Here is a 50,654-nt window from a genome sequence, read left to right on the forward strand (position 1 = left end):
TTTATATGTAATTACACGTGTTTACGGGACACGAGCAAATCTGCTAGCGATTGCTTTGCAGGAGCTCCTCCCCCTCAGAGCGAGTGTTGATAGTCCAGTTCATTCATTGTCTCTCCTGATCCCTTTCTATCAGAGTTCAAAAGGTAGGCGATACTGCCACCTGGTGACATTCGATCGTCATTGCAATTCCAACGTAGGTAGATGAATCATAGACACCTAGATGGCTCCGGCTGACTATACTCGGGTATGGCCATTAAAGAGTTAAGGACCGTTGTAGTTCATTCCATGAGCTAGAGGGGCATCATAGAGAAATGTAGATTTACCCTTTTCAGAGCAAACTCTGGGAACCTTAAGGACCAGCCAGTCACTAGAACGGGTTCCATAGGTACCAAAATTCCATTCCAATAGTGATGTAGTATAATTAAGGAGGTAGCTTACCAATAAGGGCCTTAAACATTTACAAATACCAGTGTTTGTTGCGCCTCTCTGTTAGCACTGTTACCAATGCTATGCTTCCTGACTTCCACTAAAGGATTCGCTAATAAACGCTAACATTCTCCGCTTCCCCCAATATCTCAAAACTCAAAACCTGGGTGTGATTTCCTGTTGAGTGGAGTGAGAGGACTCCCAGTTCAGGTTTGGCTAAACCACTGGTTCTCAAACCTTTCCCTGTCAAGGAGCCCCAAACCGATAGATCAGGGGCCCCCATTTGATAAGATCTCTCAGGGACCCCCTACCTGAGAAGATAGTTGTTGTTACATAATGATCTGCTCCAGAATTCCAGGGACCCCCTACCTGAGAAGATAGCTGTTGTTACATATGATCTGCTCCAGAATCCCATAACTGTCTACACTGTAGGTGGGAGGATAGCGGGGGAGAGGCTGAACCCTAATGAGCAGAATAATCATTCTCATAATCCTCTCACTGTGCTAACTTCTAGTGACGAAAATATCAGTGAAATTAACCCGTTCACTACCACACTACAAAGTAATATAAGGAGGTTAACCTTCCGTAGTGTGGTTGTGAAAGGGTTAACCCTTTGGTAGTGTGGTAGTGAAAGGGATAAACTATTCTCCATTTTTTTCTGGGAACCCCCCCCCTGGAACCCCCTCAGGGACCCCTGGGGGTCCCCGAACCCCACTTTGAGAACCACACTGGTGGAAAGGGTGTCAGCTACTCCTGTTGGCGATGTCAGCGCGGGGTACAGTAGTTTCAGAATCGTCAGTGACGTCGGGCATTATCATACAGTAGCACATGAGCACGGAGTGGCATTGAACCTCCTTATATTACAGTGGATAACCACAAAGTATGTGTAATGTGTGTAATGTATGCATGTAACAGTAGCTACTGCTATGCTGACCTTCAGGCAACTCTATTGCAGATACATGTTGAGGCTTATTTTCTGGCTAGGCTACAAGTGTTGTGTGACTGCAAGACTTAATGTATACGGCCAACAGTTGGTTGGTAATTATCTCAGGGTGATTCTTCTCACGCATTTCCCTAACAGATTGTGTAACGTCTTCGCACGAAGATGTTAAGATTACGTTGTTGCCATTTGATAATGATCTGTTTTGACTTTTAACAGCTCTGTGTAGCAGGTTATACCAGATTACTTTTATTTCCACTGATTGATCGGTGGTCTGTCCTCTTTTTGTTTGTGTGTTCGGCTACGTACTGTTATGGAATATTTTTGTATGTGTGTAAGGAAAGTTCCCTTTTTTTTTTTTTTCTTTTTTTTTTTACTGTTCATTAAATACTGAACAAACCAGTCACAATGTGAACAACAAACTGTGTAATCGTTTCTGATGGATCCACGCCCTGTCTCCGGGATAACGGATGAACACGAGACAACAGGATTAGAAAAACACTTGATTGTCGGTTTGACAGACGGGTCCTGCTTTCACGCCCGCTTTCCTGAAATCAAAACGTTGGGAACTTCCATGGTAACCCCGACTGTGAGGCAGGAAATCCTCCCTTCATAACCTCTCTTGCCTTTGAAAACCCCTGTTATTACTGGTCAGAGCTTGGCTGATAAACAGCACTGGGCGATAAGTCAATATTACTGGTCATCGTCTTACTGTGGGACCGTGTCATGACGACATTATTAGGGCTTGTCTTGGACTAAAGACATTTTTAGTCTTAAACGGTAAATGGACTGCATTTATATAGAGCTTTTATCCAAAGCGCTTAACAATTTATGCCTCACATTCACCCATTCACTCACACACCAACGGCAGAGGCAACCATGCGAGGCAGTGGCGTGCACAGATAGGGCCGAAGGGGGGCTTGAGCCCCTGCCCTTTTGCCCCAAGTGCCACTCACTCTCTCTCTTAATGGAGCCAGTGGGATGCAGATAGGGCCGAAGGGGGGCCCCCAAGTGCCCCTCCAAATATAAAGACTGAAATGTATGCACAAAGTACCCTGCATGCCCCCTTGAGCCCCTGCCCTCCAAATTGTCTGTGCACGCCCCTGATGCAAGGTGCCAACCTGCTCATCAGGAGCAGTTTGGGGGGTTGTGTCTCGCTCAAGAACAACCTTCTGATTACCAGAGGAGCGCTCTACCTCCTGAGCCACTGTCGCCCCAGTCATAGGACTTTGACGACTAATCTATTTGTTGCTCTAATCAACTAATCTGTAAAATTGTGTTTCAGTCATGCAGACTTAAAATTTAGTGCTTACAGGAGATTTGCTTAACACTTTTCAATAAATAACTCATTCGCGGCCGGGTAGCGCAGCGGACTAAGCGTCTCTACCACCGCAGAGACACTGGTATCGAATCCGGCTGTCAGCGGTCCCTCCGGCTTGGGCGGTCGTCATACAGACACAATTGGCAGTGTCTGCGGGTGGGAAGCCGGTGGGTGGTAATCTGGTCGTTGTAAACAGCGACTCCTACAGGTCGGTCAGGGCGCCTGCACAGCGAGGAAGGGATCTGGGTGGGGTAGTGTGCCCTCCTCGCTGCCAGGTGGAAAGAGGCTGCTGGCTGTCTCCTATGTCTCGGAGGAAGCATGTGATAGACTTCAGGGCTCCCTAGACCGGCAAGTAGGGGGCAAATATGCGCAACGGCCAGGAAGGGGAGGGGGGAATTGGCATAATGACTAAATTGGGATGGGAGGAAAATCAAGAAAAATAGGAGAAAAAGTGGATAAAAAAATATAAATATTTAATTGCAACTGAAATTAGATTTAGATTAATTAGAGCAATATTCTTGTTAACTCATAAACTGTCCCCATCTCTGCCACTTCAGGCCAGCTTAAAATGGTCATTTTCGTGGTGTTTCACGATGTTTGCAGAGCTGTGTGTTCTGTATTATAGCTGTGGAGACAATGGTGTGGCTCATTTGACAGTCCAACATGTAGTCCAACATGGAAAAAAGTTTGTTTCGACACACTGTAGTTTGTAGTTTATTACACGCTAAACATCGCGCATTTCCAAGATAATCCAGTCTTTTTCCATAGATCGTGAGATAAAATGCGTTATGTGCAATAAGCCCAAACCGTTCTGGTTGATCCCCTGAAACCCCAAATACTCCCAAATCAAAGGTATATACCATGTACACATGTACCTCCACAAAATCATCAAGGGGAAGGGGGGGTCATTTTAACTCAAAACCGTGATCATAGTTTGTCAAGCATGTTTTACGTCCGGTGTGATCATTAGAAAAACATGTTTCAGGTTCTGTAAAATAGACGTAGAATATACCTTACCTTAGCCAGAAGGTATTCCAAAAATACCTTTCCAAGTGATTGCATCGCCATCGCGATTACCAGTGTATATGTCTATACACGTTTCGATGGGAAATACGCTTCGGCAACGGAATTGCTTCTCTGTTCAAGAAGGAGGAGCCCTTACCAAAAAAGAAAAAAAAGTTAAACGTGTATCCACGCCAAGCCATTCCAGGTGGTAAGAGCCGGCAACTGCACCTCCTCATCCATCACGCTCAACATAGGGGCCCCCCAGGGCTGTGTTCTGAGCCCCCTCCTCTACTCCCTGTACACACATGACTGCGTAGCACAGCGGAACAACAACACCATCATCAAATTTGCTGATGACACAGTAGTGGTGGGCCTGATCTCTGCCAACGACGAAAGGGCCTACCTGGAAGAGGTAGAGAACCTGTCACAGTGGTGTCAGGAGAACTGCCTCTCCCTGAACGTCAGCAAAACAAAAGAGATGATTGTGGACTTCAGGAGGTCGGGGGTCAAGGACTACAGCCCCCTCAGCATCGACGGGGCACCGGTTGAGAGAGTGAACAGTTTCAAGTACCTCGGAGCCCACATATCCGAGGACTTGACATGGACCACACACATTGACAGTGTTGTGAAGAAGGCACGACAACGCCTCTACTTCCTCAGGCGCCTAAGGAAGTTCCAAGTCAGTCAGAAGATCCTTAGGAACTTCTACTCATGTACAATAGAGAGCATCCTGACCGGCAACATCACCTCCTGGTTTGGGAATAGCACTGCACAAGACCGTAGCAGACTACAAAGAGTGACACGTTCAGCCGAACGCACAATTGGAGGGGGGCTTCCCACCCTCCAGAACATTTACATCAAGCGGTGCAAGGGGAAGGCTAAGATAATTATTAAGGACTCGAGCCACCCGAACAACTGCCTCTTTGAACTGCTGCGGTCAGGCAAGCGATACCGGAGTCTTAAGGCGAGCACAGAAAGACTCAGAAGAAGCTTCTATCCCCAGGCCATCAGGCTGCTAAACGAACAATAATCGCTAAACGAACAATAATCACTATGCAACAACCATCAAATGCACACAGCACACACACCCACACGCACTCAAACAAACAACACACTGCAGCACCCACTCTCCACACTTTAGATCACACAAACACACTTACACTTTATATTTATTGATAAAGGATTTGCACTACAACTCGTACACCTACTGTGAATTGTACCTAAATTGCACCTCGTCCCATTTCTCCATTTCTGCCTTGCACTATATAGTATTGTATATTAGTACACTGCACAGTATTGTATATTGTATGGTAACTACGTCTATTCTGCATCGAACATTGTACATATGTCTAAACTGAACACTGTGACCTCTTTTTTTACTTCTAATTTTACTATGTTTTTATTTCATACTTATCTTGTCTTGCACAGTCTCTGGAGCGCAACAGTAAGAAGCATTTTGTACAAAAGTATTCTGTACTTCTGTATGACAACTATTAAAGAAACTTGAAACTTGAAACAGTTCAAAGGTAGGCGCGATACTGCCACCTGGTGATATTCGATCGGCATTGCAATTCCAACGTAGGCAAATGAGCCAGGGATGGCTAGAATGATCCGGATAATGAATTAGAACGGGGATCAGAGGGAAAAGATCAAAGGATCTAAAAAGGGATTTATAAAATAATGTTTATATCTAAGTACGGTAGTTTGTAGATTTTTTGAATTCCTACACTTAAAAAGAGTGCTCTAGTTTGTAAAGGAGTGTTCACTCTAGGTTTACTATATTGAATATATATATATGAATATTCACATTAAAGAAGGCCAGTGATTTGATTGGCCGTGCACTCTTACTGCTGAGTAGATGATTGGCTGAATTTAAGCGATGCCACGCATAAGCATATATAAGCAGTTATTTTGACATACAGGCTACATCGATCATGATCGTGATATTAATTTCTTCTGTATTGTCCAACCCTGCAGCTAACATTGCTATGTGACCAAAGAGCAATGGTGGAAAGTAACTAAGTATTTTTACTCAAGTTACTTGTACTTTATGAGTATTTTCATTTCAGGGAACTTTTTACTTTTACTCCACTACATTCAAGGAAAATATTGTACTTTTTACTCCACTACATTTATCTGAACCCATCAGTTACTAGTTACTTTGAAGAAAAGGATTTAGCATAGAAAACATAATATATAAAAAATAGAAAATGTATAAAGATTATATACTGTCAACTTCAAGAGGATGTAATCAGAGCAGCATAACTGGACCACATACCACTTTAATATAACCTAGAGGTCAATGGATACACAAACGTCATGTAGAATGTGTACTTTTAATTTAGATACTTAAGTATATTCAATAGTAAAATACTTCTCTACTTTTACTTAAGTAGAATTTGAATGGAGGACTTTTACCAGAGTACTCATGTATCTGAGTATTTCTACTTTTAAAGGAACTGTGTACTTCTTCCACCACTGCCAAAGAGGCAACCGTTGCAATTTATTTACCTCAAATAATGACAACAATGAAACAACTTTTATATCAAACTTTATTTGTTTATCTTTCCAATTGCTATCAACAAATATGTACAGGTTAGGTAACGAGCATTGTCCCTGCAAGATTATTAACACAAATAACAAAACAACGATGACAACAACAGATAATACCTTATACATCTACAAAATTACAGCAAATAGCGCTCTAATTTTTTTTCAGTTTTATTTTGGTATCACTACTATATTGATCATCATATAAATTAATGTCCTCAGATACGTACGTCTAGAAATGACACATGAAGGTCCTGTCGCCTGAATAACAAAACTGACACAGCAAAGACAAAAACTAAAGTTGTAACGTTAAAACGCTAATAAAAAAAAGAATCAGTTGAAACCTGTAACTAGGAACTGTGAAATCACAAGCTTTCTTTTGATTTGCATCATTTTATTTTCACACCGTGATCTCTAAAGACCATGTACTTGGATTTCTTAATCGAAAACAAAACAAGGCATTTTTCTGCACACCTTCAGAAAGCATACAAATTAAAACACACAAAAACATAAAATGAATGCTACTTCCATAGTCGATGTCGATGACAATTCCTTTGCCATGGCAACAATACCCAGGATAATAGGTACGACAGGTACACCCCCCCCCCCCCCCCCCCGACAAATAACACTTATTGGTACCAGTTACTCAAATCTGTAGAGAGTACGACTTCCACCGGAGATGACGGCGTCATACAAAGTGGTTTTCCAGGTCATACCCGCTGCCAAACAGAACAGTCAGGTGGCAGGCAGGCACAACGTATTTCTTCAACAATACACGTCGTGACAAGCAGAAATATTTGACCTCGATTCATTAACGTGTGCTTTTGAAATGATCTCATGATTTTTTAAATGTTAATCTCTCTGTCGACACAGTGGTTATTATTATCGGAGCAGATATCTTTCCCCCGGCGTCACGACAACGGCCAGGGAGCAGCAGCACGTTGGGGAGTTTTTTGTTTTTCTAACAAACACCCAGAACTGGACACACGGCGGGGGGAAGATGAGGCGTGTGTGGTACCCTAAAGATAGTTAAGTCTCTCTCTCTCTCTCCCTGCAACGCAACAGGATATCACTTATCCTTAGGAAAGAGGAGAACTAAGGGGGGGGGGGGGTAGCTTGGGAGGATCTACGCTCCACAATAACGGGGCAGCGAGGCGGCCTGGTGGTGGCTCGTGAATGTCACAGGTTCGAGCCCCTCTGTGCCAGAGTCCTTGAGAGACGCCTGAACCTCTGCGAATGGCCTGACCCCCGCGCTCCTCAGACCCTACTGGTGAATTGTGAAGATATGAATTCCTAAGTAATTATACACCGTGTGTAATATAGCTGAAATGTGAAGAAAAGAAACAGAATGGTGGCTCTGATGACCGGTGTGGTGTCTCTCTGGTCCTCAGAGACTCTGATGGTGTGGTGTCTCTCTGGTCCTCAGAGACTCTGATGGTGTGGTGGTCTCTCTCTGGTCCTCAGAGACTCTGATGGTGTGGTGTCTCTCTGGTGCTCAGACTCTGATGGTGTGGTGGTCTCTCTCTGGTCCTCAGTCTCTGATGGTGTGGTGGTGTCTCTCTCTGGTCCTCAGACTCTCTGATGGTGTGGTGTCTCTCTTTTCACTTTCCCCGAAATCGGACTGAAAAACTAATTTTTCGTGTTTTTTGTCAAAAAAAAGAAAATTTACAAAAGAAAATATATATATAAAAAAAAACGTATAAAAAAACCTTTTCTGAGTTTTACATTTTTTTGGGACCTCCATGTTTTGGGGGTATTCATCATCAAAATCGGATCCGGGATTCAGCTCCCAACAGTCGGGCATGAACTGCGGGTTTTCAGCCTCTCTCCTGGAGCCTCTCCGAAGGCCCTCTCATATACTCTCATATATAATGGTCCTCAGACTCTGATGGTGTGGTGTCTCTCTCTGGTCCTCAAGACTCTGATGGTGTGGTGTCTCTCTCTGGTCCTCAAGACCCTGATGGTGTGGTCTCTCTCTGGTCCTCAGACCCTGATGACCGGCGTGGTGGCAGTGAGTGGTACCGTGGAGCCAGTTTCATAGTCAAAGTCGATCATTGTGTGGTTGGCAGTGCCGACGCTGCTGAGGGACGTTCCCGTGCCCATCTGTCTGTCCCGCAGGCTCTGCAGGTAGCTCTGAGAGACACAAAGACACAACTGTATCATTATTATGTTTCAACTTGAAAAGGAACTAGAAAGTGAAGGATATCAAAGTGTGTGCCACAAAATGACAATAATCTACAGTGTCTCTCCAGCCTTTGCCAGGGGATACGGTGAGACTGCGATGGTTCTTCTTATTGTACGTGACGGTTCTATCTGACTCCGTCCTCACAGGAGGAGCTGGGATCGAACCATCAGATGACCTGATGGACGCCATACCTCCTGAGCCACTGGTGCCGAAATGTCAAATAAATTCAACCAATCAAAGAATGAATGAATGAATGAATGAATGAATGAGTGAACTCACGGGTGCCAGCAGGTCTCCGGCGTAGCGCTTCACCGGCGTGGGCTTGCGGCGGTAAGTGCCTTCCTGTCCCCCAGCCTGCTGCCGCTTCTTGGCGTCTCTCTCTCTGATCCGCATCAGCTGCACGCGCTTCTGTCTCCGGTTGATGATCACTGAGGACGGAGGAAGTCGCCACTCATCATCATCCCGTTATAATCGCTGAGATAAAACGTGATGGATTCATGGAAACTGTGCTGCGTGTATCGTGGAAAATGTTCTCTGAGAGATGTCTTCACAGCGCTGGAAACTAGCGACCACTAGATCTAGATCTAAATCTATTGTCGTTATACAGCACAAGTACAGTACAACGAAAAGAAGTTTGGCATCCAACCAGAGTGCAAATGTAACAGTAAAATGCAATAATAATATACAATGTACAGGTGATTAAACTGGGTATAGAATATATACATTTTTACTACTGAGTGTAGTGCTGATCAGATGCATGTACAGAGTTGTATTATTAATATGTACAGTGATACAGGTATAAAGACACTATGGTAGTCAGTCATACTGGCCAGCAGCGTAACTAGTAAGAGTAGGTAAGGGATATGTACAGAAATATAGTATCTGCAGATATGTAAAAAGGATTATATGTCGGTATGTACAGAGACTTCTCTTCTTCTTCATGTACAGAGACAGATGTGGATATATATATACGGTAAGAATAAATATATATATGCGGTATATGTAGCATTATTGTACATGCTATCATACAGAGTTATGGGTTATATGCGGGTGTATAAGTAGTACTAAGTAGGCATATAGAATGAATATATGCAGGTATATTCAGACAGATATATAAATAAATATAAATATATATCTATATATATATGCGGTAAATACAAATACAGTATATACAGCACTATTGTACATGGCATGCTATTATACAGAGTTATATGGGTTATATGCAGGTGTATAATTAAGGGATAATGTATAGCTACGAGGTCATTGTCGCAAAATAATTGACCGAGACTGCGTTCTGGAACACTGAGGCACCGTTAAGGTAAATTATTTTGCGACAATGATCGAGTATAGGCTAGCTATACATTATCCCGCTTATTACAGGGCTAACTTACTAACAATATACGTAATTCATTTTACACCATCGACAAGACGAGATCAAATGCAGACGCAGTTGTTCTGTTGCTCCTCTGTCATCAGCAGGTGTGTGGACTTGACTGCACCTGATGTAGTGCAGCTGTGCATAATGGTAAAGCTTAGCTTTCGTGACTGCGATCAAAATGCTTGATTGTGATTGGTCAATAGCGCTCCGTTGCCCCTAGCAGCGGTCATTATTGCGCGTTGCCCCTAGCAGCGGTGAATTATCGAGAAATAATTGAGCGCTGCTAGGGGCAACGGAGCGATATTGACCAATCACAATCAAGCATTTTGGCAAATGTTAAAACGCCATGTAATAAGTAGGTATATAGAAGGATTATAATATGCAGGTATATTCAGACAGATATGGAGAGATATATATATATGTGGTAAATTAAAATATAAATGTATATACATACGGTATATATATAGTTATAATATGGTAACATATCATGACATATCATCATCCTTACCCTCCGTGTGAGAGAAGTTCTCGTCCGTCAGCTTCCACTGGATGAGCACCCCCAGGAGGCTGAGCGTGGGCCAGATGCCCAGGATCACCCAGCTGTACCAGCAGAGCGGCGGGCCCGGCGACAGCCGCAGGCACTCGTAGATGTACGTGGCGAGCGCCAGCATCTCCACGAAGTAGTCGGCGCACACCGCCATGATGGCGGCGCCGAACACGGCGGTGGAGAGCATGGTGAAGAGCTTCTGCCACTGCAGCGTGAGCACGGCGAACAGCATGCCGGCGCCCAGGAGCGCGCCCAGCGGCACCCACAGCGTGGTGGGCGTGCAGAACTGCTGCACCGCCAGCAGGCCGGCGAGGGCCAGCAGGAGGCCCAGCAGCAGGCCCGTCATGAAGAGGCCCACGCTGCGCACCAGCATGGTCACCAGGCCGCACAGCAGGCCGATGCCCAGGCCGATGCCCGCGCTGGCCTCCACGCTCAGCTGCGTGTCCAGGACGCGCTCCTTGTGGCACAGCAGGAAGATGACCACGGAGCCGAACATCAGGCCCGACAGGAACATGACCGCCTTGAAGCAGCGGTAACCTGGGAGACACACGTTAAAGAGGCTGGTGAGGAAGGGTTGGGGAGTGGCTGTGGTGTCGTTGTTTCAGGTTCGCTCTGAACGGGGGGGAAAACTAGCTTTTTCCTTTAACCCTTTCACTACAGAAGGTTAACCTTTTTCACTACCACACTACAGACGGTTAACAGTCTGTCGTGTGGTTGTGAACGCATTAGCCCTTTGTCGCGTGGCAGTGAAAGGGTTAACCTTCTGTCGTGTGGTTGTGAAAGCGTTGGCCCTTTGTCGCGTGGCAGTGAAAGGGTTAACCTTCTGTCGTGTGGTTGTGTGAAAGCGTTAGCCCTTTGTCGCGTGGCAGTGAAAGGGTTAACCTTCTGTAGCGTGGTTGTGTGAAAGCGTTAGCCCTTTGTCGCGTGGCAGTGAAAGGGTTAACCTGCTGTATTGTCGCAGTGAAAGGGTTAATGCTTCCAACACCTGGAATGCCCTCCGACTGACTCTGAAGCTGAAGGTTCTTCCTTCTTTCGCTGCATTTAAAAGTATGATCTCTGACCACCGTGTGTGTCAACTTGTGTCAACCGTCTTTTTTATTGTTTATTCTTATATGTATAAGAAATTGCCGATAAACGACGTCTTGTTTTGTGAGCTTGTCGTCGCTGTAAATTAGGGTAAACCTCAGTGTCATACGAGTTGAAATAAAGGTTTGAATTAAATTAAATCTACAAACAAGACCAGGCAGGCTTGGTTAAGCCGGACCAGGACACATGCCAGTGCGAGGCTCATGCAGTGTTGGAAAGTAACTCAAAGTGCCAATAGGCTACTCTGCTACAAGTGTTTCTTACTCAAGGGCCGTACTTTTTTATTTATATATATAGAGTTTTATTTGTCACGGCATACAAGTATACAATGAAATGCGGGGGGTCTTGCCCGCACAATCGTTGCGGGCAAGACCCCCCGCATTTCATTCTATACTTGTATGCCGTGACAAATAAAACTCTTGACTTGACTTGACTACTTCAGTACAATTTTGAGGTAACCTTTAATCAGAACCATCAGAACTGGATCTGGATACCGTTTTATATTCAGAGTTAATTATATTGTTTCCTCATATTTTTATATTCAGATCAGACTTTATTGCCTGGCTATATTCATGTCTTTCTACCATTACCCTGCCCATACCTGTACCTCCCCTCCCCCCTCCCCCACGCTGCTATGCCGATGGAATTTCCCCCAAGGGGATCAATAAAGGAATATCTTATCTTATGTTACATTCAGTATCAAATACTTTGAATTTTGAACGGAGGACATTGACTTTTTACCAGAGTTCTACTTCCTCTGGGTATTTCTACTTTTATTTCAAAGTACTTCTTACACAATGTGCATGTGCGTCTCAACAATAGGGAGTCAGTCAGTGACACCGTCTTCTATGGAGCAGAGCCGCGCCCTCCGGGGTCCAGCCAAAGAGTATCACGGTGTTCCCATCATGGCATTAAATTGGTATTATTGTATCAAAAGTGTTACCGTGCCGATACGTGACTTTTACATCATGGTTAATTATTCATGGCACAACTGAAATTACCATCAACCCACCGAGACCTTCCTTTGTAAAGGGCGTTGAAGGAGGGAGCGAGGAACGGCAGATCGGTGAACATCCCATTGTATGAATAAAGAAAAAGTTGGCACGCCAACAGTGAAACCTTATATTCAGCGGTTAACACATCCACGGCAACACGCCTTCTACGGGACTCCGTTACCGTGGATACGAGTGCCATGAAGACGATCATAATCAAGGGCCAATCTCCTAATTGGATCATTATGTTGAATCTAACAAGAAAAACAATGGCTCATACATAATGGCTGCCTGGTGGGGCTCAGAGTCACCCCGCCTCCTCATCTGGGTTTGATGTGTAAAGAGGAAGATTACGACATGTATAACATTACATCACATTAGAGTGTGACTGATGTCATCGGAATAAACGACTTGGGGCCTCGTTTGTGGAGGCAGGCGGCGGTCGGGGTTTGATTAGAGAAACGTGTGCGAGTGGAAGAGACCCGACGCCGGCGTCATGACTGAGAAGACCTTGAAGTTGAACGTGATACGTTTGCAGCTTGGGCTCCGGGCCTGCGGTGTTTTCACCGCGGATCATCGGCTACACGGGTGTGAGGTTTTTTTCTCTTTTGGATAGTAAGGCTGCGTTCACACACTGCAAGCTTTAGTGCTCAATTCTGATTTATTGCTCAGATCCATATTTTTTTGGGGGGGGGGTTTGGCTGTTCACATTATTTATTTATTTATTTGAAATATGGCCGATATCAGATTCCAGTGTGAACCGGTCATGCTCCTGAATAACAATGATGGACGTGAACATGGAGGACACTGACGTCACAGTTTATGGTTCAATTTACAAAGTTGATGTGCAGCAGAGGGCCAGCTAATTAAAACAAAATCAGACCTGTATCTGATTTAGGAACACATGTGAAAGTGACCCAAATCAGAATTGAAAAGATCAGATTCCATGTGACTTGTGCTGTTAAAAAAAAAAAAGATCCGAGTCACATATGAGCAAAAAGATAAAAACTGTTTCGGGCCACTTTTTGCCTGCAGTGTGAACGTAGCCCCCTGTTATAACACGCGAAACACACTGTGATGCGTTTTGAACGTGCCCAGCGACGATGATGTCAGTTTTTTTTTTTAAGATAAATTTTTTAGCGTTTATCGCTTTTTGCTACTGGGAAGTCCAGTAGAGCGAGCGAGAGCGAGCGCGAGCGCGAGCGCGAGAGCGAGAGCGAGAGAGAGAGAGAGAGAGAGAGAGAGAGGGGGGAAGACATTCGGCAAATAAAGCCGGGTCCGGGAATCGAACACGGGTCGGCCGTGCCGCGATGCAGCGTGTTACATGGTTCGCCACTTGGGCGCCCCATGTCACAGTTCTTACCGAAGAAACAGTAGATGATGCCAAACAGGCAACACATGGAGCAGATGACGGTAGGGACAACGTCGTACTGTCTCTCGATCTCCAGGCTACAGGCGTCCACCTCGGCCAGCCCTGGCTCCGCCCCGTCAGGACCCAGTCCTGTGGGGTCCTCCATTCTGATGGGATGTCAGAAGGTCTTTTCTCTTGTTTGACTGGAGCAGAAGCGCCGATTGTGTTATCCGTCCATCAGTCCATCAGAGCGGCTCGAGTGTCTGTAAAATGAAGGAGGAGTGGGTAAATAACAGCTCACCGGTGACAATAACAACACAGTAGACCTAAACACGAAGGAGGAGTGAATAGATAAACAGCTCACCGGTGACAATAACAACACAGTAGACCTAAACACGAAGGAGGAGTGGGTATATAAAAGCTCACCGGTGACAATAACAACACAGTAGACCTAAACCTTCACGATGAACCCCCCAAGTCACAGATCAATCAATGAAAAAATAACAACCGCTGTATAGATATCTATGGCTGTAACTGCCTCCGTGTCCCAGTTTAATTCAAGTTAAGTGTAAGTATGATGTCATAGTAGAACAGGCTAGAACGTTCTTGATGCTTGATGATGTCATCGTGATGTCATAGCAGAACCTTCCAGAACTGCTCTCAGTATAGCTATATAAATGCGAGTCGACAGCCGGGCGCGAGCTAAAGGCTTACTAAGCATCCACGATGGACGGCCGTAATGTGCTTGCAGGTTAAGTTCAGTGGGTTAACAACATTGCAAAGACCGGCGCCACTCCGAGACAAGTAGAGATAATATGGATGTTGTTATGGTTTGACCTGTGATTTATTGTATTTCCTATATGTGTTCAGTTTTCACGGTTCGGACTAAAGCGGTTCGGTTCGGACTGAAATAAATCCAATCAGTAATATCAAGAACGTGTTGCGTCATCATTGCAGTTGAGGGAATTACAACCGCTATACTAGGCCTAAATCTCAACAGTGCAAGTCACAGATCATCGATGACAACAACGACAACAACAACAACTATCTAGGCCCAAATCTTCACAGACGTTGTCACAGATCAAATCAAGCGAAAATAACATAATTAAGTTGTAGTACCGCACCGGTGTTGGGAGTGTGTTTCACGCAGGTAGAGCAAAAGTCAATTGAGCGTTGATGTGTTAGTTTAATCTCCAACAAACGTTCCCCACTCACTCACTCACACAGTGGAGGAATGAATAATGGAATATGGTTCGATACTCATTTCGCCCCCGCCTTCCAAACAGAACGTCTTCCTCTACAATACATCAAGCCCCGACCTGCCCCCCTCAAGCGAGACCCTGTTCCCCCGAGACCCTGCCCCCCTCAAGTGTTCCCTCCTGTGGCCCCGCCCCCCTCAGACCCCCCCCCCCCCCCCCCCCCACTCAGAGTTCCCAGAGGATTCAAGAAAAGTGCAAGATCTGCCAGCCAACTGTTGCTTCTCCCTAGTGACTTTGCATGTGTAGCCGTCATACACACTGCAAGTGTGATCCTGCCAAACACACAAGCTCTGTATGACACGCACACACACAGGTTTCCATGGACACAGTCAGAACCCATAAACATGTCTTAACAAAAAGCCCACGGAATGATCCCCTGTTCTGGGGAGTGAACTCACCACAAAAAGGTAAACAATCGTTTTTTTTTAATGACCATCACAATTATACAAACTAGTAAACACCCCGTGTCTGCAAAATACAATATTCTCATTTCACAGCGGATGTACTCACGGTTACAATTCTATCTGGCATAGCTTGCCCTACTACCCTATTTCTAACTGTAGACCAGCACCTACAAGTTATGAAAACTGCAGAGCAGCACCTACAAGTCATGGATCAACTAGTTTGCTTTACACCTCTAATTTGCAGACATGCGGTGACTCATTCTGTGGTTAATAGCCAGTCCTACAGAGAGAGAGAGAGTGAGAGGGAGAGAGAGAGAGGGAGAGAGAGAGAGAGGCTCAGGGTGGACTGCTCTCGCTGAGGGTGCTGGCAGGCCTCCCTTATGACCTCACCCCAGTTCTGATCCGATTACAGCCAACTCACGTTTTCAACTCAGGACAAACACAGTGCGCCGCAAGTCTGTTCTCCTCATCTGTTCTCCGTCCCCCCCACCCCACCCCCCCGATCCCCCACCCCTCCTCCTCACTCTGCTGCCTTGTCTCCATCGATACACTTTAAAAGTAAATTTCTCCTCAAATCTATTGCTCCCCCACCCCCCCCCCTTGCTATGTGGCAACAGAAAGGCTTTTCGTTCTGCCTCTTTTTCAGACACTCACACACAAGGCTATATTATGTCCTGCCCACGACTGTACATGGAAAATATGTGCGCGCTCTTCGGAAAGTTCACTCATCTTCTCTCTGGAAAATAGCTTTCCGTCTCGTTAAGTTCTACAGTACCTGACCCGTCTCTATATCTTGCGTCGGTTCGATGTGCGCGGTCTCGCTCGCTCTCCGACGGGGGGCCGCGGACGGAAGCTATAGGGACAAATGATGTGGCCCCTCGGAGGGCCCCCGGGATCTAGTTTACATTCTATTGAAACTATTAGTGAGTGAAAACGTTTCGACTGAATCTTCAGAGTATGTGTGGTTAAGATTAAACTGGACTTGAAGAAGTCTTTATTCGTGGCACACGTTAATGCAACGTGGTCATGCAGCGAACACACGCATGCGAGATGGGCTACACGTGCAAGCATTTTTCGGGGTCGCCGATGATGACATTTCCTCTCTCTGCGCTTTATCGCGTCGTCCTTCCCCCCCCAAGGGCAGACATTGGCTGAGGCATGGGGCCGTGCCCGGGGACCAATCCAAGTGCTCCTGTCAGTCTTCGTCAGGAACGCGTTAGCGATCTCTTCTGCATGTTTTTCCATCGGGTTTATCTCTCTTTCTGGAGGGGAAACCCTCGCGAGCATGGGGGGGGGGGGGGGGGGACGACGACGACGACATGCAAACTCCACATACAGAAAGGCCCGGGAGATACCCCACCTGGGTACCTGGCGACCTGGTCCCCAGGCGGGAATCGAACCCGGGACCTTCTTGCTGCACCACCGCGCCTGCCATTAAACGCCGACCTCTTCATCAACTTAAAAGTAACAAGGTCGAGACTTTTGCAGTGACAGATGATTATTAAATTTACTAAAAAGTTTGCGCTTTACATTAAATGATATATTATTATATTTACCCCCCCTCTTCCCTTTGAGAAATGCTTGCTTCCTTTCATGTCTCGGCTCTCACACAAGGAGACCTTACTTGCAAACAAAGAGATCATAGAAGACTGACTCTCACACAAAGAGACCCTTACTTGCAAACAAAGAGATCATAGACGACTGAATCAGGGCCGCTGGCAAACGTGTAGCTTATTGATACTGCCATGTATTTATTTACTTGATCCCCCCCCCAGGAATGCTAGCTATAAAGATGTGCAGCTGGTAGCTAGCCGGCACGCAACGTTGCAACACTTCTACTACTGAAAAGTGTACATTTCTGTGCAAGGTTAGCAAGACAACAGGGGCGGTGACACGGTTTGAGCAAGGGGTTTCTGCTCGTGACCTTTGACCCTCACTGCTGCATTTGTTGTACACACCGGCATGTGATATCAAAACAAGATCCAGGCTAAATTAGAAAATAACTCAATTATGCCTAAAGTGAACGAAATTTCACTAAAATGTGACATTTTGTTGAACGTAAATATGAAATTACTCGAATAAACAATATAGTCAAAAGAGTAAGCCTAGGACGACGAATGAAGATTTCTACCAAAACGAACACTGCTGAAAGGATAATATACAAACAAACCGATTATAATCCTGTAGTATTAACAGTAAGCCATTTTCCCAGGAGGAAATGGCGCAGTGGACGTCTAATCCTGGGCTGGGAACCTAAAGTCTCTAATTAAACAACAGTCTTCACCTGAGCCATGTCACCCCTGGACAGGGTTTAAACTTTATGGAACAGAAGGTTATAATAATATCCCAGAAGAGACGCTGTGCCTATTATGTGACCTAAAAGTGAAATAGAAAAAGCTAATTTTGATATTTTAATTTGTTTGCAGCCAGATGTATCCATGTTTATATTTGTGGGCACGTACAGCACCTGTGCATGAGTATGTGCTTGTGCATTTCTTGTGTAAGTACTAGTGGTGGGACTCGATAAATTTTTTTCGAATTCATTCGAGACTTTATAGTTCATTAATCGCATTTGAAACGCATATCAATATTTGCGAAAAACTACATTTTTTAATTCAAATGGATTTTGGTATACGAGTGAATCAATGAATATATATTATACATACGTTTAAGCAGCAAAATCCTGTTTATTAGCTACTACACAGACCAACAGTCAGATCAATGCAATTTTTTAACAAAGTGCAGACATTTTAGGAATAATATATATATCGCAAAGGACCTTTTCTCTTTTGAAAGATAACATTCCGAAGTTTCTTACACAATAAAGAAGAATCACTCTGAGTGCTAATGAAATAGAGTAACAGAGGTTTGAACACACTGAAGTAAAAGTTGTGTGTACTCACTTTTCTGTTTACTTGTTGCCAGATGCCTATTTTTAAGTTCCAGCTGAGAGGTAGGAGCTGGGAAACACAACGGTTCCATAGCCTGAAGTCTTAAAGTCATACAGGTCCAAAGTTTATAAAAAAAAAAAACATCTTTATTTTCTTTTACGTAAAGTTTTTTTGTAGTTAATTCATCTTAAGTCCCAGCCCTAGTAAGTACACTTTGTTTGTGCATTTCTTGTGTTCATGTGTGATCCTTCCGTATCTGAATTATTAATAAATAATAAACAAGCCCATAATGGGCGGGGCATCCTTGAGTGCAGGACACTTAGTAAGTGAATGAATAAATTATAAAAGAAAAAGGACAATCAACAGAGACTCGTTAAAATTCATATCAGAAAACTCCAAATGATTCATGAATAAATGATGATCAAGCTCTCTCACGGAGCACAAGCAGTGCCAGGAAAATAATCAAGTGTGTTTTTGTTAGCCTCTTTTGTTGGTAGAACCAACCACGCTATGGCCTGGCCTTTCCATCCGTGGTTTGATTTCCTATCCTGTTGAAAGGTCAGGTCATCAGGTTCATAAAAAATACATTGGTCCTACAGACAAGTCAAGTCAGTCACAGGAGGACTGTGGTTTGTTTAAGCAGCCAGACGTGACGACTTCAGCTACAGTTCGAAGGTTAGAACGGGATGGGAGGGGATGGGATGGGATGGGGGGGGGAGGGGATGGGATGGGAGGAGATGAGAGGGGAAGGGAGGGGAGGAGATGAGAGGGGAAGGGAGGGGAGGAGATGAGAGGGGAGGGAATGGACGCGGGCAAGATGTGTAACCAAAGTGACTAGGATTAAATAAGATAAGATAAGATATTCCTCTATTCATCCCCTTGGGGAAATTCGAACGTCATAGCAGCCTGGGGGAGGGGAGGTACAGGTATGGACAGGGTAATAGATGACAAGACTGAAATGCCTACTGAAATAGGCAATAAAATGTAATCTGAATATAAAAATATGAGTCAAATGTTATAGTCCGTGCAGGTTTTGGTGGTTAAGAGTCAGACATTCCTAACAGTTCTCCGGTTCTGTAGCCGTTGATTCTCCAGCTGCTGGCAACGATCCATGCCCAAGAAAATAGACAATTCTGAATGAAACAGCACCGTGACAACACAGTATTACATGATACTGACGTAAAGAAAATGCCATTATTATCCCATTGTGATTTGTACTGAAGAACGAAATGCAGTCAAAACTAAGATAAGATCTAATAAAGATATTGTGATATGATGTCATGGCCGCCCGGCCTGCTGTCAGCTGCCACCATGTGCTCATGAGGATGAAAGAGAAAGGAGGGGCTGTGCTGAAGGGCAGACCACAGACATGCTAATAATGCCACTGGGGCGGAACAGTGTGCGGAACGGCCCTTTAAAACTTTAAAACGTCCGCACTAATCCCTCCCTAACTTACTGAGAAATAACTTGGCTGAATTACCGTTTGTTAGATGGTTGGATTTGGTTAAAGCCTAGAGGGAAAAAATAAAACATTGCAAACAGAGAGAAAAACAGTCACTATATTAGTAGCTGGTGGTCTGTCCCGACCAGTAATTTTTACCAGAGGTTATACTTTGCTACCGTCCAAAAATACAACATTGTTATTGTTACAGAAATTAGGGCACTGGAATTATAATGATTACCAGTAACACTAGTAGTTTCCATTGTTTCAGTGTGAAGTGGTTAGTCGTTTGGTAAACTACATATTCAAAGTAGCCCCTCTCTGTCTCCCTCTCTCTCCGTCGCCGTCTCCCCGTATCTCCCTCTCTCTCACCGTCTCTCCCTCTCTCCGTCACTCTCTCTCTCTCTCTCCCTCCCCCCCCTCCCCCCTCGTGTCCATGTGTCCGTCCCTCACATTGCCCCTCAGTGACTCACAATGGTCTCTGGTGTCTGGGAGGCTTGGAGTCCATGCTTCTGCGGGGAGAATAGAGCCATTATGAGGCTCAACAAAGACTCGAGGCCCGAGCCGTGACCTCTCCTGGCACTCTGAGCAAAGCATGCGGAGGGGGAAAAAAGCCAGAGCACCTAAACTAAAGCACCAAGGAGATGGGTACTAGGTCCCAGAGTGGCTGCTTTTGAGATGGGTGCCAAGCGTTCTCTTTTCTGAGAGGGCACGGGCGGGCGAGCGAGCGAGTGAGTGAGTGATGGAGGGAGGGGCCTCGTCTATCTAGAAGAATTATACCATTGAAGTCACTGGGCTTCCCGGTGCTTCCTGACAGGATGCCCAAATACGCTGGCGTCGCCCGGCAACGGGTACAATACCAGTAGGCGATAGTTTGGTTGCTCGGCAACCGTTTCAGTTCCCGGGAAGTGACCCGGCTAGATCAGCAAACATTTAAAGTATCCAGGGATGAGGCTTTTCGTGAAGAAGAAAAAAGAGTCATGGAAGCTTTTTTCGAAAGCACACAAAATGGTTTCCAGAGGGACTACTGATGATTAAGATGCTTGGTAATCGAATGGAGTAAAGTGCACAAATGCCCCATGTGGGACAGTTTCTCCCGGAACTCATATTAACCCTTTCACTACCACATTACAGAAGGTTAACCTTTCACTACCACACTACAGACTGTTGTCGTGTGGCAGTGAAAGGGTTAACCCTCTGTATTGTCGCAGTTAAAGGGTTAACCCTTTGGTAGTGTGGTGGTGAAAGGGTTAAGGCTTCGTACTACACACACACCTCCACGTTTAGAAAGGTTTCCGTTTCCCAACCGCGTTGGTTTAGGCCTAGCGGGTTTTTCCGCAACTTCGAAGTGATGGTACTAGGCTGTTCATACAGGACAAGTATTGGTTTTATGCAGGAACATCTGGCATGGCTGATGGTTGAAGATAAAGTATCGATGAGTCTTCTAATGCTGCTGCAGAACATTATTAGCACTGGTAAGCCATCTAGCTTGGCTCAGCAGTTAGAAATGACTTCTGAGCATGGTTACAACACTAGAGGGGCCGCTTCTGGTAACATCAGAACAAAATCAGCACCAAAATCACTCAAACTCACTGGCATATATAGGTCAATAGCACTCTGGAATGCTCTGCCGAAAAACATCTCATCCACAATACATAATAAAATTACTTTCAAAACAAATATTAAGAGATATCTTGCAAACATGTCAAGTATGTAACTGTTATCTGTGTATTATATATATATATTTTTTTTTTGTTTGACGGGAATGTTAGATTTTATAATGTGAATTTGTATATTTGTATTAATTTTTAATTTGTGTTTTGTCAAGTATGTAACTGTTATCTGTGTATTTTATCTTTTTTTTGTTTGACTGGAATGTTAGATTTTATAATGTGAATTTGTATATACTTGTATTAATTTTTAATTTGTGTTTTCTTTAAATTTTTATTCGTATTCTTTGTTGTACATTTGTATTGTATTTTTTTTGTCTAGGACCCCAGGAAGACTAGAGGCTCTTTTATGAGTCTCTAATGGGGATCCTTTAATAAACAAACATAAACTGCTACAACTAAATTAAAGAAAGAAAGTGACAGGACGCTCGTCACTAAAATGTGTCAATGATGCTGCCAAGAGAGCCAAAAAATCCACAACTGTTCGGGGATAGGCAGAGGCGGAGCACGAGTTCCTCACATAGCTAATTCGGGTGTGTTTAATCAAGGGGGTAGGGGTGTGTGATTACAGTCAACAAAGCGGAGGGTGTTACGGCTCTAAGGCTGGGGGGCCAGCTGAGAACTCCAAGAGCTTGCTGAAATGTTGAGGCCCAGCTGTCAGAGCGCATAACTCGGCCCTGGAGGGTCTGGATGCCTGGGCCGCGGTCCTTCCCCGACTAAGTGACGCACAGGTGTCTCGTCTCCCCACCACAGGTGCAGCCCTAAATCCTGTCCGCGATGCCACCCTACCGAACCAAAGAGCCATGTCTGTGAGGATCCTGTCCGCGATGCCACGACCCCACCGAACCAGAGACGTGTCTGTGAGGAACACACTAATAATCGATTAGTGAGAACTGAGAATGTTTCTTACCGCTGTAGTAACCCAGTAAACATTTCAACACTCAACTAGCTGTGTACTAATAAAAAAAACGTCAACGTTCACACGCACAATATACGTATCAGGGCAGACGTTCCACTCTACTGGTTAAAGTTGCTTACTCGTGAGTAGTACGTTCGTTGATAAAGAAAAATAAGGTCCACAGCCGCTCCAGTGTAAAACTAAGATATCCAAATGGTTTATTTCTCTTCCACAGCGAAGTCTTTCTTTACAGAAGTGATCCTAAAGATATTTTCCTAAATATTCACGTCACTAGTCACTACTACAAGGTAAGAAAACTGTATTTTCCCAGTCTCCAAAATCACTGCCGACTCGAGACATGAAAATTCCTCCTCACCTGAAAGCCTATGTTGTTTAGTCTATCTGTTCAGTACTGCTCAGCACTGTTTCGAGATGCACAATGAGATCTTCTTCTTCTTCTTCTTTAGAATTTCCGGCAATGTAGACGCATCGTGGCGTATTACTGCCCTCTGCAATTCTTTTGATGAGCTCTTCTTCTTCTTCTTCTTCTTCCTTCTTTTGAATTTCCCACAGACGTATTACTGTCCTCCTCAGTTCTTATACTACGCTATTGATGTGCCATAGTTAGGCCTCTGGTAAACCAACTTTTGATTGTTTACCCTCTTCTTCTTCTTCTTCTTCTTATTTGAATTTCCGGCAGAGTAGACGCATCGTGGCGTATTACTGCCCTCCGCAATTCTTTTTACCTTCTTCTTCTTCTTATTATTTGAATTTCCGGCAGTGTAGACGCATCGTGGCGTATTACTGCCCTCCACAATTCTTGCTTCGCTCACACTTGAGAAAGTTTACACTCCTCTTCTTCTTCTTCTCATCTTCAAAACACATTTCTATCGTCTCTGTCTCCTTCTTCTCTGCTCCTCTTGTCATACAATCACAATACAAACATCATCTCCTTCTTCTTCTTCTTCTTCTTATTTGAATTTCCGGCAGTGTAGACGCATCGTGGCGTATTACTGCCCTCCACAATTCTTGCTTCGCCCACACTTGAGAAAGTTTACACTCCTCTTCCTCTTCTTCTCATCTTCAAAACACATTTCTATTGTCTCTGTCTCCTTCTTCTCTGCTCCTCTTGTCATACAATCACTCTCTTTGTTGAATATATATATACACAAATGTTCTAGAATGTTTGATTATGACATCATACTGTGACATCACGATCACGAATGCTCTAGAATGTTCCATTATGACCAGGGGTGCAGTCGTAATATGGGCGAAGGCCAAACGCCCGCGCGCTCCCTCGGTTGCGCACAGAACAGATGATATCCTTCCAGTCGGGAGATCAAGCAACCCCCCACCACACCTACAGGGCTTGTATTTGGTTGTCGGTATCCTATTATTATGCAAAGTCTAGGTGATAAGTGCCGGCGGCCGGGGTATACGGCGCGACAAGTCATTTTTGTGTCGTCGCGCTGGCACTTATCACCTAGACTTTGCATAATAATAGGATGCGCGCACTTCGGCCTCAGTGACGAAGCCCAAACGTCGTTTGACCGCGTATGCCCAGCACTGCACCCCTGATTATGACATCATACTGTGACATCACAAATGGCTGAAAATCGCGCTGTTAAATATACAGAGTGCGTGAAGGTTGGCCTTATCAACATTCGCTCTGCCAACCAAATGAACTGATAACAGACCATAGTCTCGACTTATTGGGCCTCACTGAGACATGGCTTAAACCTAATGACTTTCTGCCCTTAAACGAGGCTTCACCCCCTAATTTTAGTAGCTCCCATATCACACGCACCTCCAAGAAAGGAGGCGGAGTTGCTCTAATTTACGACTCTAAGCACAACTTTACATCCAACGCAAACTGTAAGTTTTCCTCGTTTGAGGTCCTCCTGTTGTGTCCCTCTCCACCCAACAGAAAGTGTGGCGGTCTGATTCCTACCTCCACTGCATCCTTTGTAATGGCTGTCCTTTACCGCCCCCCAGGCCCTTACACCCTCTTCCTAGATGAGTTTTCAACTTTCATCTCTGAGCTTGTTACGCGCTCAGATAACATTTTAATTGTTGGTGATTTTAACATTCATTCCAACAAAACTCTAGATCCCCTAAATAAGGCTTTTACTTATGAAATACAGTGCAATACAGTCCTCTTCTGCGACAGAGACACTGTCTGGTACTGCACTGACTTCCACTTTACTTGCATCCACACACAGTCAGCTGTACGCATGTGGATTGTACAGTTTCCTTGGTAAGAAGCATGGGGACCAGCATACCATTCATCATCTGCCAACCACAATTGATTGGTGAGGGAAGTTGTGGATGTGTCACTAGTGACTGTTTCCAAACCTTCGTTTGGTAGTGGGCCCTCTTGAGGTGCATTGACAATGCATCTTCTGTTGGTGGTAATGTATCAACATTGGCTTTAAGTGGCTTTTTTCAAAAGAGAGCGCAGCGAACTTCTTGTATCGAGTTGCTGGTTGACTTAAGGTCATAGAGCTTACATACGAACTGTTCTCCCAAGGATAGGGAAGTGGTACTTGGTACTTCATCCTCACCAAAGTTGTGGAGAAGATGCGGGTACTGCTGGAACACTTTCCATGCTGTCCTTTTTCCAATTCTGGTGAACTGGCTCGTAGTATCACATCCAGTGATGGCATGAAATACCAACAGACCATCGAGCATCTCATTTGGTAGTGTGATTTGATGGACTTTGATGTAGCGTGGTTTCTTAGCTGTTCCTGCTTTCATCCAAACTTCTTGGCTTAGTTGGTTTGCAAATAAAGTAATAGCTCAAGTTCTTTAATAGTTGTCATACAGAAGTACAGAATACTTTCATACAAAATGCTTCTTACTGTTACGCTCCAGAGACTGTGCTAGACAAGATAGTATCAAATAACATAATAACATAATATAGCATGAATTTAGAAGAAGAAAATGAGGTCACAGTTGTTCGGTATAGACATATGTACAATGTTCTGAGTTACCATATAATATACAATACACAATACTATGCAGTGTACTAATGTACAGTACTATCTAGTGCAAAGCAGAAATGGGATGAGGTACAATTTTAGGTACAATTTACAGTAAGGTGTACGAGTTGTAGTGCAATCCTTCATCCATAAATATAAAGTGTGGGGAGTGGGTGCTACAGTGTGTTTGTTTAAAGTGGGTGTGTGCTATAAGTGTGTGTAGTGGGTGCTACAGTGTGTTTGTTTAAAGTGAGTGTGTGCGTGTGGATGTGTGTGCTATGTGTGTTTGGTGGTTGTTGTTGTGTAGTGTTCATTCATTGTTCGTTTAGCAGCCTGATGGCCTGGGGATAGAAGCTACTTCTGAGTCTTTCTGTGCTCGCCTTGAGACTCCTGTATCGCTTGCCTGACGGCAGCAGTTCAAAGAGGCAGTTGTTCGGGTGGCTCGAGTCCTTAATAATTCTCTTAGCCTTCCCCTTGCAACGCTTGTAGTAAATGTTCTGGAGGGTGGGGAGCCCCCCTCCAATTGTGCGTTCGGCTGAACGTGTCACTCTTTGTAGTCTGCTTTGGTCTTTTGCAGTGCTATTCCCAAACCAGGAGGTGATGTTGCCGGTCAAGATGCTCTCTATTGTACATGAGTAGAAGTTCTTAAGGATCTTCTGGCTGACTTGGAACTTCCTTAGGCGCCTGAGGAAGTAGAGGCGTTGTCGTGCCTTCTTCACCACACTGTTAATGTGTATGGTCCATGTCAAGTCCTCGGATATGTGGGCTCCGAGGTACTTGAAGCTGTTGACTCTCTCAACCGGTGCCCCGTCGATGCTGAGGGGGCTGTAGTCCTTGACCCCCGACCTCCTGAAGTCCACAATCATCTCCTTTGTTTTGCTGACGTTCAGGGAGAGGCTGTTTTCCTGGCACCATCCCGCCAGGACCTTGACCTCTTCCAGGTAGGCCCTCTCGTCGTTGGCAGAGATCAGGCCCACCACCACTGTGTCGTCAGCAAATTTGACGATTGTATTGCTACTCCGCTGAGCCACACAGTCGTGTGTGTACAGGGAGTAGAGGAGGGGACTCAGAACACAGCCCTGGGGGGCCCCTATGTTGAGGGTGATGGATGAGGAGGTGCAGTTGCCTGCTCTCACCACCTGGGGTCTGCCAGTCAGGAAGTCCAAGACCCACTGGCAGAGGTCATAGCCCAAGCCCAGGTCCCTGAGCTTGGCTATGAGTATGGAGGGGACTATGGTATTGAATGCCGAGCTGTAGTCGATGAATAGCATTCTCACATAGTTCCCCTGCCTCTTGTCCAGGTGTGATGCTGCTGTGTGCAGCACATGGGATATGGCGTCCTCCGTGGACCTGTTGGGGCGGTATGCAAATTGCAGGGGGTCCATGTTGATGGGGAGGGAGGAGCAGATGTAGCCCTTTACTAGCTTCTCAAAGCACTTCATGGCTATGGAGGTGAGAGCTACAGGGCGGTAGTCGTTGAGGCAAGCAGGCTTGGATTTTTTGGGTACAGGGATAATAGTGGACTTCTTCAGGCAGGTGGGGATGACAGCCTGTTCTAAGGACAGGTTAAATATGTCAGTGAATACTGGGGCCAGTTGGTCGGCACAGACTTTTAGGACGCGGCCGGGGATGCCGTCCGGACCTGCTGCCTTCCTGATATTCACTTTTTTAAAGGTCCGCCTCACCTCATGCTCTGTTACCCTGAACACTGCGCCTCCATCAGCAGCCGACCCCCCCCCCCCCCATTGCCGAGGCTTGTGAGCTGGTGTTGTTATTACCAGCATCAAACCTCGCATAGAAGGTATTGAGGTCAGATCTGTGTCTCGGCACAGCAACAGATCTGTGTCTCGGCACTGAATGATGAGCCTCTGAAACCCTTTTGTTGTTGCATCAGCTGCATGTAGTAGTATGCGTGTATCCGCTTCTTCATGTGTAGCTTGTAGGGGAGATACATCAATCCCAGCTGCTGACTTGACTTTTTCAGGATCCTCAAACCCTCCACTGATAACAATTAAGCTGCACATGATTCTCAAGCTCAGTTGATAGGAAATGGGTAAGGTTGGCTTTGTTTTCACCCATTTCAATGAAGCTATTCCAGTTAGCAGGTAGCTTTACATCTCTACTCACAATTGTGCGAACCTTTCACGGAGTAGTGCTGCGTTTGGTTCTTGTTCCACTCTTGATGGAGTTTTGTTGGTACAGATAAAACACTATATCCACTCTGGTGACGTTCCCATGTAGATTGATGCCACTCTCTGTGTGAACACATCTGCATATTCCCGAAGGTTGATGCATTTTGAGGTTTTCCCATGGCTCTTACTAAGGCCATTCCATCAATGATGGTGCATGTTCTCATAACAGATGGACTGAGCTCTGTTTCCTTTGCACCAGCTTGTAGTATGGTGGCTAAGTCAGCTTTGTTTGTAGGCCTGAGCACTGAATCTGTTGTGGCAAGTGACAGGGGGACTGCACACAGTTCTTTTTGGAGAAGCTCATCCATATTGACCTCTCTGCCACTCTCCATGGATACAATGATGCGGCAAAGAATATCCCTGTCAGGCTTCACACACTTGGATTAGAGTTGTTCAAGCTTGGTATCTGTGCTGTATAGGCTTGAGAATGTTTTCGGTTTTCTCTTGGTGAGACTGGCGTGGAAGTCTGTGTTCGTTGTGCCCAGTCGGTTTTTCACCAACTCAGTGATTGTTTTTTTGCCAGACTCAGCAGCATGTGTAAGGTCATTCAGTATCTCTTCTGAGGCAACATCACCAGTTGTCAGGGACACTAAATCATACATATGCTCTTGTTGGAAGACGTTGTATCTCTGGAACTGATCAAGTTGAATGACATCGTGATTATCCCTCTTGATTCTTGATTGAAGGCAGTCTTTGTGCGTCTCCTCCTCATCGTCGTCATCATCATGTGTCAGTCCAAACAGGGATCTGGTGTCCTCTGCCAAGGATGCACGTTCATTGTTGGTGATGGACCAACGGATTTACCATTGGTTGATTTTTTTTTTAATTAATAGTTAAGATCATACTTTCACAGGAGATATATTGAGGGATAATATTACAAAATTGTTAGAAATTACAGAGCAAATTGTCACTAATTTGGCAGCATTGTGAAAAAAGGTCAGATTTTACCACTTACAATGATTAAATGACCAAAAAAATCATTTTCAAAGATGTCAACATAGCTAGGCCATATGTCAAGGGGTTAAACATGAATACTGGATAGGTTGACAGCTTCTACCCAAAAGCGATTACTTAAGTTGCAATATCAGTGTTGGCCCCCTGACTAAACAACGTCCAAAATGGGTTGAGATTTGTGTTGTTTCTCAATGCTGTTAAAACGTTGGATAAACATAACTCCCACACTTCTAACTAACTTCTTAATAAACACACTCCTAACAGCACCGTCATAGTAAACACACTCCTAACAGCATCTTCACAGTAAACACACTCCTAACAGCATCTTCACAGTAAACACACTCCTAACAGCATCTTCATAGTAAACACACTCCTAACAGCATCTTCACAATAAACACACTCCTAAAAGCATCTTCTTAATAAACACACTCCTAACAGCATCTTCATAGTAAACACACTCCTAACAGCATCTTCATAGTAAACACACTCCTAACAGCATCTTTATAGTAAACACACTCCTAACAGCATCTTTATAGTAAACACACTCCTAACAGCATCTTCATAGTAAACACACTCCTAACAGCACCGTCACAGTAAACACACTCCTAACAGCATCTTTATAGTAAACACACTCCTAACAGCATCTTCATAGTAAACACACTCCTAACAGCACCGTCACAGTAAACACACTCCTAACAGCATCTTTATAGTAAACACACTCCTAACAGCATCTGCATAGTAAACACACTCCTAACAGCATCTTTATAGTAAACACACTCCTAACAGCACCGTCACAGTAAACACACTCCTAACAGCATCTTCATAGTAAACACACTCCTAACAGCACCGTCACAGTAAACACACTCCTAACAGCATCTTTATAGTAAACACACTCCTAACAGCATCTTCATAGTAAACACACTCCTAACAGCATCTTTATAGTAAACACACTCCTAACAGCATCTTTATAGTAAACACACTCCTAACAGCATCTTCATAGTAAACACACTCCTAACAGCACCGTCACAGTAAACACACTCCTAACAGCATCTTTATAGTAAACACAACCAGATCAGAATCTTCACACACTCCCAACAACAACTTCAAAGTTTCTGTAAACACACTCCTAACAACAAGTTTCTGGGAAAGTCTTGCTAAGTCAGAATTTACACGTGTCTTGAATGAAAACTCACATGGAGTCGTAGCGCCACGTCAACCGGCCTGGCCTCCGCTCGGCGCACGCCAGGAGGAGAAAACTAAATCACGTCACGCTCGTGACATATCGGCGAGATCACATCTGTTTTTTCACACTGGCACATGTCGTAAGAAAAAGACAGTGCATTTATCACTGCCAAGCTTCCTGCCTCTCCATGAGGCGAGACCAAACTCAGTCACTCTGACCTCCGACCCCGTTCCTTTCCCCCCGCCTCGGTGTGGCAGGAAGCCCCCAGCCGGAGGAGGAAGAGGAGATCACTGATGTGTTGGAACGGGCTCGTCCAGCGGGACGGTGGAGGGAGAAGTGAAAAGTCGGGACTATCAATACAGAGGCTCAGAGTAGACTGGCTGCATTCTAAAGGGCTTTATGAAATGATCCTTTCCCATCTGCTTTAATCGGGAATCTATTGACAAACGGTGCAAAGTTTAGCAGGGATTTTGAATCATCGTTTTCCCACACATGGAAAATGGCTACTTCCAAAAAAATATTAGGAATGGAATGAACAGTCTGTTCAGTCTATTCAGTCTGCAACATTCTTCCCTCTGTTGCAGAGTTTAAAACCTCCAACCTTTGTCAATCAAATTGATTTTATATGCTTTTTCTTTGCTAATTTCTGCATATACACTCGACGTGGCCGTAAATTAGGCCTTTCGAGTTTAAATAAAGGTTTGAAAGAAAATAAACTATGTCTGCCCACACCACACTGAGCTCTACGTTGCCGGTCCCTCGCGAGACAAGAGGACAGTGGGACAGAGGACAGAGCCAAGACCAGACTTATCGACTGGATCCAGTCTGCCTCCCGTTCGCCCCGGGCCACCCATATTGTCGAGGCCTGGATCAGAACCACGACAAGCAGAAGACAGACCACATTCATTAAGATGGAAAAACCACGTGTTCAAAGCGGGGTGTGTTCTCCTGATGGCTCACAACAGAAGCACCAACGTCATGCTCCAAACCAGAGTCGTGACCTTTATGACACATCACCCCCCCCCCTCACATCTTCCCTGCTGCTCCTCTTTACATACTATGTAATAAAGCAGAGAGATTCCCAAATCTTTAACTAGGCGCTAATTTGTAGCTAGCGGCCCAAGTCCTCTCACACTACATCCAGTATCAACCTGGTCATTAAGTCAGTGACATTTCAGTGACTTTAAATGTGTTTCAAACTAAATCAGCTTCTTTCAGGGTGTGACGTGAAACTCATAGCCAGTGTGTATATTACAAATCAACATCAACACCGCAGGATAACATTCATTCTACAACTCATATCCAGAAGTGCCAGAAAGGTCATCACCTAAAATCTCCAGACCAAACTGGGAACATCTGGTTGGGTTGGGGAGGTGGGGTGGGGTGGGGACTGGGGGGTAAACCAGGAGAAATCCTTCCTCCCTCAACCGTTGAAGGGCCTTTCAGGAAGCGACTGCACCCCCCACCTACTCAAGTGCTGCTGCTCAATGGCTTACAGCACAAGCCTGTAAATAACGATGTGCTCTTCACCGGTCAAATAAGGGGTTCAACAAGGTCCTATTGAGATACAAGAAGCTGCTTTTAAAGAGGAACGCTTCGTTTTATTGAAGATGACTTGTCACAAAGTGGGAGTCACTTCAAAACCAGCCACAGAAGTCACTGGCACCAGAGGTTCGGTCCTTGAGGTATTGTAGTAGGTATACTTGTTGGCATTTGTTGGTTACGCTGGTGGAAATCAATGTCATGTATCTGATAAAGAACACGAACACATTATAGAGTTGACAATAACATATGATCAAATTGTTAGGAAGTTGTCTGGAAGGTAATGCGTGTGATTTTTTCAGAGACATGCAAATGAACCCCATTGAATTACACTGCTAAAAAGGAAAATACAAATGCTAACAATTTCTACTTTCAATATCTCAAAAAGTAAGAAATACTGGTGCCGGGGGCTTTATGTGGATAAGACAGGAATCACAATGCTCAGCCACTTTACTGCACCCTCGTGCAGCAACACAATGTGCAATTATCTTTAACTTGTCTAATGTGTAGGCCTACTTATTTTTATTTACTTGCAGACTTGCACATACCGCAGACAGTTTATTGTATATATAAATACCTGCTTTTAAAAATTCTGTTAATTGTTGCTTTTTATTCCTTTATGCTGTGGAGCAAACGGAGAGTAAGAATCCCACTGTACTTGTTGCATTATGGCAAATATCTGATCTGATCCGACTTCCAGTTTGGGACCGATTGAAACGAAAGCGATGCGCTCCTGTAAGCCTCGGCGGGGGATCCCAGAGAAGATGCTAACAGTCTGGTGGACGGGTCACACGCCTCTCCACAGCTGTAATAATCAGGGAGGGGGGCTGAGAACAAGCGCCAACATTGTTCTAATATAGTTCAACACTGAGGGCAAAAAAATATATATATATAAAAAATCTGAAAATTCAGAACTTTTGCCTCATTATTCAGAGTTCTGGCCCCGTCCTGAGCAAACTGGGAAGCTTCAGAAGTTCAGACAAGCAGAAAACAGGGTCACTAGACAGAAAAGTGTTTACTTTACACCATAAAAGGTTTAACCATCCACAACTGAAAACCACGGTCCTCTAGTATTTCCTACACCTCAGACACACACACATTAACATATTATGATTTAGTTTTTACTTAGCAAACGTGAGATAATCAATACTGCGAGCTAGCTGGCTGCTGTCATTGCTAACCGCTAGATATTTGTGAGTCGCAGCAGGCTAACGTTATTTCCGGAAACAAAAGCATTCATTCCAAAAGTTACATCGCTGATACTTGAAATGCCTGAGCTTCCACGTTAACGTATGTTTTTTTTTTAATTTTTTTATACTTAACACTTTCACTGCCCAAGTTTAATTCATTATTAGTCCCTTGAATGTGTCTAATCTGCCCGTCGCTTATCAAAGACTCATTTTCCAGTCAACATTGTTGTAGCAGATTGTTTTTTTATCGGTTCATTTCCGTTTTCTACCATTCTGAAAAGCACTCGGTTTCACAGAAAAAAGAAGAGATTCCCTGATAATCGCCTTTTCCTGGAATATTCTAGAAGGTTGTCATTTTTCGGCCTATTTATGAATCGTTTTCAAATAAACACTAGATTATCGATAGTATATGTGTACGCATGCACGCTCTTGCGGCAAGCCGAAAATCGAGTATCCTATTTCCTGACGGCGTGCACAGTCAAACAGCCTATCACATAATCACATAAAAGCTTATATATCAATTACTAACGGCTTCGTATGAAACCCTCCACCTAGACTGTTTGGAGGAGGGATATACCAGACCTAGAAAAAGATTTTGATTGGCAAGAAGCCTGGGCAAATGTTCGACTTGCATCAAGGAACCCGGACCATCAACAAATCAATCTTAACTATATTCACAGGACATACTTGACTCCTATAAGACTGAACAGAATGGGTCTTATACAAGACTTCAAATGCTCCTTATGTACAAATGGGGATGAGGGTACATTTATGCACATGTACTGGGACTGCCCACCAGTTAAGATATTCTGGGAAGAAGTGACCCAGCAATTATCAAATCTCTTAATTCTGAATATACCTGTACACCCCTCTATATTACTGCTGAATGATGTTTTTGAGTTTGCAGTACCTATACAACAAAAGAAATTGGTTTTATCTGGTATTACAGTGGCTAAAAAACTGATAGCATCACAATGGTTTCAACCGGAAAAGATTTGCCGAAAGGTCTGGATTCTTACATATCTCGATGTGATTTATCTAGAAATATCTACAGCAAGAATTTTGGGTCTCAATGAATCCAAATTGACAATGTGGTTAGAAGTGGTGGAGAGAATAAAAGCTAGCATTTAATGGTAGTGTCTGGTTAGGAGCGAAGGATAATGGATGGATTATCCATGGGGGGGTCCAGGGTGGGGGGTGCGAGCAAGAGCATATGTGTGTAGGGGAATAGATAGCAGGTATTAGGGGTATATCTTGTATAAGACATTTATCCAAACGATGAGTTAACTGATGTACACTGTTTTACAATGCTTGTATATCTAATCGTGTGTTGTCATGTTTGTTTATGTGTTTGTTTAAAAAAATAATAAAAAAATAAAATACAAAAAAAAAGCTTATATATCCGTGAAAACGGGTCTGATTATCCTTAGACTGGTAACATAGATTCCTTACCTGAGATCAGATGGTATCCAAATGGATTATTCCAATTCCTGATCGCCATTCGGAAAAAAATCGCTCCTTTTAGTGATCCACTGTGTATACTGTAAAACACATATTCCCCGTTGCTCCGAGAGTCCAGCATGAAGCTGGTAGACGCCGGTTGCATGAGTGAGAAGTCAAATGTGGAGTGCGTTTATTTTTTTCTCATTCATTTTCATTGAGTTCAATCCAAAAGGGTGAATTACCATCTGGGAGACGATAGGGGGCGCTTTTTTCACATCTGAGCACCTAAGGTAGCTGAATTTCCAACGGTAGACACGGTTGATGAAATATGATTTCAGATCGCAAAAAAAAAAAAAAAAGAGAGAACAAACTAATATTCTCGTGATTGGGCATTCAACCCGGGGGGTAATAACCCATAATCTCGGGCGTGGCATACAAAGTGTTAATAGCAAACGTGAGATAATCCAACAAGCGAGCTAGCCAACTGCTGCGATTGCTAACAGCTAACGCTAGCATACCAGGTCGCGTATGTCCGGGAACAAATGCATTCATTCTGAAAGTTACATCGATTCACTGATGCTTGAAATGTGTGAACTTAGTGAAACAACATGGCAAACATACAAAACATTGCTAGTGCTACCAAGTAACATCTCCGGTCTCTTTCTTCATCTTTGTTTTTCTGTTCTCCCAACTGTTAACAGAATGTTATGCAACCTGGCTAGCTAGTGAGCTGTACTCAGCATGCCGCTCAGCGGTGTAACAGTTAATAGGGTCCGCTCTCAATACAATACACATTGTAGTTACCGGTAAAAACAAGGGGAAATATATTTTTTATTTTTTAGACAAAACAATATCGGTTGTAGATGGTTAAACCTTTTGCCTGCATGTTATGACAAAACAATATCGGTTGTAGATGGTTAAACCTTTTGCCTGCATGTTATGATGTAAATTAACACTTTTTTTTGTCTCGTGACCCCGTTTGCTGCCTGTCTAAAGCTTCCCGGTTCATTCGGAACCGGGCCAGAACTCCCGACAACGGGACTCTGTGAGTAAGATAGCGGCGTTGCATCAACCACACTACTGGCAAGTACTTCATACCTAACCATTCAATGTCCAAAACTCTGAACTATCCCTTTAAGACTGTTAAGTGTATCATACTACTGTTACATATGCAATGTAAGGGTTAACATGCAACGAGGGCTCTCCCAAGAGCACGACGTGTTGTTGCTTTGTGATGGGGGAGGTGTGGAGGGCTGGGCCCCTTCTGGGAGACGACTTTCAGATCCTCGACACATGTAGAAGTTATTACCTGCAATAAGGCAATGGAGTTTGAGTGCCATGATGTAGTCTGCTATGACTTCCAAGCCAATTCAAGGTTTTTCTATCAACTTCCCCCACAACTGTTGGCTTTACTTAAATGTTTACACAAATTCTGCAAACCTCCCAAGGACAAAAAAAATTTAGGTCCAACATTTTACATGGGAATTACTTTGATTTTTGTGTTTTACGGTTTTGTGTCGTAAACAAATGTTGAGTGATTTGTAGACATGGTATTGCGTGTTATGCAAAACAGTTGTTGAGCACTACCTACCGTCTGCCACCAAGAACCTGAAAATCCAGCTCCACTTGGAAATGAAGGGTCTCATGTGTCAGACAGGCCATGCCCTCTAGAGAGAAAATTAGGCTATGTTCGCACTGCAGGCAAAAAAAGGCCCAAATGCTGTTTTTTTGCACATAATATGTTCACTGTTGTGAAAAAAGCAGACCCAAGCCACATATTATGTGACTTGGTTCTGCTTTTTTCACAACAGCGTGAACAGCACAAATCACATGGAATCTAATCTTTTCAATTCTGTGTCACTTTCATATGTGGTCCTAAATCACATTAGAGGTCCGATTTGTTTTAATTAGCTGGCCTCCACTGCAGATCAACTTATAAATCAAACTGTAAACTGGGACTTTAGTGTCCTCCATGTTTACGCCCATCATCGTTATTGTTCATTTGCGTATGCGGGTCATTTTTGGGAACGGCCGTGACCCGTTCACACTGGAATATGATATTGGCCACATAAAAAAAAGAAAAACGATGTGAACAGTCAAACGGGATATGGGCAATAAACCACAATTGAGTGCTACGGCTTGCAGTGTGAACATATCCACGTCGGATTTGACAGATGACGTCTTCCTCCTGTCTCTTGCCGTCTCACAGCTGGGCTCGAGGAGAGAGCTCTGCTCTAATGCCGGGATAAGACTGCATTAGTCTACTGTATTTTATTCATCTTTCACGACAGTCACTGTGTCAGATTGGGTTATGACAGCCGCATAAAAGCTAGCCGTGTCTTGGCTTCGCTACACGGCTGTCCCCGACGACTCACTGCATGCCGTCTTGGCTCGCTACACGTCTGTCCCCGACGACTCACTGCATGCCGTCTTGGCATGAAGTTTACCAGGGATCGGGGGGGGGGGGGGGGGGGGGGGGGGAGGAGGGGCTCAAGAGACTTTGTCAGGTGTCGTGGGGCGTCCCAGGCGCCACATCGCTGCTCTTCTCGATTAATGTCTCGCTGCGAGGGGTGAAGACGCCGGCTCGTCGCTTTGGCTTCGCCATGATAAATCGGGAGCACGGCGCTGGAAATGTGTTGTTGGCCGCGAAAGAAATACTGTTAGTCTGGCTGGATTTCTGTAGTTTGAGCCCAGCATTAACGTAAGTAGGGAGAGAGGGGCAGGGCAGCTGGAAGAGAGAGACAGAGACAGAGAGACAGAGACAGAGAGAGAGAGAGAGAGAGAGAGAGAGAGAGAGAGAGAGAGAGAGAGAGAGAGAGAGGGGCAGAGAGAAAGGCAGAGAGAGAGGCAGGGAGAGAGAGGCAGAGATAGAGGAAGAGAGAGAGGCAGAGAGAGAGAGGCAGAGGCAGAGAGAGAGGCAGAGGGAGGGAGAGAGGCAGAGGGAGGGAGAGAGGCAGAGAGGGAGAGGCAGAGGCAGAGAGAGAGAGAGAGAGGCAGAGGGAGGGAGAGAGGCAGAGGGAGGGGCAGAGGGAGAGAGAGAGGCAGAGGGAGGGAGAGAGGCAGAGGGAGGGAGAGAGGGAGAGGCAGAGAGAGGGAGAGAGAGAGGCAGAGGGAGAGGCAGAGGGAGGGAGAGAGGGAGAGGCAGAGAGAGAGAGAGGCAGAGAGGCAGAGGGAGGGGCAGAGAGAGAGGCAGAGAGAGAGGCAGAGGGAGGGAGAGAGAGAGGCAGAGGGAGGGAGAGAGGCAGAGAGGCGGAGGGAGAGAGAGAGGGAGAGAGAGGCAGAGGGAGGGAGAGAGAGAGGGAGAGGGAGAGGGAGAGAGAGAGGCAGAGAGAGAGAGAGAGGCAGAGAGAGGGAGAGAGAAAATAGTGTGGGGACCTTCTATGGTCCTGACCCATATTCTGAACTTGGAAGTGAACCATTCAAGGTGAACATGTACAGTACAAAGTAATACAAGAGGTAATAACTCACCCTCCTCCTTTCACCACACGTCTAGAATTTCACCTTAATATCCTGGGAGCTTTTCACTATAGTGAAACTGCGGTGTTCAAAAGAAGGTCATATAGCTAAGTACGTATAATTTGACCCCTGAAGCCACCTCCGTCTACATCACCACACGGGAGGGGCGAGCTCTGAGCTCTTCTGTAGAGCCATCTCCATCTACATCACCATGAGGGAGGGGCGAGCTCGGAGCTCTTCTGTAGAGCCATCTCCATCTACATCACCATGAGGGAGGGGCGAGCTCGGAGCTCTTCTGTAGAGCCATCTACATCACCACGAGGGAGGGGCGAGCTCGGAGAACAGGATGTCTGGCTGTTCTTACCAGAAGAGCAGGAGGTGTGGCTGTTCACACCAGAAGACAAGGAGTCCATGCCGGCCGACAAGAGATTCTGCTCCTCGGCTCCAATCACACATAGAGGCATTCGCGGCACGGAGAGAAAATAGGCCGGACGCCGAAAACTATCGCTGAAGATGGCGAGCCGGCCGTGGCGTGTGCAGTGTGGTGGCGGTCCGATCTGTTAACACGGGCGCCGAGAGGAAAGCGGCTGTGCTTCCTGGCGCTCCTGCGTCCGGCGTGTCCTGCTGTGAGACGGCACCGCACGTGACCTTTTCCATCACAGGCTCCAACGAGGAAACAGACTGTGATATTGTCAAAGCAGAGCCATGGGGTTGTGTTGTAGACACGGTTTCAACTGGACAACACACGCATCTAAAACGGACCACGTCTGACTTCCTGTCCGCTATTTATTGATATTAATAAACGGCGCAAGAGGAAATAAACTGGGGTTCCTGTTCCTTAGCAACTTCCAACTCCACTGACGCCATTTATATTACCTCAGCATTCTAAGGTGTACGGTCATCGGTCTCACGAGGTAACATTATGTAAACTGAACATTCTAATGAGTATCGAACAATGGCTATTGTGGCAATCGAAAACTATGGAGGTGTAGAATTCTGGGATAGAATTCCAAGAGAACATTACAGATACAAAATAAATGCACATGAAAGGGTTAGATCAGAATGTCTAACTTCGTATGCGCCCATAAATCCGTCCAATTCATTTAGAGTTTAGTTTAAACAAAAGAGGCTTTTCAACTTTGATTGTGGAAAAGCTACTTACAAAGAAGCAGAGAAAGTTTACAGTGAGTGGCGAGAGGCTTTGAGGCCAATTTTTTTTGGGGGGGGGGTAAGACTCACGTGGTATGCACACACACACACAATGTACATACACTACTCATTATTCACAGAAACAGAAATATATGATAATGAATTACCCACACATGGGTTCGCAAAAAACACAATGCCAGCCTATACAGCCTACTACATCAACCGACCAGTCACCACCACGCCTACACACACTCCACTATACATGTACAGACAACACCTACACACGGTCATGAATATACAAAACATCCAAACTCCACACGTCATATACACCTACACGCGGCCATGAACATATTTACTAACATGCAAACTCTACAAGTCAGTCAGGACAGCTGAAACCCGGCCAATCTTTCGCCATCAACTAAAAAACACACCTATTCAAACAATATCTGAAGTTATTTTTTTAATTACAATAACCTTTTTACCATCTGTACTTTTATGTACCTTAGTACTCTACTTGTACTACTCTACTACCCATCTTGCTAATATGTCTATACTACTATGCACTCCGAGTGTAACACTCAAGATCGACACTATATGACGAACAATGCCACTGACACATAGCTGCCAGAGATGTACCCCTCCTGCCTGCTGACTTGACTTTGTAAGTCGCTTTGGACAAAAGCGTTAGCTAAATGACTAAATGTGAATGTAAATTTACAAGTCACAGCAACAAAGACAGACGGGTTCCTCTCTGTGTCACCCTGAAGCCGGTGTAGAGGCTCCACAGAGAGCCCGTTCTGGGCGGCAGGGAGGGGCAGGTGAGCCGGTCCTGCAGGCAGCACTGCTCTATTGGGGCTTGTGGTGGAGAACAGCATTTAGCAGGGAGTGCTGCTGTGGTGCGGATATCTGACATTCAGCGAGAGGGCGTTTGCTGCTGTGAGAGAAGCCAGCTTTTCAATAAGTGTTTTACCATCATGTACTTAAACATTGTATCGGTTTAGGGCGGCTAGGTGGTGTAGTGGGCAAGGCACTCGCCACCAATGTGGAGACGCTGGGTTCGCGTGTTCGAATCCAGCTCTCCACATTGTTTTCAGTTTGGCTGGTCGTCCGTACTAATACAATTGGCAGTATTCGAGGGTGGGAAACTGATGGGTGGGGATCGGGCGTTGTGGACAGCGACTCCTACAGGTCGGTTGGTGCGCCTGCGCAGTAGAATCAGGAAGTGTCGGGGGCAGCGTGAGCCTCCCACGCGTTACTCCTCGCCACTGAGAGATCGAGCTGCACAGGTGAAAAGATGCGACTGCTGTTACCTCAAGTACCGGAGGGGACTTGTGCTATGTATGACTTAGTCCACATTGCAGCCGGCTTGTGGGAGGCAAGAAACAGCGTTCGTGACAGGGGAGGGTTGAATTGGATGATACGAAATTGGGATGGGAGAAAATATAGAAAATGGGAGAAAAAGTGGATACAAAAAAAACATTGTATCGGTTTGTGCCCCGGAAACGTGGAATGTTCTGCGATGCACCTTATTAAAAACCGATTCATTCGTGTCTTATCGGTCAGTTTAAATCTTTAATAATAGGAAACCAAAAACACCAGTTGTTTTTAATGATTTCAAATGTTTAATTGATTGACTTTCTGTTTCTATATTAAAGGTTTTTGTATTTATTATGAGTTGTATTTCTCAACGTTGTTGTAAATGAGAGCTTGCTCCTGATCCTTCGAGATTAAGTAAAAATAATTTTTACATATCTGTAGATACTATATCTATATCTGTACATATCCCTTACCTACTCTTACTAGTTATGCTGCTGGCCAGTATATACTGTATATTGCTGTTGCACTTTACTGCTCCATTTGCACTCTCTGGTTGGATGCCAAACTTCCTTTCGTTACTGTACTTGTGCTGTATAATGACAATACATTTTTAATCTAATCTAATAAAAGAATAATCAAATCCTGCAACTAAAACTTGCGTTTTAACCTCTTTTTATCTCCTATGTATTTCAAATTAGCTTTATTATGTAGCCTATTTTTATTTTTGTCATCTTTGCACATTCTCTTCCAGCCATTGCCACGTGGCACCGTCGTCAACAATGCGACCCCCCACCCAGGCAAGGTAACGCCGTCTCTCGGCTCAGACGTCTCTGTCTGAGCGGTTGTTGTTGTTGTTGCACCGTTGAGAGAACCACCCGTACAGAGAGACACAGGTTAAGTAAATAACCACCACCGGCGGGCGGCAGCCTGAGTGACACGTGGTGGTGTGGACGCCGAGCGGGAGACAGAGGGAGCCGTTAAGGTCGGCGTCGCTCTGACCCCTGGAGCGGAGAGTGTATCTTTGGCACTTGCAGGTCAGCTCTGTCATTTGCAGAAGCTCAGGGCAGTCATTTAACCCTCTCTGTCTGCTGCCGGGAGTATAATTGCAGCTCCTCCAGGGCTCTCCCAGTCCTAAAATACACCATATAGCCTTCATTTCCCAGCGTCTTCTCATGATTTAAGTGCTATAAGTGGTGCATGAATTGAATGGGTGTTCATGTTACTCTACGATTTCAACCCCCCCGGGTATCAGTTACTTTTATAGCTGTTATGGTTTCTCTTACGCCTACGTAAACTCAGAGCATCCTCCTGGAAGAAAGTCCTATGGTTTCTCTTACGCCTACGTAAACTCAGAGCATCCTCCTGGAAGAAAGTCCTATGATTTCTCTTACGCCTAAGTAAACTCAGAGCATCCTTCTGTATGCAACCTACATAGGACATCTATGACCACACTGGGGGCCCTCTCTTTTTTTTAAACTTTGACCATTCCGCTGGTTCTTTTTTGCGTTTATCGCTTTTTCTCTGGTCAAGTGTGACCGACAGAAACAGGTTGAATGGGGGTACAGATGGGGGGAAAGACACTCTGAGAAAGTTACGGCTTTGTCCGGGAATCGAACTTGCTACCCCAGATCCGTGACGAGCACGGTTGTCCCCGGCGCCGAAATAGCGCTCGAGGTACGCGGTGAGCTACTGGAGCTCCCCCTGGGGGCCCTCTCTTATAGAAAGTTAATGATGTACGCCTATTTCTTTGTATAGATTTTAGTTTACTGGTTCAGCTTGAGCTCCTGCCCACTGAAGTGCCTTTGCACAGTCCAGTAGAGGCCAAATGAGGACAGGACTACCTATTCTATCACTAGAAAATCCCCCCAAATACACTGTAGTCGTACGAGATACGTTCATAAAGGGGGGACATCTCTGTAATGCAAAAGGTGCGTTTGCACATTATCAGATAGGCTACATCAGTGAATTAAAGATTATACAGCACAGGTCCAGAATAAGAATAGAATAAATCAGTGAATGTGAACAAGGGGAGGTCTAAACTATGAACCAGTGAATGTGAACAAGGAGGTCTAAACTATGATGAATCAGTGAATGTGAACAAGGGGAGGTCTAAACTATGAACCAGTTAATGTGAACAAGGAGGTCTAAACTATGACTCAGTGAATGTGAACAAGGAGGTCTAAACTATGATGAATCAGTGAATGTGAACAAGGAGGTCTAAACTATGATGAATCAGTGAATGTGAACAAGGAGGTCTAAACTATGAACCAGTGAATGTGAACAAGGAGGTCTAAACTATGATGAATCAGTGAATGTGAACAAGGGGAGGTATAAACTATGATGAATCAGTGAATGTGAACAAGGAGGTCTAAACTATGATGAATCAGTGAATGTGAACAAGGAGGTCTAAAATATGAATCAGTGAATGTGAACAAGGGGAGGTCTAAACTATGATGAATCAGTGAATGTGAACAAGGAGGTCTAAAATATGAATCAGTGAATGTGAACAAGGAGGTCTAAACTATGATGAATCAGTGAATGTGAACAAGGGGAGGTCTAAACTATGATGAATCAGTGAATGTGAACAAGGGGCTGTCTAAACGTGTGAACCAGGACTAATCCCTGCAGCGCCTCGGTTTCTCTGGGAGAGCCAGCAGGAGGCATAAGCACGGGGCCAGACAGAGCTGGAATGCTAAATCTGCTGATCTCTTCACTGCCTCGGGGGTTGAGAGACCTGGGATGAAACCTTTGTGACACAGGATATTGTTCCATTGACCTGCCCAGCAGTGACAAATGACAGCCTTATTCTTGTTTGACATCTGCCTTCCAACACAGCAACTCTGTCACTAAGGAACATGAGCGTGCTCCATCTTCTAACGGTGAAACATTAGGCCACTTCAAGTGATTGTAGGGACAAAAACAAAACAAAAAAAACACACCACAATTCATCTGTATATTATTTGAGACGCCTATACTATTACATTTTCCTTTCACCGCGAGTGCCTTTTGTGTGCGAAGCCGTTTGCAGACACGGTGTCTTCGTACGCACTTATCGGACCTCTGATCCTGTTGATGGAGAGGAGACAGAGAAGCAAAGCTGATCTGAGATCGGTTTGGCTTCTTTGATACAATCTGGAATATGATATGAATATCAGGACCCCCCCCCCCTCAGGGGCCCACCAGGGGCATCCCTCTGCTTTTAGGGGCCAACACCTAAAAAGAGTTGAGAATAACTGTACAAATATAATCTAGCCTATAGCCTATTTCCAAATATCCTTGAAGAGCTTGATTTGTAGCTAGATAGAAAATAGACTTTTTAAACTCAAAATACAGAGGAGAGAAAGGGGCAATTTTATACTGTATTTCAGCAGCAGCTTGTGTTTTTTCACCCCACCGGTCTTTGTCAAGACCCAGTCTTTGATCTTTCCGTCGTTCCCTTCGAAAACACAATGTGAACTTGCAATAAAGTTAGGACGAGTTTGGACTTAACCCTCCGACTCTTGTTATCGAGCGGTGTGTACAATAACATGTAATGCATACAAAGCTCCTTCAATAGAGCTAGGTTACATACAGAATGGGATTTGAAGGGAGAACTCACTCACCCAAGGTATAATCTACACTTCTTTATTAATCACGGATCAAAACGTTGTCGGATTAACACTTTAACCGCCGAAAACGCCGGAACTAGTCATTCCCCGCCATGCTCATTCCGCCGAGGACGCCTTAACTCGTCTTTGATGTCAATATTTCAAAAATCTGTCATCGAAATCATATTTCCTTTCCGGGGCCCTGAGACACAAGTGTGATCTCCTCTCAACTCTCTAGCGGTTCAAAAGCGCCATCTGGTGGCCGATCGGCAGATCGCCAACCGGATATTAACCTTTGAACCAGTAGTACTCATGCAAATGTGGTCCGGCCACTCTCTATAGCTCCCGCGACTCCATCTTGAAACACTGGATAATAGATCGCTCGCCCTAACTCAATAAACAACGTTATTTGGACGTATATACTATTATACAACATGGAAATGGATCGGGCATTTCTACATCCCATAATCGAAAACGGTCTACTCCACGCTGATCGTCCAACGGCGCGAGGAACATACGGTAAGATTCAGCGTTATATTCTAACGTGTTCAATATAAACTGCTATGATGAACATATGACCCACTCTGGATGAATCATCTAACGTTGCCCACGGAATTATAAACGATCCCCCGCCCATCCGGTCATCATCAGATCATACGTAGATCATTCTAGAAGTACGTCCAGTTGAAATTTTTCATCTCGCGCCGATCGCTACCAAACTGTATTTCATCATCAATATAATGCATTTAGGGCTATAAATCACGTTCTGAAGAAAGCTGCAGAAAACGATAAAAACATACTTATACTTTAGACCATATTTTAGTATGAATATGTGAATGAAAAAGTTTAACGTTGCTACACCCTGAACAATGCATATAGGACATTGAATGGGCCATAATAATGGCAATGTAGCAATAGAATTTAAAAAGTTATAGCCCTGCAAAGAAGGGGAATTCTCCATAGACAAATAGAGCTGGCGAGGGGTGGTAAATTATGAATTTAACCCATGGCGATCAAAGTGTTAATGAAAGAAGTCTAAATTATACCTTGTGTGTGTGTGTGGGCGTTCTTTCTACCTCTGAATCAAATGACATTACAAACGTCAAACAAACCTTTTTAACGCCTCAGAATTCATTAGTAACTGATGTAAGATAACACCGGTCTGTGTATCGGCAGAGAGGTCGTCGATACGTTTTCTTTTTTAAAAGACAGAAATGTCTTCAATTCAATACGTGACTACGGGGGAAGAATGCTGGAAGTGGGGTGACAGCGCTTGGACTGATATATAGGTCAGTGGTTTCAACAGAGGGTGGTCCAAACAGGGAGTTTCAGGAGTCGGGCCACAGACATCACAGAGTGCAGCTGGGGTCTGAAGAACCCCTTCAAACAGGGACCGAAACTAAAGCCCGCCGCCCGCCAGGGGCGGTCTGTTTTTACCTTTGGCGCATGACACTTAGAGGGCTGCCCGCCGTGTGGCGTGTAGACGTGTAGTTCATAAGCAGGCCCCTAAACATATTTGTATGCGAACGGTAAAAATCAATTACGCGCACGCTGTGCGAATACAGATTATAGCCTCTCTCGTCTTTTTTTTCCTCCGCTGCGAGATCGTTAAAAAACTACAAGTCCCACATTGCACTCAAGCCAACGGTCCAATCACAGTAGAGTGAAGTGACTGGTTTCATGGGAAATAAAGCAAATGACCAATCGGAAGCTCTAATTTTTCTTGTTTACTTCCTGAAACTCCGCGATCAGGGCTCTCGTTTTCCGAGACACCAACTTATTATAGTCTCTCTTACCAATAGCAATAGATTTTAGAACACCTAGATTTATCGATAGCAATAGTAATATAACGTTAATGCAACAAAACGAATGCCTTGCTTTGTTAATCATAACGTTGATGCAGTAGCGTATGTCGGTGTGTTGGCTGTAACGGACATGACAATAACATAACGTGTACACATTAAAATTGCGATAATCTATTCTAACATTTTCAAATCGATGCAGTTGAATTTCCCCCTTAGGATCGATGCATTGTTACACCCCTACACCAAAGTCACTGGCCCACTGTGTATCTGTGTGTATAATAACTTGGCTAGCGTTATCAACAGCAGAGGTGGGCAATGGGTCCAGCTGCAGCACCGGAGTGCAAGCGATGTGATGTAATTGGCAGACTCGACTGTCAATCAATGGTCTACCTGACACGCAAACTAAAACAATGTTTCTGTACTGGAGGTGTGATTGATTGATTGAAAACTTTATTAACAGATTGCAGAATGGGTACAATACAGTACAGCTCAATACACACAATTGTTAAGGGGATGCAGACCAGAGAAAGACTTTCGTCTTGTTTACATCAGGGTCCCCCATTTCAATTAATCAGGAAAGTGTACAGTAGGAAAGTGTACAGTATTTCAATAGGCAACCCTGAAAGGATTATTTTTCTAGAAGAGCAACACAGCCAAAACAGACAGTGGAGCTGTTTGCAGATAGCAAGCATTTTGACTTATTGCGTGGTGGCGATGTCTCGCAGATAATACAACTACAAGTATGATTATATAATATATATTTTATTTTAAAAAAAATTGTATATATAAAATATATATTGGCAGGTAAGAAATATGCTTGGCGGGTAGACTCTTCCCATCTACCCGCCACTGGCCGGTGAGTCAAAAAGTTAATTTCGCTCCCTGCCTTCAAATTTCCATATCAAACCAAAATGTTGTATTATTATTAATTATAAAGACAACTCTTGGAGCGGCTGGGTGGCGCAGCGGACATTGCACTCGTCACCAACACATGAGACACCGGTAGCGAATCCGGCTGTCGGCGTTGCCTCCGGCTTGGGCCGGCCTTCATACTGACTCAATTGGCAGAGTTAGGCTATGTGTCCACTCAAAGCCTTTTTTTCAAGGCGGCTTTGAAAAAAGAAAAAAAAAAGCTCAGAGCGTTTTTTCTGAGGCTCGCGCCACCCCTTCCTCGCTGAGTTACATTGATGAGCGCGCTCCTTTTCCAAAAGTTTAACTAGTTTCAACTTTATGAGCTGGGAGCTCTCCGCCAAAAACGCTTCCGCCCAGAGCTCATAAAACGAGAGGCGCGTCGCTGGGAAGAGGAGCGCGCCTGTCGCTTCTCCAGCATAGAAATGAATGACAGAAAGGAGCTGACAACTCATAAAACGTCCCCTATGGACACAAGCCCTTAGCGGGTGGAAGTCGATGGGTGGTAATCTGTCTGGATGTTGTAAACAGCGACTCCTACATGTCGGTTGGGGCGCCTGCACAGCAGAGACAGGAAAATTGCAGGGGGCAGTGTGAGCCTCCCACATGTTACTCCTCGCCAAATGAGAGTCCGCGCTGGCAGATGAAAAGATGCGACTGGCTGCCTACACATGTATCGGAGGGGACATGCGATGGGCTTCTATCCTCCCTACAACCGGCCAGTGAGGGGCACATGCGAGCAACGATCAAGACAGGGGAGGGGAGAATTGTCACGGCTAAATTGGGATGGGAGAAAAATAGAAAAAAGGAGAAAAAGTTGATAAAAAAAAGACAGCTCTTTTTTTTTGCACACATGAAAATCAACCATGAGTTCGGTGGAGAGGTCTTTACACTAAATAAACCATTTCACACGTGGACTTTAGAATGGGCAGGATATTTCCCCAGTAGTGTAAACAGGCGGTAGACTCTGGTTTCTAGTTTTACCTTTGTCCTGCTATCTCCGAAGATGGCAGGCCAATGTCACATTTACACTAGGAAAAATGTATCCATGCCTCTCATCTCACAGGGGCTTGAATGAGAGAGCAGGGAAAGTTGACACTTGACAGTCAGTTTGTCAAGACTGCAGTCATTTTACAGTATAGAACGTTCGATTCTTCTCATCTGTGCAAACGGGACCAAAGATCATCATCGCCGTATAGAGAGCAGCACCTAAGCTGGCAATAAATCAACCCTTGTTCCCACACAGAGGATTGATGGCTGGGTTTCAGTCAGCTGCCCTGTGGGTGTGTACGTTACAGCGGCTCACACACACCCCGACAGGTTTGTCTTCAGAGTTATTGGGCCTGCGGGCAAGTATTTACAGCGAGTGGAATTACAGCCTAATCATTCAGTCAAATAAATGTGCCATCAGAACACTGACAATTGTTTTGACAACCACCGCTGTGAGGACAGCTGAAACGCGCCCAATTTTCCGCCGTCGACTACAAACACACCTCTTCAATCAATATCTGAAATAGAAGAAAAACACAACTAACCTTCCTACTTTTTTTTTTTTTTTACTATTGTGTACCTTACCACTGTGTACTATGTTACTTCCTTATACTACTACCTACCATACCATGCTACCAATATGTCTATACTACTAGCACTCAGAGCAAACACGCAAGTTCAACACGGTTTATTGAACAAGGCCACTGACCCTTAGCTGCCAGAGTTGTACCCCTCCTGCAGACTTGGACTTATCGCTTTGGACAAAAGCAACAGCTAAATGACTCAAATGTAAATGTAATTAAAAGGAAATGTTGGTAGCCTATACAGTGGGATGCAGCAGTCTTTTTGCCCAGAGGAAAAAAGAAGAGAGTCCTGTGTTGGTGGTAATTGAACCGTAACGTGAAAAACAGCCACGGCACCGCATTAGAATACCAACAACCCCCCTGTGTTGTTTATGCCTCTTTTTCATCTCCCTTCTCCTGGTTTGGAACAGGAATGGGCCTCTTATCTGCCTTTTCACAGGGTGGTAGGTTACAGGCGAGGGCAGAAACATCTGGTGCTAGCCGAGCGACTACCTTTTAGAGAAGCCAAAGTCAGTGGGGGGCGCTGCTCAGAGTAACTACAGACTAGAGGAACGTCTCTTAAAAAGGAGCGCCTTGTCATCACACCCGCCCAAAAGACACACTCCCACCCTGGAAGACACAGCAGGACAAGGCTTACATGCACTACAGGGCTAAGAGTACAGTACAAGGGGGAGGGTCCTATCTCACACAATTAGCCTAAGGATATTTATTAAAATGTTGTTTGTATACGCAACGTGAATTGCCAATAGAAGCCTAGCAGCACCCCGTCTAGATGGGCCGAGTTGCCTTTTTAAACGCCTGGCCATGTTAACTTTGAAAGCAGCAGACAATAGCATACCTCAAATGATCTCCATCATTAGTTACTTATAACCTACTATGAAGGCTATCTCTAATACATGCAAGGTTTTTAATGGAACAAGACTACCTATTCAAACTTCAAAATGCATACTGTACGTTTTTTTTGCCCAAAATATCACAATCTGTGCACAAATAGTTTTTCTGTCTCGTTATGCCAATGTCCTCTGTGAGGTTGAAAATCAGTGCATGTCCCTGTGTAGAATGGGTTAAATGCTTTATAACAAACAAACAATCTATACTATTACAGGCCTAGTGCTAAACACGTTTAACAGGTGAATGAAGTGGTCATGTAAATTAAGATGATTAGGGAGGAACAACCAAGCATCCTCCTAATCAAAGCTACCGTGGCTTTTGCATATTTAAAAAAAAAACTGCATTGTGTACTTCAGTTTGTATATTTTGTATAGTGGTTTGGCCTTTATTATTTTTTACTGTATGAAGCACAATCTCAGGGGGCTCATACAGAAGACAGGAACCAATAAGTTCACTGTAATGTACAGTATGTGACAAATAAAACAAAACTTTTAACTACTGTTTAATGTGGTATTATGGTCAATAAAAACAGCTGTGGTCCATTAGCTGAAAGTGTCAGTTGAACAGTACAAACACAGACTGGCAGCAGCCTACAGGGGCCAGCCTGGATGATTGATTGATTGATTGAAAACTTTATTTAACAGATTGCAGAATGGGTACAATACAGTACGGCTCAATACACACAATTGTTAAGGGGATGCAGACCAGAGAAAGACTTTCGTCTTGTTTACATCAGGGTCCCCCATTTTCAATTCATCGAGATTGACATACAACAACTGACACATCAACACAAGTTAACTCACAACACACTGGAAGAAGGGAAAATAGCAATGAAACACTTACCCATTATTAGCCTTATGTTCGGCAATTCTAGGTTTACCAAACTTGCAAAACCACCCCCATACACGGGGGAAATTAGTTAGATCCCAGAAAATCGGTTTTTCTTAAAAGTACACCTTGTCTTTAACTAATCGGTTGCAACAAGTAAACAAACGGTACAAAAAATATATATAAATTACAAAAAAATCTTGCTTTCTGTCCAAAAGAGTTTGTCTCACTGTTAGTTCTCGACACTGAATAATAACTTCAACCGGCTTCGCCTCCTACTATTATTACTGGGGAAAGTTTTGATCGAATCCAACGCTGCCTCTTCTTCTCCTGCAGCACGCCTCGCCTCTCCTCTCCTAAGACAGATTTTGTACTTTCAGTTTTTTTCTTTTTACAATGTAACGCTAAAATGTTCTCTGGAGAGACGACCCCCTCTCCTACCCATCTGGCATCGTGTCAACACAACGGAAAAGCAGTCGCTCGGCTGCATCACAGCAGCAGCAGCAGCAGCAGCAGCCTGGTCGGTTACAGGCAGCAGGGTTTGAAAGGGGAGGTATCATTCAAATAGCCAACCACCGCGACACTTCCGGTATCATGGGAGACCCCCCCCGACTCCCATGAGCTCAAAATACCGGAAGTGTTGCGGTGGTGTATTTGGATGATACCTCCCCTTTCAAACCCTGCAACTGATGGGGGGGGGGTACAATTAATTAATGTTGCTTAGAGTATTATTATTGTTATTCTATTATTATAGTGTATACTCAAGCCATAGGTTACTAAAATGAATGTTGATTCTAATCAACACATTCATTAATTTTAGCCCACGCCGCGCTCTCTTCCCCCCCCCTTCCCCTAACGAGCTCCATATCGGGACTCGGGAGAGGCTTGGTCCTCGACGAACAAAGAGTCTTTAAAACCAAACGGTCAACAGTGCGTTCCACACGAGTTCGCATGGGAGACTGTAGGTAGCTAGTAGTTAATTACAATCTATTGTTTGTTTTCAACCATTCAACGGCTCTATTGATCCAGATCGATAAATGTTTGATAAATGTAATAGTGTAGAGTAGAGCTCAGCTATACCCTGCAGGGGTTCTTCGGGATGTGGTCGATTTATAATAGAACTCTTAGGATCTGACCTATTTCACTCAGCTGGGCTGGCCCAAAACAGGGCTTATCCAAAGATAATATTAATAATAATAAAATAGATAATAATCGTTTTTCTTCTCTTTTTTTTTCTTCTTCTATTATTATTATTATTATTATTATTATTATTATTATTATTATTATTATTATTATTATTATTATTATT

At 44.5% G+C, this 50,654-nt stretch overlaps 1 protein-coding gene across 1 annotated transcript; it reads right to left on the reverse strand.

Annotated features, from left to right (window-relative positions):
• Window positions 1–6,864: 6,864 nt before the first annotated feature.
• On the reverse strand, window positions 6,865–49,800 carry LOC311231227 (transmembrane protein 198-like). Its single transcript, XM_084317770.1, has 5 exons — window positions 49,361–49,800; window positions 13,794–14,044; window positions 10,314–10,889; window positions 8,707–8,855; window positions 6,865–8,375 (listed from the first exon to the last, which is right to left on the reverse strand). Exons 2-5 carry the CDS (start codon window positions 13,945–13,947, stop codon window positions 8,226–8,228), a joined length of 1,029 nt encoding a protein of 342 aa, XP_084173896.1. The 5' UTR covers window positions 13,948–14,044; window positions 49,361–49,800; the 3' UTR covers window positions 6,865–8,225.
• Between the last annotated feature and the right edge of the window lie 854 nt (window positions 49,801–50,654).

This window comes from Notolepis coatsorum, assembly GCF_963971535.1.
Source record: "Notolepis coatsorum genome assembly, chromosome: 6".
NCBI classification, from domain to species: Eukaryota; Metazoa; Chordata; class Actinopteri; order Aulopiformes; family Paralepididae; genus Notolepis; species Notolepis coatsorum.

Coding starts and splice junctions, on each gene's coding strand:
- LOC311231227 (XM_084317770.1), bottom strand. CDS start 13,947: ATGGAGGACCCCACAGGACTGGGTCCTGACGGGGCGGAGCCAGGGCTG. Junction 8,856..10,313: donor GAACTTCTCTCACACGGAGG/GTAAGGATGATG, acceptor CTCCGTCCTCAG/TGATCATCAACCGGAGACAG. Junction 8,376..8,706: donor CCGGAGACCTGCTGGCACCC/GTGAGTTCACTC, acceptor TGTGTCTCTCAG/AGCTACCTGCAGAGCCTGCG.